General features: G+C 41.8%; 1 protein-coding gene across 3 annotated transcripts; it reads right to left on the bottom strand.

Moving 5' to 3' along the window:
* Nucleotides 1-200: 200 nt before the first annotated feature.
* SRPX (sushi repeat containing protein X-linked) lies at nucleotides 201-52342 on the bottom strand. Of its 3 annotated transcripts, none has more exons than XM_065070350.1 (10): nucleotides 51942-52342; nucleotides 21391-21450; nucleotides 15020-15211; nucleotides 14254-14430; nucleotides 7922-8048; nucleotides 5918-6039; nucleotides 5054-5233; nucleotides 4470-4603; nucleotides 3079-3200; nucleotides 201-742 (listed from the first exon to the last, which is right to left on the bottom strand). In XM_065070350.1, the coding sequence occupies exons 1-10, from the start codon at nucleotides 52009-52011 to the stop codon at nucleotides 562-564; spliced, it is 1365 nt and encodes a 454-aa protein (XP_064926422.1). In that variant the 5' UTR covers nucleotides 52012-52342; the 3' UTR covers nucleotides 201-561. The 3 variants fall into 3 exon arrangements, with proteins under 3 accessions (XP_064926422.1, XP_021142223.1, XP_064926412.1); XM_021286548.2 differs by lacking the exon at nucleotides 51942-52342 and adding an exon at nucleotides 48526-48629; XM_065070340.1 differs by lacking the exon at nucleotides 21391-21450 and having other exon boundaries at nucleotides 51942-52145.
* Nucleotides 52343-60948: the final 8606 nt, after the last annotated feature.

The following is a 60948-nucleotide window of genomic DNA, read 5'->3' as shown; positions in this document are numbered from 1 at the left end:
TACTTGTATTGCCTTTGGCTTATGCTTTGTGTCTGTCATCGACCATATTATTAGTGGAACTGAAAGACAGTGTGGCTTTGCTTGTACACTTTAAATGTGAGGCTAATGTCTCTTATAATTGGTTGCAGAGAGGTATTTTGATCCAACTTTTGAATTAATTGATCAACTTTTATCTCCAAGAGCCATTTTAGACAACGATCTCTTTGCAAAACAATATTTTATTAAAAAGACTTAAAAACAGTAGGAAAGAAACCTCAATTTTACACTGAATGAAAAATCCAAAATAAACTCCCAGAAACGTGCCTCAGTTCTTCACTCTCTGTACAAGAAATGCCACTGGGTAGTAATCCTACGTACACATTTCTCTAAAGATGGCTGAAAGTATAAAAAAGCATCATGCATACTTCTATTCAGAGTAGCTACACAGCCAGACAGACTTAATAATACACACAAAAAATCTGTACATCAGTGATTAAAAAGGCATGCTTTGTGTAGCACCAGGGGGAGAATTACGTGGGGTTAAAAAAATTCACTGACAACTGCAAGCCTTGCAATCCTAAATTAGGGACAGGACTGACCAATTTCTGCTTGCAGTTTCATTTCTTCTTTTCTCAAGGGGAAATTGTCAATAAGTGCAAAGAGCTCGGCTGGCGTTGCTGGGAAAGGATAGCGTTCCTTGTCCATTCCATGCTTGTCCATCACCACGATGTTGAAATTGTAGTGGGGGATCCTCAGCAGCAGCCTGCGAAATAAGGAACTTGTTTTGTTAAAGCCCATCAAACCAATAAACGGGAGAACCAGCCTATGAAGCTGGTCAGAGGGGGCTACACGGGGTCCGCTTTGTTTCAGCTGTAAGAACAAGGAGTCAGAGAGCGGGTGTCTGCATGTGCTACAGGCTGTACCTCTGCACTAGGGAAGGGTCAAGGTAACTGTCCTCAGCTCTGCTTTCTTCTCAGACCTCTGACTGTTGATATAGCACTTGCCACTACCTATTGCTACCACAAAATTAAAAAAAAGACACAGGACAAAAAACACACTACATAGATTGCTCAAAGAAAACCATCGCGATGGAGTTAGAGTTACAGGTAGACTTCCTTTTCTTGGCTGCCACATGGTAAAAAACCACAATGAGAAAAATTGCAACCAAATTATTGAAGTCAGTTTTCATTGCTTCCTAATAATAACCATTTATCCAGTGGCAACTCCAGCTTAGAAGAACAAAAGCCACTGCTAATTACCACAGAGTCCTTTCTTTCCAAGTGGTAAAAGGGGTTATTTGAGCTCCTCTGGAGATGTGACCGCAAGAAAAGTAGAGGCCTGGTGCTCTTTTAGACTTTTGCTTGAAAGAGTAATGAAGTAGCAGATCCTTAGACATGCATTCAGTCAATATCATTTGTGTGGGAAAAATAAATGTAGGCAGCTGTGACAGAATGGTGTCAGGACAGCAAAGCTGCCATGAAGAAGAGGGTCTGTGGGGGATTTCAGGAAGGCGCGAAGCACCAAAGTGGACCTGCTTCAGCCTTCTAACAAGTTTGAGTGCTCCAGGTGTCTTCTTGTTGCAATAAGGGAGCTTGGCTATTAAATTCAAACTAAAATAGTTTGAATCAAAGCTATGGTGACAGGAAGACACATGCCTCTTGTACCTTATTTCACCTAAGAAAAATGCTTACCTTCTACAAAACCAAATGCTATCCTGCTGAGGTTTCCAAAGTTTTAACTAGGGTACCTGTGCTCATTAGGTTACTGAGTGCCAATTCAGGACAGCATCTATAGTGGGAATGTTTAAGGGTGTGTATAATTTTTATTTAGGTGCCTCCCAGAACTGGAATGCTATAATTGCTATAAATCACACACTGCGGTACCAACACTAACTTTCACCGAGTGCAGGGCACATTATCTCATACCAATTTCTGAAACCTACCTACATTAAAGCGGGGCAGGGGGGGGTGCAAGAAGAGGGCAGGCAATGAGATATTAGCAGAGATAGTTATTTTCCGCAGAGCCACAAGAAAACCATTTCAACTTTAGTAAAAGTACTTTTACTTTTTGGAATAAAAAAGCAGCTCTTTGTGCTCTCTTTTTCCTTTTTTAGAGCACAAATGTTTTTATTTTTTTTTGCAGTCCAATCTCTCTGACTTGTCAGCATTTTTTATTATCCTGAATTAAAACTCACTCCATTTCCTCAGGCGTATCACAGAAGATGTTGCGTAAAATGCTCTGGGCTTTCTTCCTAAGTAACTACTACTTCCCCTGCCACCCAGGCCTTCACTTTTGGCTCTTGTCCTCCTGCGCCTAGGAAATGCTGGCACTTGAAGACTCCCTTTCAAGTGAAAACCAACCCCCTGCCAGTCTAAAACCAAGTCAAAACAGTTCAGGCATCTCAGTAAAACTGCTGAACGTTGCAGTCAGGCTGGGGAGGCTGAGATCATTTCCCCCTTTGAAATACTGCCCGTATCATTTCCACATGGAGGACTTCAAAGAGCAACCACTGCTTCCCCTCCTGGGGTGGCCACCAGCCGCACTGCAGAGAAGAGGAGCTGTCACTGTCACTGACGCTTGGGGCTACATGGGCAGCTGCGCCAAGGCTGTCCTTGCACAGTGACTGTGTCCTGTCACGGCTGCATCGGGCCAGCTCCAGCACAAACGCTGACACACTTGAAGTGTTTTCAGTGGCAGCATCCAAAAATATAGACCTATAACATGATCAAAGGGATACACAGGGAGTTCACATGAATTCAGAAATTCACAGCTGAAGCAAAGGGGTAAGGAAGACATGGCACTTGAAAGGGTGGCACAGACTTCAGCTTGTTTCACGTTTAAGTGGGTGACAGCCCCTTTAAATGTGAAACAAGCTGAAGACTGTTCTCTTCATGTCATAAATACCAAATACTCATGAATTTGCAGTAACTATTCCACAGATAGGGAGCAAATTAATCCTAAAACTTACCTATCAACATACCTTCTGGTGTCTAGCTATGTTAGAATAGCATATGTGTATTTAGAGAGTAGGATGCAGGGAAACAAAAGCAACACATCATTTATGCTCAGGTGCAAACAGAACAGTAGTGAGAGCTTTACCTGAGTTGCAGAGCAAGTGATGGGGGCAGCAGCTTTACACCAATTCTTCCTATCTGTGCAGGGAAGACACCAACCAATTCAACTACAGTAACATGTCGGAGGTCTAAACCACACTGTGCTGGCTGGAAGGGTTAAAAGAAGAAACAGGTATGTCAGTTCTCGGTGAGAACAGGGGGTTGTTTTGAGCCTGCAGCAAGTGTACATAAAGAGTCTGATCGTCTCATATTAGGGAGATGGTTTAAGCTAAAATGAGAGCATACTTGGAAAAGTCTCAAATTCTCACTGTGAACAACTACTGCCTTATGACTCCAGGGGATGTTAAATGACAGATTCTTAACTACTCTACAAACAGCACCACACAGGGACCACCCAGGAGAACTATAAACTTGTCTTTGTAATGACATGAATAGATACCAGTGTATTAAGCATTGTGCCAATAATCTAATTTCACAATCAAAGCAAGATACATGAAATGGAAGGTGACTGCACGAAGTTTTCCTTCATGCCCACTTGATTGACCAGTGTCAAGTGGTGAGAGAAGTACTGTAGCCATTTAAATTTAGTCTTTTAAATTATTTCATTTTGATCAATATGTTGAATTTTCTTGCCAGGTTAATCTAACAGGAAAACATAAAAACTTTTAAAAATACAACTGTAACACAAGCCAGCAGTTAAAAACATTATCATGTTCATACCCCAATGACTATTCATACTGAATTTTGTTACAGTTGTGGGAAAAGAAACAAGATACAAGCACTTGCTGCTATGAAAAAATACAGGATTGTCTCCTTTCCCTAAGGACACAGATACATTTCTGAGATACATCCTGAAACCTAGCATGAACCCCACAAGAGTATGACATTTACAACACATAAGGACAATCACCCCAGTGCTATTTCCAGCATTCTGGATGATTTCTATGCTGAGTCCTTTGTTTGCTGGTGCTCTGGTTATTTCTGAAGCCATTCACACTTCCTTGCATGTAGTTACAAAGTCTGTAAGCCTGGTTTGCGTGAAGTGCAACCACTGAAGTGGTGGATTTTTTTTTCTTTCAGCTGCTTTAGCAGCTGAATTAGGGAATTACTATTCAGCACGAGTTAATATTAAATTACTTTGGGGAGGGTAAAAGAGGGCCAAAACTGCCTGGGATTCAGTGAGTGTGCAGTCAGAGGCAGCACAATCCAGAACAGAGCTGAATTAGAGACTGGGGAGATGTTTAAACTCAAACCATATAAAAAGGATTAATCCAGAACCGCTACTGCTTCAGCCAGATCCTCCAGTGGCTGCAAGATAACAGTTAAAGTTTGTGGATTTACATCAAAGAACAGAGCGTGTCCTCTTGTGTTTTTAAAGAAAAATACTATTTGCACCCTCCCCCAAACCTGTTTTACCTGCAGCATTCCCAACTGCATCCTGTAGAAGAAGTTGGCTGCAGTAGGAGTTGAAATAATTAGCAGTCTCCGCTTCTCATAAAACTGATCCAGAAGTGCAGCTGCAGTCCTCACATTCACATTAATATTCATGGCTAGAATTAATTTTAAAACAAATGTTAGAGAGCATACTGAAAACAGATCTATTTCTAAAAGCACAAACTGTTAGACAGTAGAAGCAGGGGAACAAGAAAATAATATGGGTGAAATAGCAGCCTTATTGGAGCCAACAATTTTATCTTAAGCTGTTCTGGCTTCCAATATAGATTGACTCCAGAATGTCAAGTTTTGTACAGAGCTTTGGTCTAAAAACACACAATCAGTTGTGAGGTACCGTCATCATCCTAGGAAACAGCAGCCAAAGCTGGCACTTCAGCTCTAAGTGCAAATTGGCAGAAGTAACAAAGATGTTGTTTCTTATCTCTGGGGCACTGAAGTTTGCAGCTGTATTCCACACCACACCACACCCCCTTCCCAAATTCTCACTGCCAAGAGAAGCGTTGCTCTGGCAGCCCTTCTGGCAAAGTGGTGAAATACTCACTTACGCGCACAGGTTGGCTCCACTCCTGACCACCCCAAATTGTACTGGCACACTCTGGCTGGGCTTCCTTGCAACTCATAGCCACCAATGCAGGAGAACTCGCACGTAGCGCCATAGTTATTTCCATCGCCTGAACACTTGATGTAGCCATTATCTGGGGCGTTTAATTTCACACAGCGCCTGACTTGAAGCATAAGGCAAAAAAAAAGACAAGGCACGAATCTCCCTGTTTGTTACTAGGGTAGCATGGCAATTGGAAAACCAGCATAGAAAACATCTTTGTGTTTACTTGCTGTATTATTAGAGTCATGTACTTAAAAACCCCAACCAACCAATAAAACCCACTTAACTCATACATAAAGTAAAATGATACAGATGCATAGGTGTATGCATGTGATTATGGTGTCATGGTGACAACAGGTCATGGAGCACAAACAGAGCGGAAGCTGACACCTACAGGTTTCATCTCTGTATATTTAACTCCAGATTTCAAGACCTGGACTTGTGAAAGGGCAGCCCTGCTTGACAGATGTGAGTCACAGCTGAAAAAGCTCCTTTGCTTATTGGTTTCAGCAGCTCACAAGCTAAGTATCAGGGAGAAGCCAGCTAGAGGGAAGGGGTGCAGAGCTGGAGGCAGGACTGATCAATGAAGCTTGTGCTCAACATGTGGGAGCACCAGCCACCCACCCCGCTGCAGGCCTGGCCCCAGGGTCTCAAGCAAGACAGTGTTCTCCCTTTCAGCATCAACATACAGATTATACACACACACATGCAGACAAATATAGAAATGAGGACAATTCTCAAAGGGCCTACTAAGCAAGATGCAAATCAATGACTGTATTTATAGAGGGGAAAACATCATTCTTACCTCTGACTTTAACAAGAAATTTGCAAGTGCCTTTGTTTTCAGCTCTGTCATACACAGTATATTGGATTTTGTGGTCGCCTTCTGGAAAATGTGACCCTGGTGGCAAGCCTTTCAAAATAACACTAAAACAGGATAAAATGGAACAGACATTCATAAATTCACCAGTATTTTCCTGCTGACAATGTGGTAAAACTAGAAGAGTGAATGTTGTGGCATGCTAAGATTGTGTGGCTGCACTACGTGATTCAAGAAAGTAAGCAAAGAGAGGAGCTGACAGCAGAGACCGGAGTATTTAAACTTGCTACCAGCAGCCCACCCTGGCATTGCACAAAAGGGTACCCACCCTGCTGACACAAGGAGGCAGAGTGGGCAGAGCCTGCTTGCTTCCTATAAGACAATCCGTACTGTAGCCAAGCATCACGCCATGCCCAAAGAAACTGGAGGTTCCTTTTCCTTACGTAAGGAAAAACTGAGATTGATCCTCCCTCATTTTGTATCGTGAATATGCCACTGTTAGGGCTGCAGTGTAACCCAGAACCAGCAGAGCATAAGAAAACTTTCAGCCTCTTATGATGGGGACGTACCCCATCTGGCTGCTCTGCACTGCTCCTGTGGTTATACAAATGTACAAAAAATTGAATAGAAAGCAAGATCTATTATCACAGCAGAAGGGTGTGGTGATCCACAGCAGCATTATCACCTGGAACTTGCTCCTATCCTGCAAACGTGCCAGGAGATATCAGACGTGTTAAACATACCCTCGATATTGAAGCAGTGAGGCTGAGCACTGTGACGCATAAGGGGAAAGCTTATGTACTGCAGGACCCAGGGCATTTAAGAAAAACACTGTACACTCTATAAAACATCACATTTTAGCAAGATTTTATAAAATTACATTTGTGGAAAAGCCTTCACAGATTCAACAGCTAGCCTCTTCTGCGCTGGCAAAAGTTGCTCTCAATTTTTTTCTGTCTGCCAGAGAGTTTCATCAAAAAGACTTCAGAATTTCTTCATTGCAACACTTTTCAATATTTCTATTTTATCAGGCTTTTTTTTTTTTTTTGATGTTGTTAATTGCCATAGAATTATCACATTAGACCTTAACAGCAACATTATTTTCAATTGTATTCACATAAAACTATAGATATCTTTAAGCTTACAACTTTGAGATTTTAAGCTTAACCAGTTCACTAATATAGAGTTAAAAGATGTAACTTGCTTAATGAAAGAAGCAGATTTTCTATACTCTTTCCATTCCCGCTCCATTACAACGATCTAGATAGACTGCCATAAATCCTGCATGATAAAGATGGGTACATCAGAGACAGTGATACCATCACAAGTGCACCTTTCTCTTCTGGAAAATGTAACTGTGAAACCATGAAAATTGACATGGAAATTTTGAAGAAAGTGTGAAGCTTAAATCCGATGTGTAAAGCTTCCTAAATTTCAAAGGAGAGGCATTACTTTACAAGTCACTGCAGAATGCTGTGACATCAGTAGCCAGCACTACTTCAGGAAGAAGCCTAAAGATGATTGCAGATATTGTTCTGTGACACAATTTGTCTTGTGGGGTATTTTTTTAAGACAGTCAAAATTGCCTCTGCTGCTACCTCCAATGCACTATTATATTTCCATTGTTATGTATAAAAGGTAGCTCGCTGTAAGAAAACCCATATATGAGAAAAGACACACAAAATGCTCTTGAAAATTTCACAGGTGCAGTCAAAAAAGCTATTGTCACTTACTCCATAAGCTCTAAAATAACCACGACAACCTGCTACCCCTCTACTTGCCAGGTCCTGAACGATTCAAGTTGTCAATTTTTTATTTTTCAATTAAAATTGTAATTTTTTACAGGCCCTTGACATATGACAGCTATAAATAAGCATCTTGGACGACTTAAGAGGACAGGGTGCCTAGCCGCCCTTATCAGCTGAATTACTAACCGAGGAACCCAGAATAAGAAGGAGAAAATGCAAACATTTACAGATCTGCACCTACTCTGTGAGAATCCCGTCAGCAGTGTCCCGTCCCTCTGGGGTGTCCCAGAACACTCTGGCCGTCAGCTTGTTGGGCTCCGCGGTTTTCTCCTTCACGCTTGGGCACTGGATTCTTGGAGGTTCAGTGTCTGTTGAAAGAAACGTCACCGAAATGGGCACCTGTGCACGTGTTACAGCTACGCGTTGTCTTCACAGCTCTTGCCCTGCTGTCAGCCTAATTGGTGACCACCTTCAGCTGGACTCCTCACCGCTGGACCCATCCCAGCCAAGGAGGTGGAGCCTGTACTTCTCACCTTTTTGTATGAACAATAAGAGATTACAGTAATCAACCCCTCGACGCAGTGCAAAAAGCTAATTAAAAAGTAGTTATGGCAGCTTTCTTTATCTAGTCCCCAGTTAAAAAGCAATGTCCACAAATCAACAGTATTTAGCTTTGAATTCTAAGGAGGGATACTGAAGATTGTACCCAAGGAGCCTGACCCTTCTATTTATCTGCTCTACCTCTCTTAGTTCGTCTGTGCAGTGCATATTGTGATTAAGAACATTTGTAAAGCACATTGAACATAAACCTCTCTCTGCACGATAACTTTGCATGTGACTGTTAAATTCTTTGTTATTTTTCCTGCAGCAATGGCAAAAAGAGAAATAGTGAAAGATTGACAAAATTGTCATTTTGCAGGGAATTGCTGCTGCATTTGATTTTTTTCAAGTAATTCTTATAATAATGCCTGACAGGTAATACAAAAAAAAAAAAGCAGACAAGGTAAGTTTTGAAGGCTTGTTTAACTGCTACTAGAATATTGTGACTATTATTTAGGAGTAAAGGAACAGTGACGATAAAAAAAGACCCTGATGGAGGACAGAGGTGACGCGCAGCTACTCACCTTCAGACACTTCTGTTACCAATCCTTTCAGCACAGCAGGAATACTTGGGCAAACCAAGTCCAAACACCATCACAATCAATAATTTAAAAGAAAAAAATAAATAGATCTACCTTTAATAGCTTAGTCTCAGGGTTTTTTTTACTATCACCTGGGTTATACCCAAAATGAAGTCTAAATTCATGGACTCATATACCAGCTTTAAAAATGAACACAGAAGACAGGATTGCTCTTTACCTGCAAATAGAAAATAATCCCTAAAATACTGCTTCAATTTAAAGGGTGGCAGGCCTTGTTTTTTCATTTGCAGGGCAGACACAAAAAGTACAATCTGGATTTCTTTAAAAAAAATAGCAATGATAAAAGGTTTTGGTCTTTATAAAGCAGCAAATATACAAAATAATTTCACAGACCCTCATATTCTACAGTGTTTTCTCCCAGTTAAACTGGGGCAAGTGCAGCCACGCTATAGCCCCTTCAAACTTTTAATGGTGTTCCAGGAACCTGGGACTCTTGAAAAACAGCTTATTTCTGTTTCTTCTCCAAGAGTTCTCCTCCAACCCCAAACACCACAGCTTTGTGAGACACTTCCACAAGAAGAGTTCCTGTCTTAATTTTGCAGAGGCGGGGGCGGGGAGGGAGGAACAGACAAGTCCTATCAAAGTTTTCAAAAACATCAGGAATATTGCAAACTGCCTTAAACAAATGCTTATTTTTTGTGGGGCTTTTGGGGGCAAATATACAATGAAAACAATACATATCTCCCTATAGTATTAGGAAAATAATTGTTGATTTCTCTGTAGACCCTGCTAGAAGGAGACACTAGCAAGAGTGGGTTCCTGCTGCAGGGAGTGGAGCAATCACAAACAAACAGCACAATCCGATAAGCAGCTTTTGAAGCTTCCTGTACTTTACAAGAACACCCTTCACTAAAGATACATAAGGTGCTTAGTTCTTCTTTACGGCTTCTTTAACTTCTTCACTTTTTGAGCCCTTTCACTCCTCCTTCCCTACTCTGCCATAGTACACAAGCCAGCAGGATTTTTCAAGAATTCATCTGGCTGTACGAAACACAGTTTTGACTCCTCATGTTCCTTATTCGCTCCTTTATTTTTAAAGTACCTTCTCATTACGTGTGGAAATATGCTCACATCACAGCCAGCGAGAACTCTGCCCTCCTCTAGAAAACTACGTTGCTCTCAATAACCCCCTAGTGTAGCTGAGCTGGGGTAGAAAATAACTCAGTCTCACCAAGGCTGCTTCTGGCTCTGGTTTACTGCAGCAACAGCTCTCCCCACTGTGTTATTGACAGCATATATTTATTCCAGCATTATGTTTGTTTAAAGACAGAACGGCACTTAAGGACCCAGTGTTTTAAGCACTTAATTAATCAGAAAGGTCATTACGCTATTTAGCACAGAGAAGACTGGTTGGTGTGAACCAGCTTGGACTTCCACATCACAAAGACAAACAATACAGTTTGCTGTGGGAACCAACCGAGCACTCAGGGGCCAGGCAGCCTTTTGACCTGAACTTAAAAATTCCTGGAAAGGGTATTTTCTTTGGTCATTTCAGCTGCTTTTTAGTATTCAGCAGGCACCAAATAAACGCCACCAGCATAACTTCACTTTGAAATGGACCAAAAGAAAGCAGCTGTCTAACCGAGGCACTTTAACTTCAGTGGCTGCTGGGATGTGTTTAAACCAAACAGGTCTTTTTCCTTATGCCTTTATACAGTCGTAGCCAATCTACAGCACATCAAGCACGTTGGCCACAGCTTGGCAGAAGGAAGACAGGTCTGAAAAAAATTCAACCCATTTAAATGCAGAGAAGGTGACCAGAGAATATCTGGGCAAAAGCAAAAGTGACAAAATGGAAACACAATCTTCCCAAAAAACCTTCAAAAAAAAGAGTATGACGTGAGCAAGGTGCCCACTTGCAGGTCAGAAAACTAAACTCATTTCAAATAAACCCTGCTGGAGGAAGCCACAAGATTGCTGACTGCTGGAGCGGTTTTATCAGAGGGAGAAAACATCCTGTAAGTGACGGATTGTCAGACTCTCTTGCCTAATAAGTGTTCCTGGCCAGAGCTGGAGCCAGGACACGCTGCAAGGTGTCTGACCCCATACGGCTGGTCTCACGCTCTTACTGCAGCGTCACTGCTGACAGGCTGATGAAAACTCAAGAGGATTTATTTAAGCTGTTCAGCAGGGCTATGTATTAAACAGGTGAATCTCACTGGTAAGGTTTACATCACAGGCAGGGAAACTGAGATTTCATAAAATTTGGTGCTGTTCAGCCACTAATTCATTTACTTTCCTTTAAGTTGTCGCTTTCCTTGGCTACTTGGCAGCAGCAACTGATGCTCTGGCTCCACACTGGGAATCGGCACTGCAGACATCGCATTGAGAGGTCCGCAGTGGAATAACAGATTTTAAAGCTGTCTTTTGAACTTTGTGGAGAAAAATGCTAAGTTTTCAAGTAGGTTTTAGATTTTATTTTTAAAAAACATACTTCTGAGACTGGCCATATTAACAATATCAAACAAAATTTAAAGAGCTTGTTTGCCTTTCTCATAGTTTATGAAAGACTTTTGTTTACTTGCTTGTGAATTTGGGATGACAAGAGGAAAGAAACAGGATGGTACTGAATGCCCACTGCTTGCTTATTCAACAGTCTGTATGAGACAGGTAAACAGTCTGCTGCTACGTAAATAAGCTGTTATTACTGATGGCTGATGACATTAAACGACTGCTAGAAGATAATTCAAAATACTAGTCTGTGTCAAAAGCATAAAGAGATGAAGAGACTGGAAATCATAAAAAGCGGAATGAAAAACATTGTCCTGCTCTGCCCACTCCTCCCCACAAGGCATTGCTCTGTATTTCAAAACATCTGTTATCAGGGCCTGTATAATTAATGACTCAAAGTGCAAAGCCTGTTTCAGACAACTGTACTTGGAGGCTGTTAGTGAACTACCTATCAATACAGTCTAAGGATAGGACAAAAGGATGTCTTAGCACAGTGACAGCCATTTACCACAATCTCTGTTATACAGTCATCAGAAAAATGCAACCTTTATAGAAAACAGTGACATTTTTCAGTCTTCTAAAAAATACCTATTTCAATCTATGTTACATTGCGTTAAGGATATAATTGAGATATTATTAGGGTATTGGCACTTTCAGCTGACAACCAAACCCAGCTATATGTTGATCTTTTTTAATCAAAGTTATTTCAGCAACATGAAAGATATCCTTTCCCTTATAGGAAGGGGACAGGGAAGAGAGAGGATGCTTTGTTAAGGCCAGAATACTCATGGTCTGTAAGGGTCTCTGTAAGTAACTGCTAAAACAGATCACATTTTCTTGAGTTACAAAAACTGTAATTTTTCTCCCCTTTTAATGAATAACTGTTTCAGCAATGATGTTAGCCTGATGCCTTTCCTATATGGACCTTCACTTACGCACTTTGAACCCCACATAGTTTTGTGCAAAAATGCTAAGCAGTGCAACTGCGATACAAAAGGGTAAAGTCCCTTGTTTTCAAGAGGATTATAAACTGAGGTCTGCAGTTACTTTTTCATACTTGAAGCTAATAGCTGTGGTGTCCCTACCTATTTGCAATGACATGAACTTTAGCAGCCCATGCCTATGATCACACGTAACACTCCTACTGTGCACAGTGCAACTAATCGCTTTCATGCTAAAGTAAGAAAAAAAAAGCCTCTTTGCTTTTGTATTTCATTGCTCCCCTTACCTTAGCTTTGCTCCTCAGCTGGAACTGAGATGGTCAGCCAGTTCTCTCCTGGCCACTTGTAAGCTTTTATAGACTGCAGTTCTCTGACAACTTTTCTGAACTAATAAATTACAGTAAGGAATTTGTGTTCAAGCGCAAACTGCATGATACTGTATAGGGTCACATCTGGTCACCCCCCCCCCCCGAAAAAAAAAAAACAAAAAACCAAAATAAACACCCCACATGTCTGTCCTACCTATCAAGAGGTCAAAAGATAACCTTATTAAACAACTTGCCAAATGCATAACTCACTATTTGCATATAGGCACTGTGTGCACGCAAGGTGTGAAGGGGTCTTCTCTACACTATGTGGTATTACTTTTACTGGGTTACTTGGGACTTGCACACATACTCTATGCAACAGCTATTCTGCTCTTTCGGAATCAAAAAGAGGCGTTAGTGCTAACTTGGCTTCTTTTTTTGCTTAAGATGCTTACTCTACTCAGCAAGACAGCATTCTCTGTAATAAGCACCCCATCGCTGCAAACAAACGAGGTTCTGAAACTGCCAGGAAATACAAAGACAACATTTTATCATTTTCAGACTTAAAAGGGTTTGTTTTTCTGCCTCTGCCCACACCAAGGAGAAGGACAAGGCTTGTTTTTGTAAATAAAAACAACAGACACCACGAGCAATCTAGACCTAAGCAGCAGGGTCATTTTTACATTTGTACAACACTAAGTAACAAGAAACCTGAATAAAATTCTACAAATGTCAGGCCACAGCGGAGAGACTCCAAGGCCATTTGCTAACCTAGACTGAGCCACAGGCATTCTGAGGAAAACCAAGTTATCATACACAGAAAACACTGAGCACAAATACTCTACCACCCACAACCTTAAATTACTGGTAGCCAATTCAGAGAGCCAAAAAATATTTTCCTTTGTGGGTGGCTTCTGAACCTTTCATCACAGACTTCCCAGAAACAAGAACAGCAGCTGAGACTTCACTATCTGCTGAAATCTCATTACTAGGAAGGAAAGGTGAATATAAATATTTGTTTATCTCTCTTTTGATTTATGTCTATAAAAATAATTATTCCGGCTGAGGTTTCTGGGAGACTCTCCACTATGTAATGAAAATTTCTGGCATAACTAATGCGAACTAGGCTGAAATGTAGCTTAGCCCACTGCAACTGTGCTGTGACTACAATCCACTCATATTCCCTGTATATATTTGGAAGTCATGATCCCAAGAAAGAAAAGCAACAGGGGAGGTCAGACAAAGGGGTTTGCTTCAAACCTGTTTTATCATTAAGTTGCAGACAGCACAACAGGCTCCAGCGCAGAAAACATACTAGAAGAGCAGCACAGTAATTACAGACTACCAGCAGGTCACCCAGGAGATCAAGGAAAGCTTTTAGAAGCATGGTCAAGCACTGACCGCTTACACCAGCCTGATTTTTATTGCAGCAATAATGCTTGGAGCTGACAGCTTACATGTAAGGAAGGCCATCACTTCGGACTGAAAGTACTAAGTGTACTAAGCGAGAGACAGAGAGCACTCTGTATCCCTTGGAAAACTGCTCTCTGCTTCCTCAAAAGGGACAGTCGCATTTTCTCCCCAGGAACTGCACAAAAAAGCATACTGAAATTCATTTGAGGGACCTCAAGATGTAGACTTTCCAGGATGCAGACCAACCATCCTACTCACCAACGCAGGACGCTGGCCGGCCACTCCAAACTTTGTTGTCCATGCACGTCACTATACGGTCGCCTTTCAGCTGGTACCCTGGTGAACAGTAGTACTCACACCTGGAGCCAAAGTAGGCACCGTCTAAACACTTGAAGCCCCCATTGGTCGGCATGGACAGGGTGGGACAGCGTTTTTCTGGAACAGAAAACAAAAGTTTCTGGCAACCTCTTATTGTCCTTTAGAGAATTGTGAACATGGGTATTTCACAGAAATAAAGATGCAGCTAGCAAACAACAAGTGGGAGAAAGTCATGTTCTACATGAGGTTTTTCACACTGATCTTATTAGCTGTATTTCAAATTTAACTTTACAGACACAGTGGCCTAATATAATATTTATGAGAAGAAGCTGATGAGTACCTATTCCTTTCTTGTCAAAAAATGCTTTACTGCAGGAACCCACTTAGACACCTGACACAAATTGTCTCAGCTTATAAAATCCAAGACGGGATGTATTTTAAAGCAGCTTTGTCACTCTGTCACAAAACTATTCCTACATTCATAAAACATCCCATGTGCCAAGAGTATTTGTACCAGTCACAACACTTACCATGCCATGTACCACTCTAAGATCCTTACCAACAAGCCCATCTACATACCCAAGTATATTGTCAATGTTTAAAATGCCAATTACCACCCAAAGCTCATTGTTTCATGCGCAAATGGAGTTTATCATCTGTTAAACCTGTGGCGCAAGCCACACACATAGATTTCATAGCCACTTACGTTTGCACAGCACTTTCCCAGACCAGCGTTTGCTTGACTGACAAATTAGCTGCTGAGGGCCATGCAGTTCGTAGCCTTTTTGACAGCGAATATCACATCTTGTCCCCAATACATTCTTGTAGTATTGCCCTTGAGGTGTCCTGCAGTTCGCATAGCCATGTTTCACCTTAATGGGGGAGCACCACGGCGTTTCTAGCACAGAGGACAAAAAACCACACATAGTATTTCGCAAAATGTAAAAGGTCAGACACGAATATAAAATTACTTTCTTTATTCAAGGTCACAGAGAAAAAACGGAAAAAAAGTCTTACTTAAAAAGCCACCAATCCTCAAAGTGGAGAAGTAACACTGCAGCAAGGTGCACTATGTCTTCTACATCAGAAGGTCAGCCCTTCAAAGACTGGCAGCTCTTTTTTACTACTAACATTAAAGACAGTAGCCATTAGAGTGTGGGGCGTAGAGGGGCGGGGGGGTGCTCTATGGTTTTTGTCCATGGAATAAGTGTGCCACCATGTGGACTGTTTGATGACAACCGGACCTTTTTTTCCTCTCTTGTTTTTAAACGGATACATCTAACTTCTCTTTAGGAATGCAAGTCTGCATTTAGGAACCCCTTTGGTCTAGCTGTAGTTGTAATCTTTGCAACATTTAGCTCTCACGCTGCCCATTTAAATAAAAACATGTTCCATAATAACACGTGCAGAAAAAGACACTGCCCTGGCTGAACTCTGATAGTTCAAGCTCTCCCACAGTTAGAAAGGATGTGACTTATATAAAATCACCTTACCAATACAATACGTCAAGCCTGTCTGCACACATCCTCCATGTGTCAGAACAACCACTCAGGGTTTAAGTACAGCTCCAGTTCTGTAAAGTTACTTGGCAAGTTAGGAACCAGGATTAAGGCTGAACTGGAACTCGTGAAGGGTGCTAGAACAGCAGCTCCCTCACTGTTCTCAGCGGTTCTGCAGTGCCACACTGTAACATTCAAATAGCCTTCTACCAGCAAATGGGCACAAAACCATTACCACGATTAAATCTGAAGGCGAGTGTCCAATCCAACAGACTAAGTGAAGAGCTTTCGAGCAAGATCTGACCTTATTCCTCTATTTTTGGTAGTCATTTGCAGCTGCCGAGTGCAACATGCATTCAGGCAGAATGTGTGCTCTTGACAGCGCAAACCCCTGCACTTCCTACAGTTAAATCCTTCAGAGAGTGCCACTGTTCGTTCATAAGCATGCTATATCGTTAGCACACATCCAGAAAAGGGAACTCGAGCTGCAGAAATTTCAGTCCAGTTCTAGATGCTCTCAAAGGCCTGGACTTCATGTGTTGTACTCTTCATCTGCAAAGACGCGTGGATGACTCACCTTTTCTTAATATCATGGACATGCAGCCTAAAGTATGAGAACTACCTTCTAATTGCTCCCGGATGCAGGTCAGTAACATGGATGGATCTGCCAAGTCAGAGGAGAACCGGAATTTGGCTGAGACTTCATGGCTACTGTTCTGACCGGGCCCAAGGGAAAAAGGGAATCACATGGACATCAAACTGAACGTTTAATAACTGCTCAGGGCTACCCTTTAAAATACTGCTCAGTATACAGGTACCACCTTGTGAGGCTTTAACACCATACTGTGATACCGATGTATTAGAGATTTCCCCTTCCCAGCCAAAGCTTTAAAATATTTGTTTAGCTTTGACAACAGGGTGCACCAAGAAAGCTGCACTTTTTCTGCAGCAGGCAGCTCCTTGGTAGGGAGAAAGCAGGAGGGATTGGAAGGCAAAAAGAGAAAGATGGCAGGTCCTGAAATCCTGTGTGACTAAGTATGACATGTGGGAGGTACATGACAAAACTTCCAAAGTCTGCAAGAAAGATGGGAAAATAGCCCCAAACAAACAAAACACAAAGAGTTTTAGCCTTCATCCTTACAAAGTCACAGGACACATTTAAAAATAATTTCTCACTCATCTTTGGCAGATGTTCACTTCTAGTTCTTAATTCCTATAGTTACTATGTACATTTTTCTACACTATTTGGATCAGCTACATAAATAAATTTACAAATATCAATACAGCCTTTTGCACCTACATTTTGCTGTGCTGGTCCCAAATCAACACAAATAGCATCTGAGGACTAAAATCAGAGACTAATTGTCAAGCTTTTGACTAAACCAAGTTCCTCTAACTAGTCTGTTTCTGAAGCAGTCATCTTGTGCTGTGACATGCTTATTTTTGTATTTCCCTAATACATACAAAAGCCCTTTACAAAGAACAGTAAGCAGCGTTATTCCCAGTGTCACCAAATACACAGAAACTGAGGCACGGGAAAGGAGCCAACCAGCCTCACAGCAGGATAGTGGCAGAGGGCAGTTCAGCTTTTTGGCTCAGCCACCTAATCATCCCACCTCTGCTTTGCCTACCTACGGTCCTGTTTTCTAGAAGCACTGAACGTCAAATACAGCCTGCACTATTTACCTCACAATTATGAAAAAGTAGTTTGGTGAAGAGTGTTTTCTGCGTGTTTGTGGTGGTTTTTATGGTTTGGGGTTTTTGTGTGTGTGTTTTCTTTTGTGGGTTGTTTGTTTGTTTGTTTTGGTGATGGTTGTTTTGGGGTGGGGTTTTTTGTTTGTTTGTTTTTAGAACTATTGCCTGTCCTTCACCCTAATCTATATCCCTCATTACCAAAAGACATTTAAAAAAACAAACCAAAAAAACATCAACTGACTTAGGCCACTTTGTTGAAGGGCTGTATCACAGTGGCTCACATTTTTCATTCTTGCTGTGAACCAAATTAAAACTGAGAGAGTGCGTGAGGAGTGAGAGCTGATAGGAGAAGTCAACCAGATACTGATGAAGGAATAGGTGAGGACGGCACCCACCTCTGCAGCCTCCAGCGCTGCCGGCCCCATTGCCACTGCTGCAGTCTCAGGCATCATCTCTGACCTCTTTCTGGGGGAAGCCCTGCACATTGGTTTCACAGAGGCAGACTTTGCCTCATTCCCCTCCTGGAGAAAGCTGCTTCCTCCTCCTGACCTAACAACAGCTTCTCCAGAATCTCCCCTTCAGTGGTTTCATCCCCCAAATTTCCAATTTTTCTGCCCCGCTTGTTCTTCTCATGCCTTGAGACCCTAAACTTCATTTTCATTTATTTCTTTTCAATTATGAAAAAAAAAAAGCAAGTTTTTCCCACTTGTTGTAGGACCACCTTAACTAAGGAGGTGGCCTCATGTTTTCTGCAGAAGGGTTTAAACCTGAAGTTACTAGGAGAACACTGACTGAAGGGGCATGAAAGGGGAGATGAGGACTCAGGTACACTGAGCTTTTGCCACAGCCAGCTAGGTTAACCCTTCAGCAAATCTGTTCAAGATATTTATGCCTGAGGTTTTCCACATATATGAGGTACATATGTACATGGCTGATTTCCTTTGTAAAGGGTGTTAAGACACTTTGCAACATGATCAAGAGGCTAATAAAAAAAAAAAAGCCAAGCAGCTGTTTCAATGTATTGAAAATTGCCCGAGTTTTTCTGCAAATTTTTGTGGTTTTATAAACATGCTTGCCTTGAGTAAACAGCTGCACATATATTTTTTTTTTTTTAAAAGGCTAACAGCTAAGAAATACAGTTTAATGAACAAACAGCACACTGAAAAAGCCTTTCTTGTAGTGCTGTTGCAGCTCCAATGGTCTACAGAAAGAAACAAAGCAAGGCTCCTAGAGAGAAGTAATATATCTTTTACCGGACCAAATGATACTGTCAGGAAGAAAAACAAAACCAGACAAGCTTTTGGATGCAGATAACTTGAAGAGCTTAGGAGGAACATCTGTTTGATCTAAAACATTATTATGCTTACTCTAGAACTGAATGTGATTAGAGGAAAGTGGGTGAGGCAGGGCTTATAAGGGGGCAAATATCTGAGTCTAGACCAAGTGATACCACTGAAAAAAACTCCAGCCAATTTGAAAAGCTTATGTGCCTGAAAGCACATCAAATGATACAACAAAGTTTTAGATCAAAGTTTGTTTATTTTTAAGTGAAGGCAAATATTTGTTTTCAAAGGCTAAGCAGCTACATGGAGTATTTATAGAATATTAGAGCTGGATGGGGCCCTGAGAGGTCACACAAGCTCCTCCTTGCCTCAAGGCAAGATTAGCCGTGTTCCTGAAGGCTTGGGGGATAAGAAAAGCTACACGTTTCCCAGGCACCTTTTCTGGAGTTCCACCATCCATACTGGGCTCTGTTCACCTAACTGAAATTTGAGTTTTTAGGTACTGGAATCTACGTAGTTTTTCTGTTCAACAGAAAGCGTGCACCATTCCTCAGCGATACACAGGGGCTGCTGTGTTCGGGAAGCCTTTCCTCATCAAATACGATCTGAGTCCGCCTTGCCAACTGGCAGGAAGGAAAGCATTTTTCAGAGCATGGTTTCCCCAAAGCCCTCAGTCCTGTTTAAACACCAGCCGCAGCTGAGCATTTCCTTCAGAAGCAGCATGCAAAGTGACAGGTTGTGCTGCTGCTCGCTGGTACACCAGCCAACAGAGTGGAGGGTTCACCAGGGAGGAAGGGAAAAACTCTTTAAAAATGCCGTGGGCACAGAAAGTCTCAGCGATGTTTCTTTGGAAAGCTGAGCTAGTTGAAAAACATCCAGATAACGACAAAAGGGTTTGGTAGGAGGTCAAATCACCCCCAATAAACTGCAATGTTTTGTTTGCAGATGCTAAAGAGGATGGATTTGTGTGTTCACTTGCACTGTTTACTGTGTATATGTGCAAAGAAGGAACAACACTGCTTATGTATGTTAACATCAGTTAGGGAAATTCATTTAGTTATGTGTTACTGGGAAGTTTTATTTACTAAGCTATATGCCACACCCAAAATGCTGGACTGCACGTTTAAGGAGAAGCTCTGAACGTAGCTACTCAGCTCATTTTTACTTGCTTTGTCTTTCTCCACTCCCTTCCCCCCAATACCAACCTAAATAAGTATGCTAATGAAGAGTGAGCCTTTTCTATGCCAACGCTTTATACTCTTACATTCACATTGTCCCGTTTTCAGCATTTGGCAGTAGCGCTTCCAAACTCAGGGCAGTATTTAATATCTGCGTGAATGAGTCATTATGTTTCACTTATCCTGGTGACATTTTGGCTGACATGAGTATAATCCATTTTGGACCACCATATAAAAGGAATTTATACAGAATCTCCATTTTAACTACTTGCCTGCCCTGGCATGAACTGGCACTGATTTATCTTCATGATCTCTGGAATTCTTTATCTATGTGTCTTCACAGGGTTACACATTAAAAGGTAAATAAAAATGAGTTTACCCAACTAAAGCTTTAAAGAAATATTTCTGCATGTGTTTGAAAGCAAAATTTCATGCTGAAGTATTTTACTGGGAGGAACCTAAGACATTTACGAAAACAGCAACATAGCCATCACATCTGTGCTTTCCTCTTTGTTGTTAATAAATGTCTGAATTACTTTATGACTTACCTCTTATAAAGCCCATTGACTCTTCGCAGAGAATCAATAACATACAACTCAGCGCCAATGCCCAATATTTTCAAGTAATCAAAATTACTGCATTACAATTCTAGCATGACTGTAGATTAGCTTACTAAAAAGAAGCACAGTTACCATTTGAAGCGACAAATTAAATGCAAAGTTTCTTTACTGTCTGGGCTTCTGAGGGATTTTGGCCGAGGAGAGGGGTATTGAGACAGCAGCAGACTTTTTAAGAAAACAGACATAGTAAATGAGAGATTTACCAATAAAATCAAAAAACTTCTCAGTCTTGCTAAATGGCAAAATCTAGAATATGGAAGAAACCCCAAATTTGCTTTATAAATACCCAAATACATTCACTCTTTCATAAAGCTACATAACTTGTTTTAGAATGTACCTGTTCATTTGTTAAACACACTTTGCATTTCAGGTTGCAGGTTAACCCAAAATGCAAACAATTTTACAGAAAAAAAAGCCATGAAAATCAAGTTCTCTTGCATGTACTTCTATACATTACCATCAACAGACACAGGTTTTGAGTTAGCTTTTCTTTGATGGTTTTGTTAGGATGTATTAAGAAGAAAGAGAAGCTCTTCCTGGATTTTCATGATTTAACAGTCTGATCTTCCAAGAGCAAAGGCAGTGCAAAAAGTTACTTACTCAGGTGCATACAAGAGTGGTGATCAGCACTTGGGCTAATTTCCATTGTTAAAAGGGGGAGAAATTAAAACCTGATCTAAAAATCCATGAGAAAAAGCATGGAGCTGGATCTCCAAGATTTTATAACCCATGAAAAGAAAGAGAAAGAAGCTTTCTCTTAGCAACCAGCTGATCCTCTTTAGCATATAAGCAAAGCATTCACCTTTATATCTATTGCGCGCATACACATCTTCGTCATCTTCAAGGGCTGAATATCCCGATCCTACAATACAAAATAGAGAAAAAGAACTGCAGCAAGAAAGGAAACATAAATTAAGAATATAAGAAAGTTTTGCAAAAAGACATGCAAGATTAAAATGCCACAATCTATGCAATGCCATCAGCACAGGCTTCTCTGAAAGCTCAAATTCATAGCGGACCCAGTTTATAGTGAATTTGGAAGGGGCAAATTGATTTGATAATCAAGTGAAATAGAAAAATCACTCTCATTGCTCTCAGAGCACTTTCAAGCAATGCCATGTTGCACATGTAAAGTCACAGCTCCTCTGCTACGGAAAGCCCATCAATCATGAAGTTCATCTATTGAGCAGAGAGAGCAGAGGAGGTACAGGTGAAGGAGGACATCAAAGGTTTCACTATAAAGTGGTTCCATAGTGTCAGTGGCTGTTAACAGCCATCAGGCCAAACAGCAGAAGTAAAGTGTGCATAATTTGAGAACAACCCTTGTTTACAACCTGTATGATCTTCATACCAAGAACAAAACATGGAGGTACGTTACCTGCAAACACAAGTTACACTCAAATCAAACCCAGAGTTTGATATCATGCAGTCTTCTGGGGTTCTTCAAAATAAAGAGATGGATAGTATAGCCCTGTACTTTTAAAGACCTGTGCAACAACTATAAGCTTACAATAAAGGCAAAAATTGCTTTTGAAAATCAGAAATCATCTGGAGCACCACCATTCAAGTAATTAATCAATAAAACATGGTGCTTGGTAAGAAGGCCTTCAAAATATCCTTAAGCAACATTTATTTGAGCTCAGCAGGTTCAGAGCATGAAGTCTAGTCTAAATTCTAGATAAGTCTTCTCCACTAAAAAGGGCTCATACAGATCTCTCTGAGAAATCTTTCTAAAAATCTGACATGCAAGAGGTAGGTACTAAGCTGGTTCAGCACAACAGTACAGGAGCTTCTCCCGCATGTTATTTCAAATTACAGCTATGGAGATATTTCACCACCATTTGTTGAGGTCTGTGACCATAGCCTGTACAAGCTGCTGCTTAAAGTTAGGCTAAATTAAACAATTAAGGTGCCTCAATAAGCTACTAATTTCATGTGCAAAGCACACAATTTTCTGCAGCAATCAAACCCAACAGACATTAATGGTTAGGATGACTTAGCATAAGGATAAAAGAGCCACCAAAACAATGTTTGTCTCCCCAGAATTACTGTCAGCATCTGTCAACAGATTCCACTTATAAAAACCAAAATAAACTGCCCAGAAGCCAGTGAAACTTTACTTCTTACAGTCTCAGGAAAACCCAGCCCGTGTATCTGCAGCTGCTCTACAGGAGTAGCTTCAGTGCATAGGATCTGTCTATAGAAGAGCAGTGCCCTCCACAGCATCAGATGCAGCTCTGCTTGCAAAGGTTTGGACCGCTTGAAGAAGAGACTCTGCATCTCCCGTGACCCTTCTCACCATGTCACTTGCACACCGGGCACTAGTGCCGCTGACCCAGGACCAGCCCACAGCACTCAGCAGTGCCTACCGGGAACTGCAGGGAATTGAGAGAAGTGTGTGCTCCATGTCAGACCAAAGCCTTGCACCAAAACTACAGCTACATGAACCATTCAGGCTCCCGCATGTGAAAAATCAAGAGGGTCGTGTCCACTTCTACCATAAAGTAGTAAACCCCTCACAATCCACCTTAGACCCAATTCAAAGCTTGCTCTGATCACCAGGAATCCTCCTGACAGTTTTTAGAGAGCTTCAAGCTGGGACCTGATGAAGTGAATTCTGAACAGCTTCTCTCCTGAAATCATGGACTTTATGTACAGCACAGGCTTCCTATCACTTAAAAGCCATTTCTCTGGATTATTTTATATTTATTGTTGTGGTTGAATTCTTTATGCCTAAACACCGGTATCTGAAAAATTTCTCCACATACAAGTGTTAAACTTTTTTGCACTTGAAGTCTGACTGTATAACATAAAGAGAAAACTGCAATCCACAAGGACTTTATGGAGACCTTGATGTGTAAATTAACACCTCTCTAAGCATCAATTATTCTGTCAGAAATCAGGATACTCAGCTAATGACTCAGTTTGAGGATTATAAAACTGTTGTGTCCGTGTTTTCATTCTTAATTGTCCAAGTTTTACTGTGCAGCAACTTTAGCATTTAAATATCAGTTAATGTTAGAGCTATGTGACATCTTACATATTTACCGTTCCTTAGACAAGAAATAATTCAACGCTTTTGATTGTCTTCTAACAAAAATTGGCATTGAAGAGTTATTCACTGCTCTTGCCATGAATCAAGGCTCTGCTGATGGAGATCAACATCTTCTGTTTCCAGCTCATTTTCTAGCTCAAAATGAGAAGAAAGGTTTGTTTCCTAACAAGGAATCATTACAGTTAATAACCACAAAAGGCCTGGCTCAAGGAACCATGTGAGAGGTTGTGTTTGCGCTACCCTGGGAGGGTCTCCCTTCCTCCTGCTTTTCCATGGGCTTTCCTCACAGAGAGCCCAATGGCTGACGCCAGGCCTCAGCACACGCACATTGCTCCGACAGACCTGTCCTTACCATGCCAGGCACCGTCCCACTTCGGCAGATGGCTTCTGTCCCGGTGGCCATGAGGCCCGACCTGGCACCTCATTCCCCACTGATGCCACCCCATGAGTGATCCTGAGCGAATAGCCCTTTCATCTCCATCTTCTCGGCCACAAAACAAAGTATTTATCCTTTTCATATGTTCAAAATGAGCTACCAAGCCACGTAAGGACAAAGCATTGTTCTGTGTTCAAAGTGCTAAATTTATCACAGCACAAAAAATGGGTATTTGAGAAGGAACGACAAGAACAAGGGCTTTACAGATTTCTGACATAACGGTTCAGGGTATAGCAGGTTCCTGCAAAAAACAGCTGTTGATTTTGTTCTGGTAGATCACAAGCAAAACCCTCAAAACAATACTTGCATTTTAAGATCAATCTATTAATCTATGGACTTAGAATATTCTGTTTATGTTGGGAAAAAAGATTTCTTCATTAGCAAAATAGTCACTACATAGGATAAATAGGAAAGCTTTCTCTTCACATTTCGTTAGGGCATAGAGTTTTAATGAAACTACACACTCCTTCTCTGGAGACATTCAAGACCTGCCTGGATGCCTTCCTGTGTAATCTCATCTGGGTGTTCCTGATCTGGCAGAGGGATTGGACTAGATGATCTTTTGAGGTCCCTTCCAATCCCTAACATTCTGTGATTCTGTGATAACCTAGTAGAAAACAGATAGCAGTGTCTGTCAGCATTAACCTAATGGTCTGTGGCAAATTAATAAATCCAGGGATACAACTGGCAGACAGGGCAGGAGAAGCTGTGACAGTAAGCTAGTAAGCCTTCTCTCCAGACAGGAATGGCAGACCTGGTTATCCAAGTCAGAGAAGGCAAAGGCAAGGACTGGGAGAACGAAGAACTGCTCGCAGTAGGAGATCATGTTTGAGACCACCTAAGGAACCTGAAGATGCACAAGTCCAGGAGCACCTGATGAGATGTATGCATGGGTCCTGAGGGAACTGGCAGACGAAGTTGCTAAGCCACCATCCATCATATTTGAGAAGTTCTGGCAGTCCAGTGAAGTTCCCACTGACTGGAAAAGGGGAAACATAAACCCCATTTTTAAAAGGGAAAAAAGGAAGAACTGGAGAACTACAGGGCAGTCTCATCTCTGTGCCTGGTAAGACCATGGTGCAGATTCTCCTGAAAACTATGCTAAGGCACATGGAAAATAAGGAGGTGTCCTGGTTTTGTTAAAAACAAGACCAGTTCTCTTTTAGTGATTTTTCCTTTCAGCTAAGTTCTTCTAAGTACCTCCATGTTTTTTTGACACTGTGCTGCAGACTGATAAAAGTGACCAATGGAATGCCAAAGAAGCTCATGTTTAGATTTATTGCTATGACAGCCAAGAATTCTGACAAAATTTCGCATGTTCCGTCACAAGAGGGTTATGTTTGCAAGGAGGGGCAGACAGAACAGGTGATTAAAACTGACCAACTAAGTATTCCATCCCATCCACATCATACACCCTATAAATGAGGGAGATCACAAGGGTCTCAATCTCTTCAACTATGGCCGGAACCTGAAGAGCAGCCTGCCAGTGATGCCTGCAAATCCAAGGCCTGAGACCCTGTATCCCTGAATCCAGGTTCGATTTGCTGTAAAGTCCCGCCCAGGACTTCTGGGTGCCTGCCATGCAGCCGCTGCAGCCATGCCAGCTCCATCCACCACAGGAGGGGTTAAACGCTGCTACATGGCATATTCAAGATTTGGTTTTGTATATTTTGTATTATATTCTCTGTTTATTAGCAGCATTAGTAAACCATTTAAAATCTTTCCAACTTGAAGTCTCTCTCCCTTTTTCCTTCCTATCACCTTTCCTTAGCAAGGACTTTTTCTTATGAGGAGAGGGTAGAGGGCTTATTGTCACCTTGCGATTAAACCTTGACAGGGGGTTATTGGTAACTGCCAACATGTCTTCACTACAGGCAAATCATGTCTGAAAAATTTAGTGGCCTTCTACTACAGGGTTACAGTGTTGGTGGATAAGGGAAGAGCAACTGCCATCATCTACCTGGACTTGTGCAAAGTTTCTGACAGTGTCCTGTATGACATCCTTGTCTCGAAACTGGAGACATGGACTTGATGGATGGAACACTTGGTGGATAAGGAATTGGCTGGATGGTTGCACTCAAAAAGCTACAGCCATTGCTCAATGTCCAAGTGGAGACCAGTGATGAGCAGCATTTCTCAGGAGCTGGTATTGGGACCAGCGCTGTTTACCATCTTTTTTGGTGACAAAGACATTGGAACTGAGGGCACCCTCAGCAAGTTTGTCAGCAACACCAAGCTGTGTGATGCAGTCAACATGTTGGAGGGCACAGATGTCATCCAGAGGGACTCTGACAGGCTTGAGAGGTGGTCCCATGCAACCCTCATGAAGTTCAACAAGGTCAAGTGCAAGATCCTGCATATGGGTTGGGGCAATCCCAAGCAAAAATACAGGGCGGGTAGAGAATGGAATGAGAGCAGTTCTGACAAGAAGGTCTTGGGAACTTTGGTTGATGTGAAGCCGAACATGATCTGGCAATGTGCACTTGCAGCCCAGAAAGCCAGATGTATTCTGAGCTGCATTAAGAGAAGCATGACCAGCAGCTCAAGGGAGGTGATTCTGCCCATCTACTCTGCTCTTGTGAGACCCCGCCTGCAGTACTGTGTTCATCTCTGGGGCCCCCAACATAATGACTTGGACCTGCTTGAGCAAGTCCAGAGGAGGGCCATGAAGATGACCAGAGGGCTGAAGCACCTCTCCTGTGAAGGCAAGCTGAGAGAGTTGAGGTTGGAGAAGAGAAGGCTCTGAGGAGACCTTACAGCAGCCTTTCAGAACCTACAGAGGTCCTATAAGAAAGCTGGAGAGGCACTTGTAAAAAGTGTGTATAGTGATAGCACAGGGGTTAATGACTTTAAACAGAAAGAGTGTAGGTTTAGATTAGATATAAGGAAGAAATTCTTCACCATGAGGGTAGTGAGGTACTGGAACATGTTGCTCACAGAAGCTGTGGATGCCCCATCCCTGGAAGTGTTCAAGGCCCCCTGGTCTAATGGAAGATTTCCCTGCCCATGTCAGGGGAGTTGGAACTAGATGATGTTTAAGGTCCCTTCCAACCCAGGATTCTATGACACAGTAAAAATATTCATACAAGAAGAATTAATTATTAAGATAACACATTTACTTTTAGTCTTCAAACTGGCAAGCTAATGGGACACCCAGAGACACAACAGTTACCCATTTGCACAAAACCTAAGTCAGACCATTTCAGGATCAGTTTTGCCTACGTTTTGTGGTTTCCAAATCCACTCAAGTGTCCCGATGCTAGCCTTCAAGCCAATTCTCATTCAGCAAAACACTTAAGTATCTCCTGAAGTGGGCTCACTACCCTCAAGGAGACCATTTGTTTAATTCTAAACCCACTCAAAATTGATTACAGATCTTTATGTTCAACATCAAGTATCTGCTGAAGTACTGTGCTCTTACAGTACCACAATCTACACCGAATGGAGGCTGCTATTCTCAGTTTCTCATGATGGCTCCATTCCTATATTTCTAGGATCTGATTGCTGTCCCACTTGCCTGTTTGTCAGTAAGTCTGCGAAAGCTTTGAGAGAAGAGTACTTGGGTTGCTACACGAGAGTGGCAATCAATTTGTCAGTGTTTGCTGAGCCAGAGAAGGAAGACAAATGCTATCTGATTGCAGAACAAGTTTTAAGAGGACTTCTGCTGTCCCTCAGCTTTGCTCAAAACCTGACTTCAAGTATATTAATCCTTTGTGTACTGCAGATCTCTGAGCAGATAGAAAGACACCATTCCAGACAACAATATCCTAAACTTCACACCTGTCAGGCACACCAATTCAGGCCACAGCAGGCAAAACCTCTCAGATGGTTAGGTAACCTTCACAATAAAACCTTTCAGATATTATATGGTATTAACATTTAATTGGAAAACACTCTTTCCATTCTGCCTTTATTGCCTCAAATGTCTCCAGAACTAGAAAAGCTGTCAATATTTCCTTCGCCATCTTGATTCTACAAAAACCAAAAAACTGCATCTTCTCCAACCTGAAGCCAGGCATTTTCTCACTGAATCACCTAACTTTGACAAGCAGCAGCAAGGCAAGGTTTAAAATAATAATAAAAATGCACAAAGAAAAAAAAAATCAATACCAGTAGAAAACTTAGAGGTTTCCTTTGAAAAAAAATAAATAAAAATTTAAAAAATAATAAAAAAAAATTAAAGCAGCAGTAACTGAGAAACACAACGTTAAAGCCTGCAACCGCATATAAACCTTAGCAGAGTTATTCGCTGTAAGATCATCACCAGGGTCGCTGGAATTACCCACATGGACAAAGGGAACAAGGACTCTGGTATTCCATTGTCTGATGGCACTGATTATGTCAGTAATTGCACACGGGTCACACACACCAGACTCCTCTCCCCCTTGCAAAGGGTCACTTGTGCAGACGTGCTGGCAGAATCAAGGCACAAGCACTCTATAAACAGGTATGTACATGAATAACATTTAACATGCTATTGTGTTATAAATCCTTTATAACTGAGAAAAAGAAGGAATTTGGGCTATAAGAGGCAAAAGAGCTATAAAAACCTGTGGTTTGGGGTTTTTTTTCCCCCATGACTAATACAGGAATTTCTTAACTCTTTTTGAGTTGGATCAACTGAAAATAAGATACAGACAACAACAGTACAGTTCATGAAACCAACTGGAAACTTTTTACAGTTTGCTGCCCTGAGACAGGACAAGTTCGGCCACTGAAGTACAAGAATCTGCAGCACTTAGCCTGCAATAAGGGCTTTTTTCTGAACAGCAGTGTTCTCCTCTCTAGTTTAGCAGCAGGCAGACTGAAGAGTTTCATATCTACTGTACCTGCAGTCCTGCAGAATACATTAATAAAAGCTTGGATTTTTTAGGCAATACCGGTACGTACTGTAAAAATCAGCAGCTGAAGTCAATGTGTCAGTTTATGCTCTACTGAAGCTTGACGTCTTAAATACAGCACCAATTTACTTAAATACGTATTTCAGAAAAGATCACTGCATTTCAGATTTTTTGAACACTGCTGGAAAATGGAGAATGCAAAAGCCAACCCTAAAAATACAGTGATAATTTCACATTTCAGCTGCATGGCAGATTTTATAGAAGAGCCAAAAAGAAAACAAAGTGGAAAAAAAAAAAAAAAAAAGAAAAAAACCCCAAGCAACAAAAAAAACCAACCAACCAAAACCAAACAAACCCCACCAAACAATAGCTGTAATGACATCGTGTGTTGCACACACGGAAATAACATGAGCTAAATGAACTCGGATGGCATCTTCTCTGGTTTGCAGACACTGGCTACTCTCAATACCGGGAAGAAAGGAAAGGCTCGTTCCACAGGCAATCCATCTGTCCAAAACAGAGGAAAGTGGCTGGGAATTCCTCCCACGTTCAAACAGCTGATCATTTTAAGCACATGTAAGAAGACAATGACAAGTTTCCACCCGTAAGCCTGTAACATCTGGATTTAGTTCCTCCAATATTTTGCGTCACTGTTTTTCATTCCATGGTACCTGAAACCATATCAAATATACAAATTAAAATACTTAGCTCTATGTGCAGCAGATTGTAGAGCTTCTTGCAGTACAGCAGGGCTAGTTCACACTAAGACCTCAGAAGTCTGGAAGATGTACATCAGACAGCAGAAAAGGCACTAAAAATGGTCATGGCCTTCAATTAGAGGGCTTTACTTTGTGTGTAAAAATACTTGTACTCATTTTATGACGGTAGTAAACATGGAAAGGTGGGTTTTTCATCTCATTCTTTACTGGTTGAACATTATACCCCAGTTCTGCAAAGCTCATGTTTAAATACCATTGGCTTCAGCAGGATTTCAGTAGTTGTTTAAAGTTGCCAGCACGCTTGGATGTTTTGTTTCATTTGGTCTGTAAGACTTAAAACACCACCATGACAAATATGAAATTAATTTTATTACAGAAATCAAAGCAGAACAAATAAAAGACCAAAAGTGTCAGAAAAATCAATTAATAAATAGCTAGAGATATGGATTTGCCTTGAGTCTTCATACATGTGAGTTGATATAGAAATACGTCTGTATCAATGAACATATTTAAATGTAGAGAATCTAATGGCAACTGCTCATATTAAGCAGTCTTCAAAAGGCATAGTCAGTCAAAAGATAACATTTGCCCTCCTCTTTCCTCAAAGGATGTTCCCACTGGCCACACCACTTTTAAGCCTCCTGCTTGACACAATCAACTATATTTCCAACTATATTTGCAATGCACAGGATTACAAGTTCAAGCACAGATATCTGACAAACTTGTATTCAGCAAGAGTTGTACTGAACTGAGAAGTAGAGGATATCAAGAGAATCACGGCATATTCCCGAATCCAAACTCAGATCACTCATCCAGACCAAGTTAACAGTTTTTCCAGTACTCCTCTGTGCAGTTTAGTAGCCCAGATGATTAACTTCCAGAGATGTCTTGAAATTTCCCTGCCTGTATTTATGGAAATGCACACATGGATAGCACAGATTTGAGCTTCCATGCACACCCACAAGTGTCACACCACTGTTGTGCTTCCATTCCTTGCAGGTGTAAGGTCTTCCAGGCACACAAATTAATCCCATACCAAGAAGATCCCCTCAGGGCTACATACAGATTAATTCACTGTGTCTCAGTATTGATTAAGATGCAAATACCATTTTTTAAAGCACAGGTTTTAACTTGCTTTAAGGGAGATGCCTCATACAAGATTCCATCAAAGAACAGTTCTTTCAAAGTTGTCAAAATCAAAGCACAACTGAAATGTAGAACAGAAAGCTTCAGAATTAGCAAGTTCAAAAGAGGTCAGAGATGTCTCATGTTTTATGCTTTGTGAAATAAAACCTTCCAATTACACAGAAATCACTAAACTGATTAGGAAAATACAGGCAAAGTTTATTTTCCCAAAAGATAATCTCTTTCCTCCTCTCTTGCCATCTGTGACCCAATGGAACTATGAAGAATAGAATCACAGAATGGCCTGAGTTGGAAGGGACCCACAAGGACCGTAGAGCCCAGTCTGCAGCTGACACCAAGCCATGAGGGTGCTTCAAAACTGATTAATTACACATGTTGAAAAAACTATCGCTTTACATGGAAGTCAGGTGACAACATAAAACTCATTTCATGTGCTGGCAAATACCGCGTGACAAAGAAAACACTACTCCTGGCATAAGGTGTCCCATCCATTTCAATGAAATCACATATTCAGACGTAGGCAGCCATACCCGTGCACTTTACTCTCACAAAAATCAGTGGTGGGATCGACACTGCACAGACACAGAAGCTAGTGTTAGTCGAGAAAAGCTCTGTAAAGTACAATTCAACTCTGCTTCCTTTTGTATACACATGTAGATATCTTAGATACAGCAAATCCAAAGCAAAACACTTTCCACCACTGATTTTGGTTTATTGTTTTTCCTCTCCAGCCTGGCAATAACAGTGCAAGTTGTTTAAGTGGCTCTGGCTCAACCCAGGCAAAAGTCCTGTAACACGCAGCAATCAAGGGAAAAACTGGCAGCCTTAATGAGAGGCTACAGATACCTTTGCCAACACACACATACGGTCCAGGAACCTCAGTGCAGTTGTAGGCTGCTCTCACATACCTTGCTCCATTGCAAATGCATTTGCTTTTACTGTAATTGTGTGTTCAGTGTCAGGATGAGCAGTGTATCCCAATACTGCTTGCAGTACACATACAGAAAATGGCCAAAGGCCTTCAGTAGTTGTTTTTTAAATACTATTCACTTGAAGATGTAAAAAAGTAATATCCTTCATTAATATTGTGTCCTTATGGTCAATGAAAATACTGGAAATTCTGGTTTGTTCTGGATTGCTCTTGTGATGTGTCATTTTGAATGATTCAATGGGAAGTGAAGATTTATACAAATTTTGCTTAAAATGCAATTTCAGAATTGTAAAATATATATATATATATGAAAACATTTATATTTTTCAACAGAAAATTTAAGGAAAAATCTAGACAAAAAGGTGAAGCATACAGATGACAGGCCTCTGCTATGGAAATAAATTGTTGATTTCCATGGAAAAAAAAAAAACAACAGCTCTACAGGCTAATAAAGATATACTTGGGACCTGACACTGGTACATCTTCAAGAGAAATACCAGCCATCTCCTGTGTTGTTCCTTATTTCCCACATAGGCCATGTTCCCTTGACTTCTGCACAGTACAACCCACACAGTACTACAATGACACATCAAATAGATGGGCTGTGGGGGTCAAGCTGGGAGCTTGGCTCAAAGGGAAAAATCTGAACATTACATACATGAACAGTGCTCTCATGAAATGCTGATTTTCAGCATGACCACTGAGGGGGCTTTTGTTTAGACTCAATGATGAACTGAACATTGAAATAACTAAGTGCAGAGAAAGAAGAAGAAGTAAGCTTCCATGATTTTTTAAGCTGGCAAGAGAAGGCCCAAGAGCAACTGCCCTCCCATTTAAAGGACTCCACCTGATAAGGATCTTGCAACAAACTGAAATCCAGCAAAACAAAATAAAAACCCCAGAAAGACAAGTGAATGAAAGATGTGCCTGAATACATGGAATGGCAGCCAGTTATGCCACCAGGAGATCAACAGGGAGAAGGTTGGAGGAAAATGTCACCTTTGTTTGGGCCATGAGGAAATTATGTTTGATATTTGCTTAAGGAACTCTTCAATAAATAATGTTAAAAAACCTAAAGGCAGCATTTCTCTTTATGATCAGGAACAGTCACAGTACCACAGACTGTTATCAAAGAAAAGACAAAAAGCATCATGAACACTAAAATATAAATCAATTCAGGTGGAAAAAAATACATTCTTTAATCAATATGTTTAAGGAGGGTAAACACACTGCATTACACCTACACAAAACACAGCTATCACAGCTGCATACTGCATAATAATATATTTGCTATTCTGAGCATACACGTGATTTAAGTCAGAGGTTAAGTACATCAGGAAAGCAAAGTCTTCATTATTTACAGCAGCTATGGGGTTGTGCATGGAAAATACAGACAGCTCTGGATAGAGCAGAATGTGCACTGTGTGCCTGACAAACTACAAAAGGCTCTGTGAAGGCTGTCCATGCGTTGCCAATGGACATCTGTAAGCGTGACTGCTTTCTGTGCTGCTCTCACACAGCACTGTCCACCAGTGACACTCGTCTGCAGCTAAACCCGGACTCTGTCCCATCCTGTCAGACACCAGCTCATCTCAATTAGTTACGGCTTTGTCACCAGTCAAACAGACTACAATAGCCTAATCTACCTAAGTTCCAAGCAATTAAGGAAATTCCAGCTATTTTATAACCCTGCAGCACATCTCCACCTGCCCTCTGTTTTCTACGCTACCTTCTCACAGCACACCCACTGCTGACATATGTCTGATGCTTTTCTCCACAGTGGTTTAGCAGCCTGAGGTAAGAATTGACCACCTGCATCTTGCTAGCAACCTGTCCTCTTCTGCCAGGACTCTGGAGACCAGTGAGCCCTCAGAGATATGTGTGAACGGCACCCAAAGGCACTCTATTTCCAAAACTGCTTTGTTGATGGATCTTACTTACACATACTAAAAAACAGACGTGAATTTGGAGTCATGAAGAAATGATGGGCTGGCAGGGACCTCGAGAGCTTTCACCTCACTGAAAGAAAGCAACACAGGTCTGTTGCCAGCATCATCCAGCTGTGCGCACCTGGTGTCCTCTGAGTTTCCTAAGAGCTGGGATGGCTGGAGCCCTCCAGGAGACTGGATAAGCTGTGTACTGGTGAAGTCAACAGCCACCCTCCCCCAACAGCTGCACTGACTGGTCTGTCTCCAGGCTACATGAAAGGTTAAAGACCACCCCAGATGCTGGGACACAACCCTGTTCAGATGAACACACTTTGGTGCTGCTATGGTTTCCACCGCTGATGGCAGGGCACACCACCAACAGGACAGCAGATCCTGAGGACCAGCCCCAACCTGTGGCACAAACAGCTCTCACAGGACATTGCTACCTTCTATGCTAAGCAGAAGGAATTGAGGGCTTTTTTTTTTTCTTACTTTTCTCATGGAATTTATAAAATGCGGTTTATAACAAATCAAGCCTGAATTACACATGAAGCCCTACACTAACAAGGTGCTTCAGCAGCTTCTTCAATGGAGAAAGGATGGGAGGATGGGGCAGTTGCAGGCAGGTGCACCATTACACGCACTAGAATGCTGCGAGATGGGAAAGCAAACTAAAAAGTAACTAAAAAGAGGAAGAACCGCTAGCAACCACTTAAGTAAAGAATATTTAAGCTAAAAGTCTTCTTAATGACAAGTTCTAGTGGACTTCGGGATAACTTTCCAAAGGAAGAGACTGAAAACTAATCCTGATCTATTCTGAATTGGTGACAGATGGAAGAAATAGTCTTTTATTTTTTTTAAATGCTGACAGTGGAAACTGGCACATCTCAGTATCTAACTTTTAATACTACAGCACCACATACAGTGCTTTCCTCACTTCTCTTTATCCCTGAGTCATGTGTTATTTCTGAAGCTCTGCCATTTACAAAATATTTTTCAGATTTTACGAGCAGACTAAAAGAAAGGCTCCCTATGAAAAAAAAAATCTCAACTTTAAGTATCAGACACTATACCAACACTTGAAAACTAGCATCAGGAGCTGCTTGTAATCCATAGGAAACTCTCCAACGAGTTCCTAGAAAACAGAAGTGGAGTGGAAAAACACAGTTACTGACTGTGGTCTCCTCTTGCTCTTTAGTAAGTGGAGTTTCAGAAGTGATGCAGAACAACTGTAAACCTTATGCAGGCAGTGAGCTCCCTTGAGGACTCCTCCCCTGAGGACTTCTCCTTACCTTCTCTGCTTTAGTCACCACTTAGGGAAAAATACATATATCTTCTGTTGTGGCTTATTATCTTCAATGAGCTCAAGGACAACTTCTCCCCAAGTTAGCTTCAACTTGTCAAATACAACTGCAGTCCAGAAGTCTGTCGCAGCACACTTTGCACCTCACTTCCATGTGAGCAGCTTCCTTTTAGAGAAACTAGAAGCATAAACATTGGGTTACAAAGTCCCTGCTCTAGAAAATTTGTTATTTTATCCATGACGCTTACAAACACCCTGAAAACAGACAAAAGCATTAAGGGCTAACAGTATTAATACCAGAGCCCATTCTTGGAAGAAAAACAGAGACTTCTAAGGACTCCAGGACTACTCATGCTTTACTAGTGCTTTGCAAGGGTGGCATGAGGAGAAAAAGTCAGAGTTACACTAGGGAGGAAGAGCTGAAGGAACAAGTCAGAGCCATGTAGGACAGTCAGCAGGCCAAAAACTGAGCAAAGATGACAGAAAAACAGGTGGAACTTAAAAAAAAAGAGATTAAAAGGAACGTAAAATTTAATAGTAAACTAATCAATTGAAAGAAAAGTAAACAACTGCTGTGAAAACTCAGGAGATAGAAATTTAATTTATTTCTGAAGACTAGTATTAAAAACAGCCTCGAAGCAAACAGTATTTAATACGCAGTTCATAGCCAAAAGCACAGAAGTTGAATAAACCAACTGATGAGAACTAGCTTGCTCGCTTAGTTTAAAACACTAAATGTTAATCATATCCTATGGCAGACTCAAAAGTTATTTGCTACAGCCAGCATAAAATAATGCTGATTACATTTTAAAGGAACATTTGAGATTCTCTCTCCAAGCCCTCGCTCATTATTCATTAATATTCATGTTGGTGGCAACTCCCAATTGGAAGGATATTCTCCAAGTTCTCACTTCCATTGAAAAGAAGAGGGTAAACAAGTTTCCTTCTGAAAGAATGGTTACCAAGGTCATTTGTAAAGATACTGGCTTAGATGCTCCAGTTTCACTAATGATATATGCATATCACAACAGTCACAAGAATATTACATAAAAATACACTGTATTGATGGCTTTTAACACAAGAAACTTTGATCTTTTGGCAATTCTTTTAAATTTTATCTGCTGAAATTAACATGATTTGTGAGAAGCATTATCTTTATATTAATATATATAAATAACCTTAACCAAAGACAATGCTCAGAAACTTCAAATGCCGTAAGCTAGAAAGTAAATTAAAATAAATCAACATAAAACTAAATTTTGTCAGTCTTTGGAACTCTAAATACTGGTTGAAGGTAAAGCAAAACCTGGCAATACCAAAATAATAACTTAAACAAAATGAATGACCCCAATGCACCAAAGCCACCTTTCCAGAATTACACCCTGCTCCTTCAGGAGGGGGAAAAGGGCAGTGAAAATCCACTGCCACTACCAGAAACAGCAGAGGTGACTGGAGCACCTTAAGTGGGATCCTAAAGAAACCTTTTTGGAGATAAGAGGAACCTGTGGCCAACCAGAAGGTTTTTTCAAAAGGTATGAGCTTGAAGACAGAATGGAAACATTATTTTCCCTAGTCCCTGCAGTAAACCCCAATGGCTTCTCCCTTGGTGACCCAGTCCCAGCTTCAGCAGAGCCCCTGGTGCCGCTCGGTCAGGCAGAACGTGATCCAGCAGATCACAGAATGTCTGAGGTCAGAAGGGACCTCTGGAGATCATCTATTCCAACCCATCTGCTAAAGCAGGTTCACCTACAGCAGATCGCACAGGAATGTGTCCAGGCGGGTTTTGAATGTCTCCAGAGAAGGCGACTCCACAACCTCTCTGGGCAGCCTGTTCCAGTGCTCTGGCACCCTCAAAATAAAGAAGGAAGGAAGCAAAAACCATAAGCACATCTCCAGCTAGTGCAGGGCAACAGAGACGCTGACCATACATCCCTTATTCTCTTCTCCTCCTGCCTGCACCACACCATTACCAAATATCCAGCAGCACCCCCTCCCTTCTCCCCACCCCTCTCATCCTGCCAGGCCAGGAGTAGATACCGAGAGGCTGTGGCCAGCACCACAGTCCTCAGCAAGAAAGATGTTGCTCTGTCTCCTTCAGCTCCTGGAAACGCAGCAGCAGGTCCAACCCCAACCTTGACACCAGGACAGAGTACACTAGGAAGCAGCAGGGCTGATAAGCAAGGAAATAGGAAATTGTGCTGTATTTAGTGCAGCCACGTTTCCTAATGTTGGCCATGCTCTGGATCCCTTTCATTAAGGAGAGGCTGATGCCCAGCATTGATGAACAACACCTGGCAGAAGTTACCAGCTCCAGCAAGCAAGCTGGCTGACAGCTTTGAATTACCGAGGCTGGGGTTCACTTAACATAATTAAGATATAATCCTTTAATAGCCAGTTCTATTAATTTTAGTTGTTCATGAAGGCAGTTTAGTACTGAGAAATTACTCGGTTTTCACAAATATCCTGAAGATGGTCACTAGAAGCTCTCAGAAAAAAAAAACCAAGCCAAACTCGTAGCAGAACAGATGTTTTTAAACAACAGATTTACAGGTTCACTTGCATTCTTCCCACACCAAGTTTCTTCTGAGTGTCAAAGTATTATGCTATTCAAAGAAGCTGGGGACATACAGCAAAGATCAGTTGTTATGTCTTATAAAGAGGGGACAGGGATGCCATTGTATTTCTCACTGTGTCCTCTTCACAGAAGCATCAAAGTTTGAAAAACTGCCTCATTTCAGGGATTGTCATTAAAGGCAGACCAACAATCTGTATGTTTGTCATACAGACCAGACATATGGATGTAAAAAGGGAGCATGTTGAATACACTGGGAGAAAAAATAACAATCCACACAAAAAGTACTAAGCTAGTGATAATTCTCACAGAAACATGAAACCATCTCTTATATTGTTGCTAAGAAATAATACACTGTAAATAATGTGGAATTTAACCCAAAATCCAGCTGGAGGTCAAACATATGAGATGCATCACTCCTGGTAATACAGACCAGCTCCTACCCCACCAGCCCCTTGCCTGGCGGGGCCCCGGCCAGGCCCTGGAGCTGCCCTGTCCCTGCAGTGGGAGCGGGTCCCCATCCCAGCTCTGCTCCTGCCTCCGGGCATGGTGGGACGGGGCTGGTGGGAGAGACCCAACCCTGAGGTCTTCTACGTAGAAATGAGGCATCTGAAAGCCTACTGCACCCCTCCTTTTTTTTTAATAATTGAAAAATATTCACGCCAGCTTTATATGCCTCTCAACCAAACATGGTGTTTCACAGAAAACAAAACAAAAATATCTTTTCAGGAGTGGAGCCTGTACAGCTTCTGGGAAAAGCCTTAATGATTTGGACCACCCAGACAAAAACAAAACAAAAAACAAACAAAAATATCAGGTTCCCAGGTTCCTCAATTTAATTCTCTAGCCTTCCACTCATGATTTCACATGGATTTCTGCTGCAGACAGACCAAATAATAACCAATGAGTCCATCTATTTGCCTATCTACAAACATGCTTTTGAGTCTTGTTGATTTATTTCCATCATTTAAAATTTCTCTTCTTTCCTAGAAAATTTTACTATGATAGGCAAAATTGGAAGTATACTGTACGGTCACTTCCGCAATGGGATGGGTCTTGTGTGCAAAATACAAGCAGCATTACTCTCCCACTGTTTATATACAGCCCTGTACCAGCTTTTTCCTCCAAGGAAAATGGGACGCTACAACGAGCAGGAGCTCCTAGCAGAACGCAAGGGGTTACACAGGCTGGACGTGGCGGCTACTCAGTCATTCGCCTCTCACCGCTCTGCTCCTCTGCAGTGGACAAGCTCTTCAGCATCTCCTGTTTGCAAAGGCACCAGTTCAACAAGCCTGAGGCAAGTCAACATTTCCCAGTAAGAAATCCAGCCAAGGGCAACCTCCAGCAAGATCTGACAATAAGTTCTCTGGTGCCAGCTCCCTCATCCAGCCAACTCTGAAAACAGAAACCGTGTTCTGGGAAAAGGCAGCTATATTACAGGTCATTTCAACCATCCCTCAACAACCCTTCACCTCAGCAAGAAGCTGTCGGCAGGACCAGTCCATCAGCCAGCTCCCCAGTGGAAAGCTTGCTCCAGCTTCCAAAAACTTTAAGGAGCTTGTCACGGGGCTGGAGCACTCTCATCGCAGGTGGCTGAGAACTAAAAGCCCCAACGAGATACAATCTTGTATGAGCACAGAGAAGTGGTAGAGCCACCATCCCTGGAGGTGTTTAAAAGGCTTTTAGACGAGGTTCTTAGGGACATGGTTTAGTGCTAGAGTTAGGTTATGGTTAGACTCAATGATCCTGAGGGTCTTTTCCACCCAAAATGATTCTACAATTCTAACTTGTCAGCTACTTTGCATTGCACAGCCTGCCAAGCCATCGTCCTCCCCTGCTCACACACAGTCTCTCCCTGTGATGGCAGGGATTCCTCACAGCTCCGTCCACAGTGGAAACCAGAAGTGATTAAGAATTAAACAGGAAGGTTTTAAAAGTACTGTTTGGGGAAATATAACCCAAACCAGAAACTGCTGCATCAGCTCTCACAAGGGCTTGGGAGAAGTGTGATAAGGAGAATTTGCAGTTTATTCAACAGTTCTGGTATGCAGGGCTTTCCAGTTGAAGTTTATTTAAATTGTGCAATAACTACTCTGTGCAGCCATGAGGTCTTATTAATGTCTTCCATTTGCACATTTCTGTTGCTGTTTGTCAGTCCCCCTTATCACAGTGTCTTCACCCAAGAAAGAACTTTTTGAAGGTCACAGCTTCCTGTGAACTGGAACCCTGAAAACCATTAATAATGCATGAATTTATTTTCATGTGTCACTCACTACACTTTTTTTTCTGTTCCCTGTCACGCCTTCTCATTGTCTTCGTTCAATAAAGAATAGCTTTGTTAAAGGCAGAAGAGTAAAGAGAGAACGGGGTTGTGCTTTAGTGACAACATTCACCTGCTGCAAAGAAATCAAATCCCATTTTCATTGTGAGGGGCTTACAAATATGGAAATATTTTATAACTCAAATGGAGGAATTATTTTCAATTCCTTTGGACCGCTCTGTTTTGGCAAACTGGTTTACTCTTCAACAGGGAAATCAGTTATAAATCACTCATATTATCTTTCTGATGAGTTACAAGTTGTATTTTATTACAAACACAATATATGTGGTTTTTAATGTATGTTATAGCTAAAATGTCTGCGTCGATTTATGTGTATATCACATATTAAAGATTTCTCTACAAACTGACAGACAAAAATGTTGCAAAAAGATGATTTTGGATAAGAATGAACCAAAAAAAACTTCCAGGTCTGCAGTGCATGTGCTGCATTGTTATTGGTATCTAAGAGGTCTGAAATGCCTTGCAGCCATCTAAAGATATAGCTCAGTGTTCTTGGTTTTGACATTCAGTTGGAGAGAGGCACAGAATTCCCAATTGGAAGTACTTCTCTTAAAAATAGAGCCAAAAACCCATCCAGGAGTTTGTATTTTCTGAAAAGATGACAAGCTGTCAGCCAGTTAACCACTGCAAACTTCTAGTGTGCTGATGAAAAGGACAAAAAGATACTGATGATAGACCGACCATGTTGCTGGCATTTATACAAACGTTGCCTTCCCTTATTACAGAACTACTCAGAATTTGATGCATTTTACTGGAAATTTCCTTAAACTCTAAGTAAAAGCAAGTTTACAGTTACAGCTACCTCCCATTTTCTCCTAGGCACGTATTTTCTATCTCATTACAATAAACCTCAACTACCAATGAGAAACTCAAAATGTGGTTCCTGATACCTACTGAAATGGAAACACAGCCAGCAAGTGTAGCAGAAACAGTAATGAGGGCAATGGAAAGAATGGCCAGTAGAACATACCAGGTATGCCCAGAACCACAACCATGCACAGGTCACCCCTTTTCAGCCTTAAAGAGACCCAAGAGCAACCTGTAGCAGGCAGTTCCAAAACTAAATATGCCCACACAGTTTCCCTTAACATGATCCATTGACCATGCAAAAGCACTTGCTCCTTATATGAATGCTTTCAGTCAAAGCTCTCCAGACAAACCATTTTACAAAGGGGATGCAGACACAGGCTAACCAGTTGCCTTCATCATGTGACAAAATGAAATCAGTGGTAGGAAGCTGAAGCAAACTACTTCTCAGATGCCTTCACAAAAAACACCTTCATCAAGTCAGCCCTTTTTACCTTACTACAGTAATAAGAAAAATCCCCTTTTAGTACCAAGTAGCCTTCTGAGGAACTCACATCCATTCCTTTCCCTGAAAAGTAAAGAATGGGAAAGACCTTTTTATTATTTGTTGCGCTGGTGGGGTTTTTTGTTGTTTTTGTTGGGGTTTGTTTTGTTTTTATTTAAACATTTCACTGCCACTGTAACTCAGCATAGGAATATTGTTTCTGGTATCTGCTTCTGAGCAGCTTAGAACAGTGAACCTCTGCGAGCCAACATGTTTTTAATCTTCTAGAACAGCTGGATAGAGGCATGTTAATTTTGGCCTGTTTTACTTAAAAGTGACACAATATAACTAGAGAGCCACAATGGATGGATTCAAGACGGGCAGATCTGCATCAAGTAGTTATTTTTAAGTCCATTGCCCTAAAGTTAACAGCTCTAAAGAAAAGTGCAACTGGCGTAGAACAATAACTTTGAAGCAGGAGCTGGAAGCAGCATCTCCCCCCATCTGGCCAGTCAGTGCCAGGAAGCCTGACAAAGACCTCTGAGGGACACCAGGATGGACCACAGACACTAGCAAGTTAAAACTCTGATGGTACAGCCTAAAAAGAGACAGACTTTTCTACGTGACTCATGTTGCCAGGCCACACTGGTTAAGTGTAGGCTTTGGGTAAACCATGCAGCTTGACAAGGCACTGCTGGAGAAGCCTGAATACATGACTACTTTCAAACTGCAATGCTATTCTTAGTGGATATATGTACGACACGTCTAAATCCAGTGCCCTAAATGGCAATGGCATTTCCTGAAAAGAACAAGAAGAGGGCGAGAAGTAAGGAAGAATAAAATCAGATGTCTTCAATCACACTACTCAAATTGTAAGAAAACCTGTCTATTCAGAGTTGTGACAAATTTTACATGACTAGAAAAAAGTGGCTTCTTTCTGTAACACCACCGTAGTAATTTCAAAACCTTCAAAACAACCTTTCCTTATGACACAAACTTTTAAATGATCCAAATGGAGTATTCTCAGATGTGTATTTTAACCCACTGTAAGATGTGGAGCAAAAGATAGCAGTAACATAAAATGTATTGTTATGTGTTTTCCTGTGAAGCCACAGAAGTTTCCTCTGTGCCTCCCTGAAGGACACAGCTGCATGTCACAATTCAAAGACTGTACAAATCAAAGACACAGATACACACATGTAGATATTTACTCACCAGTTTCAAACAAACGAATGCAATCAAGAATCTGTATGACATGCATCTTACATGTTTTTGTTGGGGAAGGGGGGGTCCCCCTTGAAAATAGCTCATAATGACCCATCTCACAAAAGCAACCCAGAATATGGATCACTTTAAACATTCTCATCTCTTTTTGAGCTCTGCGCACTGAGCAAACCTGGTTTCTCACATCAGCTAACCTAAACCCCACTGAAGTCAGCTGTTCTCAGACGATGACACAGTTTCATTGAACAAGTAAAAAGCGTGAAGTTAAACAAAAACCGTATCTGCTCAAACTACAAAATCCTTTGCCAAAAAATGCCCGAGTGGCCCCAGCTTGAGTTGCAGCGGCTGGGGTTGTTTCCCTCTCCCAGCCCGCCATCTGCCCGGCACCCTGCCAGGGAGGACAGCAGCTCTCCCAGCTGCTGAGCGCACCAGGGCACTAAGGACCCGCAGAAGGTCAGCTGGAAGAGACAGCACCATCCGAAGCAATGAAATGGGTCCAACCCTTGGTGCTTATTTCACACCAAACAGCAGGAGAGAATAAAGGAAGACATCCTAGATAAATCTATGTGAGCCATGTCCAAATGTGGCCTCGCCAGTGGCGGCTTGCCACAACACGCTGCAAGATCATGCATGAAGCCACCACGCTGCAAGATCATGCATGAAGCCACCACGTTACTCACACCGGGGGCAGTCAGGAAACCTGGGCAGCCTACCTCGAAGTCAAGAACTAAGTTAAAAAAACATCTGATGAGGAGTAGCTGGGGGAACTGGGGCTGTTCAGCCTGGAGAAAAGGAGGCTGAGGGGAGACCTCATCACTGTCTACAACGACCTGAAAGGAGGTTGTAGCATGGGGGGTGTTGGTCTCTTCTCCTGAGTAGCAAGTGACAGGACAAGAGGAAATGGCCTCAGGTTGCACTAGGGGAGGTTCAGATTGGATATTAGGAAAAATTTCCTCACAGAACGGGTTGTTGGGCATTGGAGCAGGCTGCCCAGGGAAGCAGTGGAATCACCATCCCTGGAGGTGTTTAAAAGGCATTTAGGCGAGGTTCTTAGAGACATGATTTAGTGCTAGAGTTAAGTTATGGTTGGACTCTATGATCCCAAACGTGGGAACGGCAGGATGTACAGTCCCAGCAAAAGGGCCTTTGGACAGGTTATACAGAAGTATGTTTTTTACGAGTGTAAGAAGTGATAGCCCAGGCCAGTGGGAATGATATCTTGGGTCATAAAACTGCCCCCATATGTATGATGTGTGAATGTTGGGCCTGGACATGTGAATGAGCAGGTCGTAACGCCGCCCACAAGATATGCATGGGAACATGACTGAAAACAGTCACGAGTGTGGTGTGTTTGGGATAGCAGTTTTCAAAAAAACATCCTGTCTAACCTCTTAGTCCAGGTCCGTGTCTGTAAACCTATAAATTGAGAATTGTTAATAAAAGTCAGCTCTGCCTGGCTCTGTTTTCACTGCTAAAAAAACCTCTGTGTCTGTGCCCTTCTGTCTGCATCTATATGCGTTGTCCCTGATCGCCGCACTGAAGGTCTCTTCCAACCAAAATGATTATATGATTCTTTAAGCAGGAGAGTAGAAGAGTTGAGAACTGCTGCCCGGGTGAGAGAAGATGGGACGCTTCCAGCCATGCAAAACAGGAACAAGAGTAGGTTTGGGAGAAAGCCATTTGGAAATCTCTCCCGTTCTGCAGACATGGCTGGGAGTTCTGGCCATGGCCTGGACCTGGACCCTACTGCGTTAGCACCTGAACAAATATAGATGGATGCAAGGGATCCTGCCCCAGGTCTCACAGGCCAAGAGTCAGGCAGCAGGGGTGGGCAGGAGGAAGTCCAGGACATCCAGGGAGAGAATAATGAGTCCACCCTGATGGGCAAAACCAGGCCATGGCTGCCTAATGTTTCCTAGAAGGAAAGCTTAACTCCCAAAATTAACAAAAAAAAGAGATACTGCTGAGAAGGATATGAAGGAACACGAAAGAGCTGCTTTTGCAAGGCAGCATCTGCTAAGCGCTAGACAAGAAATCATAAAAATAGCACTAAAAATAAAAATCAGGAGTTGGTGAAGAAAGCCAGGCAGCCAAACTGGGGAACTGCAGCACTGCCAGTCCAGTGACTTCTGTTGAGGAAACAAGTGAAAATCCATGAGCAACACTTTCTCCCCAGAGAAGCTTTTTAGCAGAAAACTTTAACAGCAGTCCAGCACCAAGGTATTTTGACAGACTCACCTTGGCGTGCTGCTAGCAGGCTCTTAACATGCTCCCATGCTAAACACGTTCTCCCTCCATATTCACAGAACCATATCAGAGAATGTAATTTCAGACATTTCTCTCAGGAAAAATCCCTGCAGCTGCCAAGAAACACTAGCTAGAGATAACAATAAGTGAGGAAGGATTTCTTATCCTGATGTTACACTTGAGAGAGCTTTACTTTGCATATAACTACTCCTTCCACATTTCTGTGCATTACGTACATGGCAAAGACACCATTTATCTCCTCAAGCACAACAAAATCTTGTCGAGATTGTTCAGGCAAACCAAGGGAAGATACAGGAGCTCAGTTTTGCCAGTATTTATTAACTTGAGGAAATTTAATTTATTTCCATGGGTATCTCAAGAAATACAAAAATCCTTTCTCTCTTCGTGTAAAGATATGCCAAATGACTGGTTGAAGTGGTTTTAAACTCTGGCAGAGCTCTTAAGTGGCTATTTCAAGTTACAGGAAAGATCAGAATCGTTAAAGTTAAGGCCTATAATTTGGAGCCTCTTTCAAGGTACTGCAGCTTAAATTTTCAGTTTGAACAGTCTTAACAGTGCTCCTTTAAATACAATCAATAGCTAGAAACAGTGGCAGAGAACTGCTGGCCAGCCAGCAATGTCCTGTATGCTGTTCATTTACCACACTAAAAAATGTAAGTGAATGCCTTGTGAAACAAACAGACCCCAGCACAGTGTAGTCTTTAACACGTACCATAACTTGAAAAAGTGAATAAATAAACCCAACACAAAAAACACAACCATTTCAGAAGCAGAAAAATTAGCCAAGTATTTAGAGGAACATGTAATTTGTTAACCCAGTTGGAGAACAAACATTTGTACTCTCAGAAGCTTCACGGAAGTATCACAAAATACACAAAGATACCATAGTGTATATATTACGATTTCGTGAAGCATCAGATTGCTGATAAACTGTTCAAACAAAAGATTAGTAGTGTGAGGGGGGTGGAGGCAGGGAGGGACGGGAGCACTGGTGTTGGCTTCTTCATTCCTCTCCACTCAATTCACACTAGTAGGCTGTCGACCCATGTCTTGGGAACAGATTCTCCCAACGAAGAAGGTCTTGGGACCTTTACACTACCCAACCTCACATATGGCAGCATAGTACAGGTCTCAAGAGTTACAACCATTGGATTACTATATAAAAATTTAAATATATTTTATACACCTTACAAGCTATCAGAGAACCTAGTTAGTGCCTCACCCATTATTTCAGTGATTCCTCCAAGATGACCTGCCTGCGGTAACTGAATTGAAAGGAATTTCAACATGGAGTCAAAAAATGCAAGAATTCAGGATTCACAATTTGCATCTTTGCAGCACATCCATGCAAATGATGTTCCTCACACACTCTCTGGCATTCAGTTAATTATGGTTTATCAACAGTGCATCAAAGACATCTGACAGTGTGGGCTGATGTCCACAACCTTCTCCAAACTTGATTTTTCCTAGACGCAGCAGTATCTAAGTAGTAGACTTTTTACGAAGGCATCTCCAATGGGTAAAAGCAAGGAAGAACAATTTAAGTATAAGCAACTTGCATAAGGTTATACATCAAATACATAAGGAGCCCCAATTTTCAAACCAGTGGTTTATTCAAGTGAATCATTATACAACAGAATGCCAAATCTTGTTCCCTGCACCTTCACCAGCCACAGATTTCTATCAATTGATACCCATTCCATTCATATCACTGAAGTCAGAGAAAAAAATGTATTCCAGTAGTGTTAATTTACAACTACTTATTTCAACTGTCTGAGAGATTAGGGGACTACAGTAAAACACACCTCAACGTCAACATTTCCAAACTGGTTTTAGAGCCAATGCTTTTGATAACCCACGTTATAAGCTCATTCACAATTTTCACAGACACCTGTTACTGATGGCAGTCTGAAGTGCAAGTTTTCATAAACACTGCATTGACACACTGTAGATGTCCGGGAAGCCTGTGTCACAGGTGTCACCATTTACTGGTGCAGAGGACTAACAACAAAAGGGATATAGCAGCCTGCAGGCATGAGGAATAACTGCTACTGACTGCTCTACTGCACCTCCTGTACCAATTCCAATGCTTGCCTATACTTAACTACACAAGCCGTGATATGCCATTAGCCTTCCTGTGCTCTGTGGCAAGGTCTATTTCACTGTGAGAAAAATGAAAATTGAGCAACTCGTCAAAAGCTCCCCTCAGAAAATTTTCTTAATTTCACTCTTTCTTTATGTGATCTCACCCTGGAGATTTCAGTTGCTCCAAAGTCCCCAGGTGTTGCTACAGAGTGAGCAGTCTGAGCAGGCCCAGCATGGAGGATGCGATGACATGATTACTTAAGGACTACTCGGAAAGAAATGTTGTGCTTTGATAATGCTTAATGCCTTGAGGAGTCTTCAGGAGGGAATTACTACAGCTCATAATGATGGCCCACTTCATATGAGAAAATATGAAAGTAGCGTCAAGGGATAAGTTAACATTATTGATTGATATAAACATGACATATCTGTTGCATCTGAGGTCAGCTGAGAACATAATTTCTATTGGGCTCCTCTGCTGCTGGAAGTCTTTTTCATTTGCCTTTGACACAGTCCCCCACAACATCATTCTCTCTAAATTGAAAAGGTATGGAGCCAATGGGTGGACTGTTCAGCAGACGAGGCACTGGCTGGATGGTCGCATCCACAATGTCTGGATGGACACCTGTAACAAGTGTTGTCCCTCAGGGGTCCATACTGGGACCAGTACTGTTTAATATCTTCATGAATGACATGGGCACTGGGATCGAGTGCACCCTCAGCACGTTTGTGGAAGACATCAAGCTGAGTAGTGCAGCTGACACACCTGAGGGATGGGATGCCATCCAGAGGAACCCAGACAAGCTCAAGAAATGTGCCCATGTGAACCTCTTGAGATTCAACAAGGCCAAGTGCAAGGTCCTTCACTTGCGTAGGGGCAACCCCTGGTATCAATACAGGTTGGGGGATGAAAGGATTGAGAGCAGCCCTGCAGAGAAGGATTTGGGGGTACTGGTGGATGAAAGATTGGACCTGAGCTGGCAATGTGTGCTTCCAGCCCAGAAGGCCAATCGTATCTTGGGCTGCATCAAAAGCAGCGTGGCCAGCAGATGGAGGGAGGTCATTCTGCCCCTGTGCTCTGCTCTGATGAGACCCCACCTGGAGTCCTGTGTCCAGCTCTGGAGCCTCAGTACAGAAAGACATCGACCTGCTGGAGAGGGTCCAGACGAGGCCACCAAGGTGATCGAAGGGCTGGAACAGCTCTGCTGTGAGAACAGGCTGAGAGAGTTGGGGTTGTTCAGCCTGGAGAAGAGAAGGCTCCAGGGAGACCTTATTGTGGCCTTTCAGTACTTAAAAGGGGCCTATAAGAAAGATGGGGACAGTCATTTTAGGAAGGCCTGTTATGATTAGACAAGGGGTGATGGTTTTAAACTAGAAGAGGGGAGATTCAGGCTGGCCATAAGGAAGGAAGGAATATTTTACAATAAGAGTGATGAAACACTGGCACAGGTTGCCCAGAAAGGTGGTAGATGCCCCATCCCTGGAGACATTCCAGGCCAGGCTGGACAGGGCTCTGAGGAACCTGATCTAGTTGAAGATGTCCCTGCTCATGGCAGGGGTTTGGACTGGATGAGCTTTGAAGGTCCCTTCCAGCCAAAAGTATTCTACAATTCTATGATTCATGCACAATCACCCAGCTAACTGGAACTTATTTAGAGGGAGCAGAACTCTTTGGACAAAGATATGCCTTAGGACATACTTATCTGCTTGTATTTTGCATGCACTTCTCTGCAAACTGTCACCTAAGATTAATAGGCAGACAGCAAACTGTATTTAAAAAAACAAAACAAAACAAACCTCTCAGCTGACACAATGGGCCCCTCCCTTGGCAATGCAGAACACCAGCTGCTCGGGGGCCTGGAGACTGTTTCTTGACCATTTTGCAGCTTGGTCTGATGGAAAGGAGCTATAAGTGGGAATCAAGATATAAATTGCTATGTCATATTTTATTAAAGCCTGCCACATGACTCTAAGCAATCTTAAATATATACTTCCTTCCGTTTTGTCTTCCCGTCCTTTTTCTATCTACCATATAAACTCAACTGGGCAAGTACTGTCTCTCTCTGAACAGCTGCAGCGCTGAGAAGTCTCACCCACAGATTCACCCCTTGCTCTACAATGAAACTTCAAGAAGAGCTACCCTTTCCACAACCAGACTTCCATCTACTCATATTTAATCCATATATATATAGGCTTACAAACATACCACACACATAGAGTTTTTCACTTAAATAATTCTCGTACAGGTTTTGAAAATACTGCTATAACATCACAGTGTCTTTAACTGATTTTAAGGGCACCCCTTTTGAGGTTTACAGTCCCTTCACACCAATATCCTATTCCAATGCACAGGTTTTTTTAATGCAGTATAACCACTTCCAATTAATTTCATCACAGATTAGCTTTTCCTTTCATCTGTCTAATAAAACTGCCAAGACACAACAGCTTTACACCATGCAGTGCCACCTGATTTAATGTCCACGTACCCGAAACACTGATCAAGTGATTTCCATATGTATATATGTTTCGATATACTGCTGTACCCTCACCCAGCACCACTGGATGGTCAGCAGTGTCTGCTCGAGCCCAGCAGGTTAAGCATCTACACTGTTTTTTCACAGCTCATAAAAACAGAAAAAGAGAGATGGGAGGAGCTCTGAGGAAAAGCAGAAACAACCACCTGATGAGAAAGAGTCACTGAAGAGCTCAAAGGTCATATCTTCCTATTTATTCCTTTGGCAAAAGGTTTTAAGGTTGGTTTAACTTCCAAAAGGTGAATTTCTAAAACATTCATGAACAGCAAATGGACTTTTCGCTGAGCAGTTCCATCAGAGAGGTTTCATCAGTGCATCACGGGCTTTGAATGGAACAACATAAAAAGACCACGGGCATCCTTTCAAGATTTGAAATTACAGTTACAGGTAATACAGCAGCCGCTTCAAATGCCTGCAAGTATTTTAAGAACTTTAAGTATTCAGGTAGTTTTTAATCAACTTCCTAAGGCCAACAAGATAGTTAATTCAACGACATTTTCACAGACAGAATCCTGTCTTGATTTTTACTGCCTGCCATGAAATATTGATCACAGAACTCTGTTTACAGCATGTAAATTATTTATATTTAGTGTGGTGTTCACCCATCTCTGGGTTATGAAAAACAAATGTTCTACACTAAAAGCTTCAGTGTCACCAAATTACTCAAGAGCTGATCAGACTATTTCTGATGTTTAGATAACAATCTACTACTGAAAAATAAGCACATTGTATGAATCCAAAATAGATTGTTTGACTTTGCCTACAAAATAGCCAAATGTCAACTTCAAGAGGCCACATGCACATGCATGCTCTAGAGGTTTTTGAACAAGTCTATTTTAGTTTACTTAATGGTATTCTGGACCTAATGTGCACAGTTACATACCAACATAGTATCATTTAAGAAAATACCTATTTCATACTGAGAGTATTGAAAGAATATCACATTTTCTCTATTGAAAAACAAACAAAAGAAATGCAACACTGACTTTATACAAGGGTTTACAAATACAGCTGCTGATGATTTAAGCTCTTTGGAGACTTTGACACTAAGAATAAGAGGAAAGCTGAACTTTCAAATGAGCAAAAGCTGAAACAATCAGGCTATTGTTTGAAGATTACATGCAAAAAAAATGGATTTTTGAGATTGAAGAAGTTACGTTTGGCCTTTTAGGAAGAAAAAGGAGGACAGGATATTAGCATCCTCTGCAAACTAACTGAAGACTAACATTCACATGAACCGCAAAGTAAAGCATTCAGCCATCTTCCTAAGAAAATAAAGAGAGTTTGGCAGTACAACAGTCCTCAGAGAAATGCCAGGACAGAAACCTCTGTTGTCTTTGTTGATTTAGCAACTGATGTGTCCAATACCTTAGTGTTTTGTAAAGAAAGAACATAAACATTGAAGCACGCCAACAAAAATAAGAAAAGCTAACTTCAACTCACAAATACCATCATTATGCTGCTCTATACCTCTCCATGAGCAGAGCTACGGCTTAAGTAGCGATGGCGCCTAGATACAAAAAAACAGGTATCACCAAATGGAGATTCCCCAGTTGCACAGCTGTGAATTGTATTAGAAACCTCTCTCACCTGTTCATTGACTCTTCACTGTCAACCCACAGTAATGCACCTTAATTTGAAGCAATGCCCACTTACCCTGAAGGCTCTGTTCTGACCACAAATTTTCACGGCCTACACCTGTTAAACCACCACTGCATGCCAGCTCACACGGGCTTTACTTGCAACGTCCACCAAGTCAGCAAAGTTCAAACTGACGAGATGCAGCTACTTCGAAAGAACAGGCAGACCTACACACAGATTTCCTTTTGCTATGGAAAGGGGCCTAAATTTGAGCTTATTTCAAATTTTGCTAAAGCAAATGCAAATAATTAGAAGTGAAATGGCATAAGCATACACTTTTTTTTTTTTTAATTCCTAGAAGCCTAAGAACTGAGCCAGATTTACCCTTTCAATTTTCACATTCAAAACTGAGATTAGCTTTCTGCATGCGAACTTACACACAGGCAACAAAAACTGGTGAAAGACTTTTATGTGTTAAGGTCCTGTAGCCAGGGTTGGTAGATCAGACATGGACTCGCCCTCCCCTCTACAATTAAGGGCAACACAGAGTCTCTATTCCACTTAAGCAGCTTTGAGTAGGTGCCTTCCCCTTTCTCAGTCTTCTGTAAGTTTGCCAGGATAACAGCATGGAAATACAAATATGATGCCCAATGTGAAAAATGCGATGGGCTGCCCCCAACCCGCACGCCGCATGTTTGAACCCAAAACAGATAAAAAGTTTTAATCGCGCCTAACAACCCACGGCTCTAAGCAGAGGATGAGGCTTCATTGGAGCTGACGGCCCTCCCGGGACGCGCCAAGGAAAGGACAAGGCGGAGGGCGAAACAAAGCGCCTTTGGCAGGCAACGAGCTGCAAAGGGTCCCCCCCGCACCCGAGGCTCCCCGCCTGGATGCCCCTCCGTGCTGCCGGGGCATCGCGGCGCTCCCACCCCACCGCCCCGGGCCGAGACGCGGCGGCGGGCGGGCAGGGTCCCCCTGCCCGGCGGGAGGAGGCGGCTCCGTCACCGCCGCGCTCCCCGCTCCCCGCCGCGCCTCCAACGGCTGCCCCGCCGCAGGGGGATCCCCGGCCCCCGCCGCCCCTTTCCGTCCCTTCCCTACCCTCGTACGCCAGGCTGGGGCAGGAGCCCAGGGCGAGCAGGGCGGCGAGGCGCAGCCAGCAGCTCCCCATGCTGCGCGGCGGCGGCCCTTCCCGGCTGCGGGCTGCGCGGCAAAGGGGCAGGCGGAGGAGGAGGAGTGGGACGGAGACATTCTCCGAGCGGGCTCCCGGGCGCCGCAGGAGACTCCTCCTCCTGATCCCGCCACCGCCGGGGCAGGCCGCCCCACTTCTCTTTGGCCGGGCGGGAAGGGGCTCGGGCGTTTGGGAGGGACACTGCCCTCCCCACCCATCCCCCGGGGCTCCGGCGGCGGTGTGCCCCGCGGTTGCCCCCCAAGGGCGGCGGCACAGCTCGCCTCCGACGTGGCCTCCGGGAATCGCCCCGTAGTGCCCTGGCCCGGTCGGAGGTGAGATCCCCTAGCCGGTGCCGTGTGTCCGGACCTGCTGCACCCTCCCGACCTCCAGCAGGGCACCGAGCCGGTCGGGATAGTGTCCCTGCTAAGGCTGGGAGGGAACCGGTCCAGGCTGAGCCTTTGCTGCTGTTGGGGCTCCGCTTGAGCAGGGAGGGTGTGATGGGGGGAAGAACTGTGTGCGCCCCGCTCCCTTTTCTGGCAAGTTGGGACACTGCCAGAAGCCCGCTGGTGCCAGCCCACATCCCAGCCAGGGTGGAAGCAGCTGCCAGCGAAGGCCTGGAGAGTTTTGCACGCTGCAGGGCAGAGAAATGGGCTGTATCTTTACAGATTAACTGCTCCGCTTGCTCAGCAATTTGCAGATGGCCAGCCTTAAATGTTCAAAAATCATGAGTCAGATCCTCAAGTCCTGAGATGAAGAAAAGTTTCAAGTCTTCACATTTCCCATTAACTTTTTGTGCTGCTAGGGTGTTGCGGGGTCACGTTTTCGGGCTGTCTTCCATAACCACAAGGACAAGAGCCTTCCAGATGAAAGCAAATTCCCCGGTCACTCCTAGCCTTGTGGAAACAAGAGCTTCAGGCAGAGCATCCAATATTCCAGTACTTTTGAGATTTGAGATCTGTCAGCCCTGCAGCTTGACTACAGCTAGACTTGGAAATATATAAATATATATAGATAGATAATCTATATATGTGTATATATACACATTTCCCCCCCCACACACTTTCTGCCATTAGAGGTAGCATCTAATGTGCACTTGGTGAAGGTGCAGGAAGGCACTGTCCATTTCTAGCGTGTTGCCCGTGAAGAGCTGGGGCAGTAAGGGGAAGAGATCCCAAGGGAGTTCCTAAGGTCCCGCCTGCACACTGCAGTATTTGCAATGAAGCAGAGAAACAGGGCAGTACCACCTGCACAGTAAAGGAATATTTCTTTAAAAATATGAGACACCAATTTTCACGGACAGGACAGTCATTTCAAAGGTAAATGTTAGTTTGGAAACTGGGGAAGAAGAGGCACTAGTTTTGCCTACTTTTGAGGCTGGCTATACCAAAGTGGTCTAAGAAAGAGATTGGGTCTTGCTACCAATTAGAATAAAAATCTGGGTGGGCACTATGTTTTGGAGCTTTCTCCAGAACCTTTTCTTATAATCAGAGTTTTCATTTGGATGAGGCCTTGGTATCCAATTACTTTGTTTTTTAAAAAAAAGAGTAACAAAACAGTGTTATCATCTGAGCCACTGCCATTAGCCTAAGGAAAGATTAGATGTCCGTGTGAGGATAGATTAAAAAGACCAACATTGCTCTGTTTGAAAGTAGAAGAATAAGGGAAAAGGAATACTTTAGGCTATTATTATTGGCACAGATATCATAGGAAAGATTAAACTAAAAGGTTAGAAATCTGTAATAACCAGTGATGATCTCTGTAGTTTATCAGTGCTGCAAGGCTTTGGTAGAAGTTCAGCACGTGAATGTGCTGGAACAATAGAGGTACCTGAAGCAGATTTCATGGGTCAGGTGTCTCCCTCTTGCTTTCTCTTTGTGTGTGTCCTTTTAATTGCCCATTTCCAAGACAGTGGCCTTCCTTTAGACATTCTTCCTAAGAATATAAGGTCTGTACTAGTATGATAGCATTGTACAAGCAGCTGCTGTCTGCAAAAGGCTGTGCTGCGAGTCACAGCTCAAATTCTGATGGAAGTGGGAGCATGAGTAGCAGAGTGAACATATCCTACGGGCACTGTTTGAAGTTAGCCTTGGAAACATGTGAATGTTGATATGCGCATTCATTCCAATCCAGGCTGGCTCTGGAGCTTCTCTGGGCTACATAACCCTAATTCTATGTCTTTGTTAGAGTGACAGCTGTGTGAAACTACCCAAAAAAATGGGGCTTGAAAGACAAGTTCAAGGCATTTTTAAAAAAACTCTTTTGAATTTGTAATACAGATTGGATTTTTATTCTTAAGGGACCTTTTAATAGGAGAAAGCACTTAAAACTAAACTTAAAACTTAAACAAATGTCATATTTGCTGAATTTGAAAGCATAGTCCTGGTTATTTTTTCTTTACAGTTCAGCTTTTAATTTTCATAGAAAAAAAATCCACATATTTAAGCTTGTGGTTATTTGCAGTTCCAGGCAATACTGACATTACACAAGAAATAACCCGTGTGCTTTTCCTTGAAGATTCACAGTTCAGAAGCAAATTAAATGCAGTCCCAGATTGAATATAGAAAACTTTCAAAACTGAAATTAAGCAACAGTACAGGATGAAAGTGTGTGAGAATGTCTTAGTTGAATAAACAATAAGACCCAAAGCAAAGTTATGTGCTCTTGGAGACTTAAAGATACATTCTTATTATGCCAAGGCATTAATCTGAATGCATGATTTCTCTTTTATGCTTTTTTTAGTAGCACTTCAGAAGTATAATTTTATTACTCTATACCAGAATAGCTGTAACTTAATTACTTTTACAGAGATAATAAAAATACAGCTTTGATGGAGAGAATAAATTCATTAAACTACAATTTTTAATAATGTTTAAACCTCTAATAATTTTTCTCCAAATAGTAAAAGAATGACAAGGAAAAAAAAAAAGACCAACACACCAATAATCCATCTGCATGTAATTAAGTTTTGGAAGCCCCAACTAAGATTTGATTAGTCATGATAAGAGGATGACAAACTAGGTGACCAATCCAAACCACACAGTGTTTTTTAGCCCAGTGAATAGCCTTACTGAATGAGAATGCTCTAATACTTCAAGTTACTTATTCAAGTATCTACAGAAATAGACACAGTCTTAAAATAATAGTAATGAAACAAAAAGGGCAATTCTTCTGTACAATTATTACAATTCTTTATTACTTACTTTCTTATGATGCTTAGTGGCAGCAACAGTTAGAAATACTTGTTTGTTGCTCAGTGTTTGCTGTTATCAGCCCCTCCCTCCAGCCGTGTGTCACTGCCAGCTCCTAGGGCCAATTTTTTCCCTCTGGGTGTCAGCTTGTTGCAGATGAGCTTTGTGAGGGCGCTGGTCCCTGTTCGCATCCCACTCTGGGGGCATTCTGGGTCTTGTGGGCCGGTGGGTGCCGGTGGGTGCACTCCAGTGTTGGGACATTCCTGACGCTCTTGCAAAGAGTCTGGGAGAGGGAGACAGAAATAGAAGCAAAGGGTGCTGGGCCTAGATCGTGCTTTTGCCAAGAAAGGTTGGACCAGATGGTCCATGCAGTCCCTTCCAACCTGATACTGATTCTATGGAGCATCTTTCTTATGAGGAGAGACTGAGAGAGCTGGGTTCACCTTGCAGAAGAGAAGGCTGAGAGGGGATCTCATCAATGTTCAGAAATCTGTCAAGGGTGGGTGTCAAGAGGATGGGACCAGTGGTGCCCAACGACAGGATGAGGGGCAGTGGGCACAGACTGAAACACAGGAGGTTCCATCTAAACATGAGGATAAACTTCTTTACTTTGTGGGTGCCAGAGCACTGGAACAGGCTGCCCAAAGAGGTTGCGGAGTCTCCTTCAAAACCTCATTCCTGTGCAATCTGCTTTGGGTGAACCTGCTTTAGCAGGGGCTTTGGACTAGATGATCTCCAGAGGTCCCTTCCAACCCCAACCATTCATGATCCTGTGGGGATAACATGCAGGAAGAGAAGCTCTGCTGTAGGCACTGCTGTGGTGAGGCACTGGAGGTGCCAAGGGGAAAAAAAAAGGTAAGAAAGAGTCAGGGGAAGACATGGTCAGAAAGAGGCAAGTGGATGTGTGCCGTGTAGAGCACTGTCTGGGGACTGACAGACAAAATTCTTCAATCTTACCACGCTGCAGCTGTCAGCAGATGCCTGTGAAACCCCACTGCTTGCTTCCGTTCATGCAGAGTCGGTGTTTCACTCAGTGCTGTTTTTGAAAGGCACCTCCACTGCAGATAGCGTGCCTGGCAGGGAAACTTTGCCCATTTTGCCTTTTTAAGTTATATATTCATGTTTTCTAACAGAAAGCTGGTTTTCCTAAGAAAACAGACAGAAAGGAAACACTAGAGGCCAGCCTACAAGAAGGCATCGCTGGCTAAAAATGCCAGAAGGATGTAGACCAATGGAAATTCTTCTTCTGTAAGCTTAAATAGCAGAATGATGATCAAATAGTTTCTTGTGTGAAACAACAATCTTAAGTTACATCCTAATAATTTTCTTTCTTAGGTCAGACCTAAACCTTAATGGCACACTCCTTGACAAAAATACAAAAGAAGGGCCTGGCTGTAGAAATAACATATCTTAGGGAAATTAAATGTTCTTTGGGGCAGCATTCTCTGTGTGATCCAACCCTGAGCAATCACATTCTCCTTACATCAGTGGTATGAAGTCTCCTTCGATCTTCCCATTTCAGGATTGCCTCGTGTCCTCCCTTCCATCAATAGCATCAAGGAGATGACTGGACTAATTTTCTCCTCTACCAAAAACCTCACTATGGAAAATTTCAAGATGAATGTCCAGGTCAGGCACATACGTAACATATACATAGTATACATACGTAGTGAGTCTGAGAACACCAGTTGTCTTTTCCTTCCGTCAGGGTGCATGTGTCCTACTCACAGAAAAACCAAAATTTTGTAGGGAATATTGCGTTCTTAGATACTGACTGATGCATAAATATTTTTAAGAATAGTATGTAGTATGTCAGCAGATACATGGTTTACTATTTAATAGCTATACTGAAGAACAAAACCTCTGTATTTTTAATATTTTTAAGCTGTTTAGCATCTCTTAAAATTCTAACTTGATATCTCCAGTTAATATCTTCCATTCACCACTGTGATTGGAAACAGCTGTGTCTGAACTGTTTCGACATCAAATGAGGATGGTCTTGAAAATGAAAGATTTCTTTGTGTACAAATAACAGAACAACAATTCAGTCAGATTTAGATTTTGCAATATTTTGTGGAGTCATTATTATCTAATCCTCAAAGAGACTGGTAATTATATAGCATGATGAAAATGTAATTCTAACACAGGCTTGGAAGGCAAATAGGTATGAAGTTTGAGATCTCATCAGTACGAGATACTGAGCACAGCAGACCTACTACGAGAGCATTAATCTAATTCTCACCACTGATAGTGGTCTCATCATACTTAACCAGGACACTATATATATTCTTAAAGGAATTTAGATACAACAAGGTGTGAATATGTTGTAAACCCCTGCAAATACCAAGTAGTATGAATAATACAGCTCTTAAAAACATTCCAAGGGAATTTTGTGTATTTTTAAATGTGCTCAATATTGGATTTCAATATCTAACTCAAAAAGATTTCCTTTCTACTGCTAATTCAGGTATTTTAGCTATTTTTGGAACTCTTCTTTTCTGTGTTGTTAAGCATCTATGCTGGCTCGGTGCATGTCCTAAATCTGAGTGAAGTCTTACTCCCCCACCTGGGGGTATTAGATGTAGAAAGCAGTGACAGTAGGATGGGTAGTGGTAGCATAACTGTGTTGCTTTAAGAACAAGCCCTTTCTGGGGCAAGGAGCCTGGCCAGCAATTTCAACACAAATTGAGTACAGAACGGGCTTCGTGTGCAAGAAACCATTTCTCATAGACTAAGTAAATGTCAGAAATGCAAGATGTAAAAAAGCCAGTTGTGAAGAGCTGGAAAAGTTAACGTCTTACTCATGAGTACGTTTTAAGTGAACGCCTACTTAGCTTATCAATTGTAATGTAAGAATAGCTTATGTAGACATGATTATCAGGCTTTACACTGGTTTACCATTATGCTATTAATTCTTTTTTACTTCAGCTATCCTAATGTCAACAGCATGACTTAAAATCTTCCCCAAGGGCAAAGATTGGATGTAGTTTGCGTATTATACAACTATTTCCTGGAAGAAAAAGGAAAAAGTTGCACAAAGTTCATTTGATATGTTATTATTACCTTTGGGTATATAAAATACTGTCTAAACAGCATGTTCTCTCCTTTTCTACCTCAATCATCACAAACTTGCGTAGGAATGAAGGCTGCATAAATGAATCCCGAGCTTCCCAGAAACCAGTAAACATGCATATGTAAATATATGGATGAAATGGAAATTTCAAGAGGTCAGGTATACGTGTTTGATCATTCATATACATACACTCATATAGGCATATGTCTCTATATATGTATATTAGTAAATGTATATATACGTACCGGTTTATACACGTGTTATATATGTATGCAAAATGCACAAAGTTCTTTCAGAGCAAATATGTTTACCTAAACTTACATTTATCTATCAGAATTTGACCACTGAGCATCTATGTATACACTGAGAAAGATGTCAGTGATTTTCTGTCTTTATATTTTTACAACTGTATGTACTCTCTCTAAAACTTTAAAAATACACTCTAACGACATGTCAAGGTACAAGGCTCCTTTAAAGCCAAAAGTGATATGCCACAAAACCTGCAAGTTTTCAGAGAATTTTGAATCAGAAAATTTGGTGCAGAGTGAGAGCCTTTTACTGCTTTTCAGGGGCCAGGGGAAGGAAAATTTCTGGCTCCAGAGGCTGGGTGGGATGAGACAGTCACACCTTCGAAGAGCACAAACTCCACCTACTGGTAGGTTCGATGGTGAAATTTTATAAACCCAGCAATTCTAAAGCACCATCTCCGTTGAATGACAGGGCTGTGAAATCTAGAAATAAAGAGTTAAGTTGATACAGTTATCTTTGAGAAAGTAAGAAAAAAAAGAAAAGAGAAAAATGTACTACAAATGTTTCTACTACTTTTTGCTACTCATCATTGATGAAAGCCTTTCAGTAATAAAACTCTTTTATTTATCATAAGCATTGTGAACTTGTTAAAAAAAAGTTAAATTAATACACATGTACATGTAACTTGTTTTATTTGTTTAATCTTTTTTTTTATTACCAAGGAAGACATCTGAATGGATTAATTTGCTCCTGCTGCTTCTCAAGCAAAGTGTGTGGACCAGATAAATACTTAAGTCTGTGAAACCGGTTTGACCTACAGCAGTTTAGAATCCATTACATAAACTTCTGTAGCATTAGACTTAAGGGTAGTTCCCACTTTAAAGTAGTATTTGTCACTAAATTAGTTCACATTTTAAAAAATAAATTGTCCTTATGGTAACAGTTTATGGGATTGATCTCACCTTAAAAAATACTTAAAACTTACTTACAGTAACTTTTTCCACTTTACTATTTACAGCAGTATCCAAGTAGAACAGAAACCACACGTGCATTCAGGAAAACAAGAAAATATGTAAATATAATGCACATTGGCAGGAAAAAAAAAAAAAGCTCACGTAAGGTTTATTTCAGAACTCAAGAGTAGCCCAAAGAAGAACAGAAATCAAAGGATCTTAATTACCTTTGGTGAAGAATGACCCAAGCATCCAGGTGTTTAGTCTGATGCTGACTGTGGCACAGAGGAGGCCCCATGAAAGAATGTGGGCACCTGCCATACTTATAGGGACAAAGTGTTAGCTCAACCAACTTCCATGTCAAAACCAACTCCAGACACTTCTGACTATGTTATATAAAATTCAAGCAACCCTGATAATCCAAAGGTGAAACATGGCCAAAGGCATATTTTAATATGTTCACATGTCAGTGAAATTAAGTAACATTTTCCTAGGTTTTCTACAAAGGTCATCTGTCCCTCGCAAAATATTCTGAAAAGTAGTCAGTTTAGAAATAATACTTTATTTTATGTTTGTGCTAGAGCTCGTGTATATTCACAAAAACCTAAACATATTTTAGTAAGGGGCAAACACAGACCCTGGATCAGATTCATCATGGTAAGGGTTATATTTCACCTGCACTAAATTTTCAGAAATCAAATTGCATTTAGAAGGAATGTTGGTAATTAAAATATTTGGTTTGTCTCTTCGCTTCTTGGACTAATTAAAAACCCACAAACATTCTGCTCATCTGTACCAGTAATGGGACTCATGACTTCTGCCACTCAGTCTCCATTTGAAGAAAAACCAGGTTGCCTGAGAAAAACATGAATATTTAGCCCATAATGATCTGTCTGCCATACCAATGTATTCCACAGTAACTCTGGTTACTTTATTTTCCTGTAAGAAAAGCGTCACTAGAGACTCATTGAGGTATGGATGTTCAAAGAATGCAGGATTAGAATCCAACTGAACCAACAGGGTGGATGCCCCGTTTTTACTGGGCCCTGTTCTGCAAGACGAGAGTCTCACCAGCTTATGCAGATTTTGGCAGGAGTGAAGGTGTTCAGCATCTCTCAGAAATAACAGGTTTCTCCAGGTCCCAGTCGGACATGACACACACACACCTACTTACACTGCTCTTAGGTACTGTCTCCAATGGAACTGCTGCCGTATATGAAATGAGGCACATACTTGAGTAACTTCCTTAATATGGGCCTACATGTTAACTTGAAAGTTTTATTGCTATTTTTCTAAGTCAGAACAGAAAATGCATATGTGTTTCTAAAGTAACTGAGTACCGTCTTTAAAATGTGAACTTCAACATTCTTACCTACTTTGTTAAACCGAATAATACCTTACATCAAATATTATAATTTTGCAAGAGTATCATACCAAAAGTGGTACTCTGTAGACTGACACAGAATAAAATTAT

Source organism: Columba livia, chromosome 1 (assembly GCF_036013475.1).
Source record: "Columba livia isolate bColLiv1 breed racing homer chromosome 1, bColLiv1.pat.W.v2, whole genome shotgun sequence".
NCBI lineage: Eukaryota > Metazoa > Chordata > Aves > Columbiformes > Columbidae > Columba > Columba livia.
The sequence above is the reverse complement of the archived record's forward strand: the minus strand, read 5'-3'. Positions and strand labels throughout refer to the sequence as shown.

What these genes read in the sequence shown, in the direction of transcription:
- SRPX (XM_021286548.2), bottom strand. Translation starts at nt 48,607, where the DNA reads ATGGTCAAGAAACAGTCTCCAGGCCCCCGAGCAGCTGGTGTTCTGCAT. An exon ending in CCCATTGTGTCAGCTGAGAG is followed by an intron (nt 21,451 to 48,525) that starts GTTTGTTTTGTT and finishes TTTGTATTGTAG; the next exon opens with GATCGGGATATTCAGCCCTT. An exon ending in TGGGAAAGTGCTGTGCAAAC is followed by an intron (nt 14,431 to 15,019) that starts GTAAGTGGCTAT and finishes TTTCTGTTCCAG; the next exon opens with AAAAACGCTGTCCCACCCTG.